At 38.2% G+C, this 72,089-nt stretch overlaps 4 protein-coding genes and 1 long non-coding RNA gene across 5 annotated transcripts; 1 reads left to right on the plus strand and 4 right to left on the minus strand.

The window, feature by feature from the left end:
- Positions 1–8,798: 8,798 nt before the first annotated feature.
- On the minus strand, positions 8,799–10,070 carry LOC114308023 (UPF0481 protein At3g47200). The gene has a single exon (XM_082917828.1). It carries the CDS (start codon positions 10,068–10,070, stop codon positions 8,799–8,801), a length of 1,272 nt encoding a protein of 423 aa, XP_082773954.1.
- Positions 10,071–11,896: 1,826 nt separating this feature from the next.
- On the plus strand, positions 11,897–37,803 carry LOC114308011 (uncharacterized). Its single transcript, XR_014363449.1, has 3 exons — positions 11,897–12,124; positions 12,232–12,321; positions 37,269–37,803. It is a non-coding gene; the product is annotated as an uncharacterized LOC114308011 (long non-coding RNA).
- A 12,821-nt stretch (positions 37,804–50,624) lies between these two features.
- LOC114308021 (UPF0481 protein At3g47200-like) lies at positions 50,625–51,437 on the minus strand. The gene has a single exon (XM_028253518.2). It carries the CDS (start codon positions 51,435–51,437, stop codon positions 50,625–50,627), a length of 813 nt encoding a protein of 270 aa, XP_028109319.2.
- A 6,144-nt stretch (positions 51,438–57,581) lies between these two features.
- Positions 57,582–58,370, minus strand: LOC114308020 (UPF0481 protein At3g47200-like). Its single transcript, XM_028253517.2, has one exon. The coding sequence runs from the start codon at positions 58,368–58,370 to the stop codon at positions 57,582–57,584; it is 789 nt and encodes a 262-aa protein (XP_028109318.2).
- An 8,417-nt stretch (positions 58,371–66,787) lies between these two features.
- On the minus strand, positions 66,788–68,269 carry LOC114308019 (UPF0481 protein At3g47200). The gene has a single exon (XM_028253516.2). The coding sequence runs from the start codon at positions 68,267–68,269 to the stop codon at positions 66,788–66,790; it is 1,482 nt and encodes a 493-aa protein (XP_028109317.2).
- Between the last annotated feature and the right edge of the window lie 3,820 nt (positions 68,270–72,089).

The raw sequence follows: 72,089 nt of genomic DNA on the forward strand, positions 1-72,089 counted from the left end.
TAGCGTAGGCCCTCATCATCTCTTTGTCAGGGCCCATCCTCCTACTATATTCTTTAGAAAAGGACAACTTGGGTTCATCTAAGGTGTCGTGCTGACTTATCCAATGGACTCGGCTGAGATGTGTGGCCCAGGTACCCTTAACTCGGGATGCTCTTCATCTTGTTTCTTGTATCTATTCAGAAATGACTTTCAGTCCAGTGGGCTTTAGCTGCATTTGGCCCATCAAAGACGGATTTGGATGTACTCTATTTGTCGGTTCAAGGTTATTTTTACTCGGCTCCCACACAATCCAACTTTCAACAACTTCTCTGCCACCACAACAATGAACCCTATGTGAAAGTAATCCTACTTTGGGGGCCCTGCAATGCTTCAAGCCACTTATATAGGGATTGAATCGAAAAAACATTGGAAGAATCAGCTCTCCATAACAACCTATCCTGGCTGCCAGCAATTAGAAATGAGAGAAGAGAAATGTTTTGAAAAACCCTCGGCTCCTATTCCCACCAAGGTCTTAATGATCATCTTAATAACCCATCTTTCACTGGCCCATTATTCCATCTTTCTGTTGGAATGGTTATAAAATTCTGGATAAAACCAGAATTTTTTCCTAAGTTCGGTCTATTTTTTAGGTGGGCCCCGAGTGTCGATTTACTCGGGTCAAAGTGGTAACGCGTTCTATGCCGCGTTGTGATTCACGTGGTATATTTGGTTGCTCAAAACCATTACCGAGTGAATGGGAAATTGAAGCCAAAGTGTGCTCCATGGAAATGGAGTTTTGGTGGAAATTTCTTAAGGTTGTAAATTGGCTTGTCCCACATTGATTTGGTGGGAGGTTTTGAAAGGGTTTATAAGGCTTAGGGTGAGATACTTGGGGTGTGCCCCAAGGGGTACCCAAGTGTTTTAAAGGGAGAGGTTATGGGCAAAATGGGCTAGACCCATTGGACCCAAAAATCACCACACACGCGCGCGGGTGCGTGGTGTGTGGTTGGGTTGGGCTTCTAATCTTTTTGGGCCAAAAACATTTGAATTTAATTTTATTTTTTTATTAAAATAAAATCCATAATTCAAATTAAATTGGTTTGGATTTTTTGTTCATCCAAACAGGGCCCTTCCCGGTTTCAAACAGAAATAACCTGTTTTGGAGATAGTGCACACCCAAACAGGGCCCTTCCCGGTTTCAAACAGAAATAAACTGTTTTGGAATTAATGCACACCCAAACAGGGCCCTTCCCGTTTTGCTATCTGTTTGAATTCAAATCCAACAGGTATCATACTTGTTCAATTCAAAACCAAGAGTTACATACCTGTTTAATTCAAAATGAAGAGCCACCTTCACATCTATAAATAGGACCACCCTCATTTGATGTTTTGCATTCAGAAATTTCGTATTTCACTTCTGTTTTCTATTCTTCATCTTGCTGCATTTTATTTTCTAAAGAAAGAGTGTAAACACTTAGTGTGTTCGTAAGGCAAACAGTTAGTAGTGCTGCTATTGTTTGTGGTAGATCATTTCATCCTGGGAGATAGACGTCCGAATTCTGAAAGCACCGTGGAGAGGACGAATCTGTCTTAAGGACACAGTGTTAAACACTGGACTTGATCAGGAAAAATAATTCGAAGAAATTAAATCAAGTAAGTTATTTAATTACTTTCAGTGTTGTTTTTATTTGTTTATTTATTCGGATTTTAATTTTGTTTTTGTAACAAAATAAAATCTGTTATTTATTTATTTATTTTTATTTCGAGTTTGATTTTTGTAATCAAACATATTCTCTCCTTTTCTCTATTTCTTTTATTCTTGTTGCTGTTTTGTACACAACAGAATTAAATCTTTTTAAATACAGTGAAGATTGTCCAACAATCTTAAGACACACTCCTTTTTGGGTATCTTCATTGTATTTAATTTTCTGTGTTTTCAAATTAATATTCTGGTTGGAAAAACAAATAGTGATTTATGCTATTTGACAGATAGTAGTAATATACTGTCTCTTTTCTTTGACAACTACTAGTAGTACGATACTGGTGTCATTAACAATTCAGAATATTATTTGGTATTACAGAAAATTCTTGTGATATTTTATTTTTCTAGTTTTAGTAACAAGGAAAATAAAATTATTTTGTTGTTATAATTATTTTCTGGTTTTAGTAACTAGAAAATTAATTTGTCTTTTAATATTTTCTGATTTTTGTAATCAGAGATTATGGCTACTACAACTGAAACTGCATCTGGCAGTGGTACTCCTATTGTTACACCTACATCGGTCCCTATCCAGAACCATGTTCATCATGGAGAAAAACCGGAAAAATTTAATGGTACCGAGTTTAAGAGATGGCAGCAGAAGATGCTGTTCTACCTTACAACTCTTAATTTGGCCCGGTTTCTCCATGAAGAGGCTCCAGCACTTAAAGAGGGTGAAAGTGATCGGCAAGTTGTTGCCGCTGTAGATGCTTGGAAACATTCAGATTTCCTGTGCAGAAACTACATCCTAAATGGCCTTGACAATATGCTGTATAATGTATACAGTCCTCTGAAAACAGCAAAAGAATTGTGGGATTCTTTGGAGAAGAAATACAAGACAGAAGATGCCGGCACGAAGAAATTTGTCGTCGGTAAATTTCTGGACTTTGTTATGGTAGACTCCCAAACGGTAATATCTCAAGTTCAAAGTTTTCAAATAATTTTGCATGATATTCATTCAGAAGGTATGTCTCTTAGCGAGTCATTCCAAGTCGCAGCTTTAGTGGAAAAGTTACCACCGGCTTGGAAAGATTTCAAAAATTATTTAAAACATAAACGCAAAGAGATGACTATGGATGAATTGATTGTAAGGTTAAGAATTGAAGAAGATAACCGAAAGGCTGAAAAGAGGAATGGGAAAAATCCCATTGAGTCCAAGGCAAATGTGGTTGAACAAGTTCATAAACCACATAACAAAAAGAGAAAATTTACTGGAGATGGTCCTAAACAAGGCGATAGTAGCAAGAAGTTCAAAGGAAAATGCTATAACTGTGGCAAAACCGGACATCGAGCTTCTGATTGCCGCCGCCCTAAAAAGAATCATGGAAGTACAAGTAAGAAGACCACCAATCAGGCCAATGTAACAGAATTGGATTACATCTCTGACGGAGTGAATGACATCAACCTTTCTGCTGTGGTGTCTGAGGCTAACTTGGTTGGAAATCCCAAAGAGTGGTGGGTTGACACTGGAGCAACTCGTCACATATGTGCGGACAAGAAGATGTTCACTACCTACAATGAGGCTGCAAATGGTGAACAACTTTTCATGGGAAATTCTTCTACTTCTGCTGTGGCTGGACAAGGGAAAGTAATCTTGAAGATGACATCAGGGAAAGAACTGACCCTCAACAACGTACTACATGTACCTGACATCCGGAAGAATTTAGTTTCTGGGTCTTTGTTAAGTAAAAATGGTTTTAGGCTTGTATTTGAGTCTGATAAATTTGTATTAACAAAGAGTGGTATGTATGTTGGTAAGGGATACATGAGTGATGGTCTCTTTAAGTTAAATGTAATGACAGTTGTACCGAAAGTTGCTATGAATAAGAATAACACATCTTTTGTTTATATTCTTGAGTCAAATTTATGGCATGGTAGATTAGGACATGTGAATTTTGATGCTTTGCGTAGATTAATTGGTTTAGATTATATACCAAAGTTTGAAATTAATCCTAATCATAAATGTGAAATTTGTGTAGAAGCGAAACTAACTAAGGCTCCATTTAAATCGGTTGAAAGAAAAACCGAACCTCTAGAATTAATTCACACTGATGTATGTGATTTAAAGTTTATTCAAACTAGAGGTGGCAAAAAGTATTTCATAACATTTATCGATGATTGCACAAGATATTGTTATGTTTATTTACTTAGAAGTAAAGATGAAGCCTTAGAAATGTTTAAACTCTACAAAACAGAAGTTGAAAATCAACTTGGTAAAACCATTAAAATGGTTAGAAGTGATAGGGGTGGTGAATATGATGCACCATTAAATGAATTTTGTGCACAACATGGCATTATTCACCAAACTACAGCCCCTTATTCTCCACAGCAAAATGGAATTGCTGAAAGGAAGAATAGAACTCTAAAAGAAATGATGAATGCCATGTTACTAAGTTCAGGCTTACCACAGAACTTGTGGGGGGAAGCAATATTGTCTTCTAATTATGTTCTTAATAGAATACCCCACAAGAAAACCAAAAGCATTCCTTATGAATTGTGGAAAGGTCGACCACCTTCCTACAAATACTTAAAAGTGTGGGGGTGTTTGGCAAAAGTTGAAGTACCTGTTCCTAAAAAGACTAAAATTGGACCAAAAACAGTAGATTGTGTGTTTATTGGTTATGCTCAGAATAGTAGTGCATATCGGTTTCTGACTTATAAATCAGATATACCTGATATAAATGTGAACACTATTATAGAGTCAAGGAATGCTGTGTTTTTTGAACATGTCTTTCCTTACAAGAAAGGACAGGAATTAAGTTCACAGAAAAGAACTTATGATTGTACACAAAGTCAAGAGACTAATGACAATCAAACACAAGAGACTAGTAATAGTCTCGACCAACAGGATTTAACTAATGATGAACCAAGACGAAGTAAAAGAGCGAGAACATCAAAATCCTTTGGTCCAGATTTTCTGACATACTTGTTAGAAAATGAACCTCAAAGCTTTAAGGCAGCAATGACAGGTCCTGAAGCACTTTTGTGGAAAGAGGCTGTTAATAATGAAATTGAATCCATTATGCAAAATCATACTTGGGAATTGGTGGATCTTCCACCAAGTTCTAAACCTCTTGGATATAAATGGATATTCAAGAGAAAAATGAAAGCAGATGGTTCAATTGACAAGTATAAAGCAAGACTTGTTGTTAAAGGTTACAGACAAAAGGAAGGTCTGGACTATTTTGACACATATTCCCCTGTGACAAGAATAACATCCATTCGCATGCTTATTGCTATAGCAGCGTTGTTTAATTTAGAAATACATCAAATGGATGTTAAGACAGCTTTCTTAAACGGTGATCTAAATGAAGAGATCTATATGGAACAACCCGAAGGGTTTGTTGTATCAGGACAAGAAAAGAAAGTTTGTCGACTTGTAAAATCCCTTTATGGATTAAAACAAGCACCTAAGCAATGGCATGAAAAATTTGATCATGCAATGCTTACTAATGGGTTTAAGATAAACGAATGTGACAAATGCGTCTATGTAAAAAACACTGACCAAGGATATGTCATAGTTTGTCTTTATGTGGATGACATGCTTATCATTGGAAGCAGTCAAAACATGATCAAATCAACTAAGCAGATGCTTAACAAAAGATTTGATATGAAAGATATGGGGGTCGCAGATGTTATATTAGGAATGAAAATTACTAAAACATCTGACGGATATGCATTATCTCAATCTCATTATATTGAGAAAATTCTTGATAAATTTATCAAGGATGATTTGAATTTAGCTAGAACACCTGTAGACATCAGTCTTTATTTATCGAAAAATAAAGGTGATGCAGTGTCTCAGTTAAAATACTCCCAAATCATTGGAAGCCTAATGTACCTAATGAATTGTACTCGTCCTGATATAGCTTATGCTATAAGTAAATTGAGTAGGTACACTAGTAACCCTGGAGAAGACCATTGGAAAGCGATCATTCGAGTTCTTAGATATCTAAGATTTACTCGTGATCATGGTTTGAACTTTACTCGATATCCAGCAGTACTCGAAGGTTATTGTGATGCCAATTGGATATCGGATACTAAAGATTCAAAATCCACTAGTGGATATGTCTTTACTCTAGGAGGCGCTGCTGTTTCTTGGAAGTCCACGAAACAAACGTGCATCGCACGATCCACAATGGAATCCGAGTTCATTGCTTTAGACAAAGCAGGTGAAGAAGCAGAATGGCTTCGTCACTTCTTAGAAGACATTCCAATGTGGCCAAAACCTGTGCCAGCTATTTGCATTCATTGTGATAGTCAATCTGCAATAGGCAGGGCACAGAATCATATGTATAACGGTAAGTCACGACATATTCGTCGTCGACATAATACCGTAAGGCAATTGTTGTCAAACGGAATAATCTCAATAGATTATATAAAATCTAAAGAGAATATTGCGGATCCGTTAACAAAAGGTTTGACAAAAGAGCTAGTGTATAGTTCATCAAAGGGGATGGGATTAAAGCCTATTACATAAGAGTCGTCATAATGGTAACCCTACTTATATGACTGGAGATCCCAAGAACTAAGTTCAAAGGGACAACTAAGTTATGTATGGCTCGCCAGAAATCACCAAGGGATTAAAATTCCTACCCATTCCTATGGTGAGAGTGATATCTGCAACATATATTGTCTGCAGGGGTATAAGGATAAGCTTTGCTTTTAATGATTACTTATATCTTGATTAAGGCATAAAATCAAGACGAGTATAAAGAGATACTCACAATAAGAATCACCTATATGAGTGTTGAACTGGGGCCGGTTCTATGAGAATGAAAAGGCTAAATTCTCTAGAAACACTTATGAAAACCAGGTGCGTTCAAGGCCAAAATGAACACAACAGTGAGAACCACGATGTGTTAGAAGATATTTTGTGTGAAATCTATTGTCTTGGCTTACACAAACGGCTGAACAATTCAAGGCATCGCGTCCATTGGTTAGCCAGTAAGTCCGATAGGTTATCACTAGGGAAGGTTCAAAGCCGAAAACTACCTATCCTGATGCAAGATATTTTCGACTTATACTCTTTCGTTAAAGTCTGCATTTTGTTGCATTTCCGTTGTCATCAAATTCCATTCATGTGGGGGATTGTTGGAATGGTTATAAAATTCTGGATAAAACCAGAATTTTTTCCTAAGTTCGGTCTATTTTTTAGGTGGGCCCCGAGTGTCGATTTACTCGGGTCAAAGTGGTAACGCGTTCTATGCCGCGTTGTGATTCACGTGGTATATTTGGTTGCTCAAAACCATTACCGAGTGAATGGGAAATTGAAGCCAAAGTGTGCTCCATGGAAATGGAGTTTTGGTGGAAATTTCTTAAGGTTGTAAATTGGCTTGTCCCACATTGATTTGGTGGGAGGTTTTGAAAGGGTTTATAAGGCTTAGGGTGAGATACTTGGGGTGTGCCCCAAGGGGTACCCAAGTGTTTTAAAGGGAGAGGTTATGGGCAAAATGGGCTAGACCCATTGGACCCAAAAATCACCACACACGCGCGCGGGTGCGTGGTGTGTGGTTGGGTTGGGCTTCTAATCTTTTTGGGCCAAAAACATTTGAATTTAATTTTATTTTTTTATTAAAATAAAATCCATAATTCAAATTAAATTGGTTTGGATTTTTTGTTCATCCAAACAGGGCCCTTCCCGGTTTCAAACAGAAATAACCTGTTTTGGAGATAGTGCACACCCAAACAGGGCCCTTCCCGGTTTCAAACAGAAATAAACTGTTTTGGAATTAATGCACACCCAAACAGGGCCCTTCCCGTTTTGCTATCTGTTTGAATTCAAATCCAACAGGTATCATACCTGTTCAATTCAAAACCAAGAGTTACATACCTGTTTAATTCAAAATGAAGAGCCACCTTCACATCTATAAATAGGACCACCCTCATTTGATGTTTTGCATTCAGAAATTTCGTATTTCACTTCTGTTTTCTATTCTTCATCTTGCTGCATTTTATTTTCTAAAGAAAGAGTGTAAACACTTAGTGTGTTCGTAAGGCAAACAGTTAGTAGTGCTGCTATTGTTTGTGGTAGATCATTTCATCCTGGGAGATAGACGTCCGAATTCTGAAAGCACCGTGGAGAGGACGAATCTGTCTTAAGGACACAGTGTTAAACACTGGACTTGATCAGGAAAAATAATTCGAAGAAATTAAATCAAGTAAGTTATTTAATTACTTTCAGTGTTGTTTTTATTTGTTTATTTATTCGGATTTTAATTTTGTTTTTGTAACAAAATAAAATATGTTATTTATTTATTTATTTTTATTTCGAGTTTGATTTTTGTAATCAAACATATTCTCTCCTTTTCTCTATTTCTTTTATTCTTGTTGCTGTTTTGTACACAACAGAATTAAATCTTTTTAAATACAGTGAAGATTGTCCAACACTTTCCACAATACAATTCACTGAATTGTTTTTAGAGACACAGATTAAAAGGTCTAGGAAATTCCTCCTTCAATAAATAATGTCGTTTGGATAAATATTTTCAAGCACTTGACTATTATTTTGAACCAATATTTCTAACATGATCAATTCCTACGCAATAGTTTCAAGAACTCGACTATCAAGAATTCAAACCCAAGTAATTCCTTCACAACCTTCACAATTTAACCTCACTCCATCTGAACATGATTGCATTGGAGCTTATCATTTTAAAAGAGAAATTCCATTGAAATAACACTTAATCACAATAATGTCAGCACCATAAATAACATACTTTTTATACAAAAATTCAATCTTCACCACAAACTTCAATTCATGACATAAATCTGGGCCCAAAATCTGGATTCCCAGACTTATTGATTTTACAAACATACGATATGCCCTTGACATTCTAGCTAGTACAAATTTTGTTGAAGCTAGAAAGTGAGGGGTAACTTATTGACTTAAGTTGATCTACATCACAAAACAACATAGGAACATATGAATTATCAACAGTGCCAGATGACCATGTTATAATCATCCTAGCATTATTGAGAAATTATTCATATTAACGAAAATCAGCACGGACAAATTTAATTATGGTGATACCGAAAGTGATAAAGCCAGCAGAGAAAGCTAAGAATGTCCATGAGTAGCGAAGTATCTACGTCTCAGATGTGCCATAGCATCATGCCAACAAAGCTTGCTGTACTTAGCAGCAGCTGTGGTTGTTTCAGTAAAATAGGACTCCCCAAGAACAATTTCTTTGCAGAGATTGTTGAAGAGATCCGAGGCATCTTCACTGGCGCCTAAATAGTTACGGATGATTCCGGTCTTTTCAAGCACTTGGACATCTTTGGGAGTGTTTATGAGTGTATCCATTAGGATTGCATATGATGTGAAGTAACCAGGAACACCAGAGCAACACTGCTCATAAGCAATGAGGTTTCTCAAGAATGGCTCGGTTGAGTCATAAAGGTCCAAAGTTGGGATTTTAAATTGAGCTCTATGAAAAGGACCTTGAGGTTTAGAAAACCCGACTTTGGTACCCTCTTCAAACATGACTCCGGCATATTCGAGATCTGATGCACAAGGCATGACCACGTTAGGACCACCAGGTCCTGGTTTTGCATCGTGATGACGATAGTGGTTGTGTAGAATATCGAGGATATGATCATAGTCGTTGTTCTTTGTCATCATTGTTATTCCATTGTTTTCTGATTTCCACATGCTACGAAAAAATGAAACGACATACTTATGAAGAGTATGATTTCGAGATATACCTACTGTACGAGCCACTGTGAGGTCAAACAACTGGTTGAGGACGAAGAAAGGAAGTTGGTTTTCGAGCAGTAGCAAGTCGTGTTGGACGTAGATGGGCATTAGGATGTTGCCAAAAATAGGATCGTTTCTGTTATCGCTCTCCTTGTTATTTGTGAATTTGTAGAGAAGTTCAAGTATGAAACAACCATCAATCACCAACATCTCTACATCCAGCACATCCTCAACTTCTTCCGCATAGCATTTCTTCGCTTTGTCTAATGACTTTCTCATTTTCCTTACACATTCCATTAGTACCCCCTTGGATTTATTAAGCTTTTCTTCTTCCGATCCACCCTCCTTGGACGATATTCGACCAACAAGGGTATTCGCATAACTCCTTTTGAGGTTCTGCCCGGACGAATTGAGAATGTGTTGGTCCTTGCCGTGAAGAGGCCCAATAGAGACGAAGCGAGGTGTATACGCACTTTCTTTTCGCTTACGAATCTCCTTGGGCACTCTATAAATGCAAGAGGCAGAAGATTTGGATTGAGTCTTCTCTGCACCTTCAACCATTTTCTTACCAATGTCCTCTGTAAGCCTTTGAAGAGCTTCCTCACTGATACAACCCTCATTGTTTTCACTCATTTTAATTGGGATTGGAAAAGAACTGTCATTGATGGAAGTCATGTGAAGAAAGTATATATATCTTCTTATATAACTATCGTAGGTAGTGATTTTGCTGAAAATAGTTTAGAAACAGCTTTATATATTGATCATCTTTATTCTTTTCTTTAACCACAAAGTTTTCAGCTTTAACCCATTATTGCATTCCCACATTGCTTGAAATTTGGGATCAAAGTTTGATACCACTCTGTTAGAAAGAGAGACTTGATGCACACAAAAGTTCAGTCTAATTTGCCTATGAAATTTTATATGTATGCAATCGTATAAAAATAATGATGCATTATAATTTTTATTTTGTTTTAGTTCAGTTGCATCCGCAAAATCATAGAAAAACATGGGAATTTTAGAAAATTCTTAAAAATTCAGCATTGTTGAAAAATTACTCACAAGATTATCAAAAATTGAAAAAAACCCCAAAATAAAAGATAATACCCTTCCAAAATAAGTAAATTTGTTCTACATTATATTGTCTGCTAATTAGTTAATTGCTAACTAGTTTGAAATTCCCAATAAAGTAGGGCAACACTTTGCCTTGCATTGGCTATCAAAAAACTGAAAATTGTTTTGTTAACACACCTAATGATCCATATAAACACTAGAAGGCTATTGTAAACAAATATTTCAAACTCAAGTAATTCCTCCATAATCTTGTCAAGTAATCGACAACTATCCTAAAGCAAGACTTCAAAATCAAGTTAAAAAAAAAAAAAACTCATGCAGTATCACGACAATCCTATAAAGCAATTGACAAATATTTTAAAGCAATATTTAAAAATCAAGCATTAATTCCTCCATAAAAGATCTCGAATCTTATTCTAAAGCAATATCACAAACTCAAGCAATTCCTATACAATCTTTTCAAGAACGCCATTGTTAATCTAAAGTAGGATTTGAAACTTGAGCAATTCTCACACAAAAAGAAATTAGTGGTTATTCTACGCAAGATTCCAAACTCTAGCAATTCCTCGACAATATTTTAAAGCAATCTATCATTATTCTACACTAGGATTTTAAGTTTGAGCAACTCTTAAACAATTCTTCCACAATATTTTCAAGAACTCGACAATTATTTGATCCTGGATTCCAGACTCAAGCAACTCCTAGACAATCTTTTCTAGGATTGACATTTATTTTGAAGCAAGATTTCAAACTTTTTATGGTATTTCTACATAATCGTTTCAAGCACTTGATGATTATGATGTAGGATTTCAAGCTCAATTGATTCCTTCATGGTCTTTCCAATAACCCGATAGATATTCTCAAGCAAGATTTCAAACTCAGTAATTCACCTCACTACAACAAAATGTACTTTTGGTGATCAAATTTGGCGACCAAAAAAAATTTAGTTGCCAAAACTTGTGGAATTGGCGACCAAAAATTTTTTTAGTCGGCAAAAGTATAATATTTAGCTACTAATTTTTTTTAGTTGGGAAATATTGATTATTGGCGACTAAAAAAATTTAGTTGCTAAAAATGGCACCATTGGTGACTAAAAAATGTTTTAGTTGCTGTATAGATAGCTTTGACTACAAAAATTTTTTAGTCGTCGAATGAAAAACAAAAATTTAATTTCAGACTTTTGGCGATTAAAATATTTAGAGAGAAAATTTCGAATTTTGAAGGGATTTATAAAATTAATTGGCCACCAAAATATTTAGTCACCAAATTGTTACTTTTTAGTGACTGAAATAATATTTAATCACAGTTAATTAAGGTTTTGGCTACTAAAAAAATTTACTCGGCATTGATCAAACTTTGTCCCTAATTAGACTACTCTGTCAGTTCTCTTCCATTTCATTCTTACGTCATCCTCTTCTCTCTCTTTCTCTCACTCCATCGCAGGCTACCCTCTTACCTACCACCGTCCACCATCCATCACTGTCGCACACGAGCACCCACCTCCTCACCGGCGATGGTACAACGCACCTCCCCACTAGTAATGGTACCACCCATCTCCCTACCGGCGACGGACAACAGTAGTTACTTTGATTTGTGTCTCCTCTAGCGCACACCAGGTATTTCCACCCTCTCTCTCTCTCTCTCTATATATATATATATCTTTACCCAATTTCTAGGGTTTTATAACAAAGGATTTTTTTTTTTTTTTTTGGTTATAAATCAGAGGATTGGAGCTTCTCTTCTATCTATTTCTCACAAGTGCAGCGTTTTTTCTCTCTATTTCTCGCTCGCAACAACCATTGGAGCAACCCTGGTTTTTCCCCGTCTTCTTCCCCTTCCTCTCTCTCTCTCTCTCTATATATATATATATATAACCTATATATAAAAGAATGGAAGCTAGCAGGTGTTTTGAATCTAACACATCGAATTCCCTCATTTGCCCTGTCTTGCGTTGCTGGTGCAAATTCTCAGAATTGAAAACCACTCCTCTGTAATCTACTTGAAAGCCATTCAGCATACGAAAATGGATCAAATTTCTTCATAAACCCATTAGTCCAATTTACTAGTGAAATTCATGATATGCCAATTTCTTGGTTTGACTATAATTCAATATGTTTCAAGCAATAAAAGATAAAGAGTCTTGTTGGAGTGCATACACAAAGTTATTAAGCAAAATAGAGAAGGTATGATTAAGATATATACCATTTTGATATTTTAGTTGTTGGCTGCTTATCTTTCCTTTCATTTTATGCATAATAGATCTTCATTCAATGTGTTTAAATCATGGTTAGAAAAATTTGATTATGGAGGAGGAAATGTGTTTATTTTTGTATTTAGTACATGGTTTATTGAAACAAAAATAGGAAATCTTAAAAAATGCTCATTTAGCGGGGACTCACTGTCAGTGTAGTTCCAAGGAAAACAATTGGCAACAGGTGAATTATAATTTTAGTGTGAATTGTAAAATAAGTGACAATCATGGATAAAATTGGAATATATTTGTTCTAAGTGGTGACAACCATGATTTTATCATTAACATCCTTGTAGGTGCAATGTTACTTGATTGTGAGATCATTTATTCTAGAATGGGAGATGCTTCTAGGATTGTCTGCCATAATTTTGCTTCATGTGTTTTTGGAGAATTTAGTTGGGTATTTGTGCTGTATGGTTTATTCTATCGTACTGTATACAAATAAAATACAAGGAAATTAATGTAAAAGCGCCATAAATTCATGTGCTCATAAATGGCTTGAAGTTTTATAATGCTTCCTTGGATATGACTTGCAAATTTCAAGATTAGGGATGGCAATGGGGGTTAATGAGGTGGATATTAATTCTCCATCCGCATTCCCCTATAATAAATTTTCCCCATGCCCCATTTTCCATTCTCCATGGGTACCACCCTCCCCATTTCTTAATGGGTTTGGATTTTCCCCAACCCACTTTAATCCCCATTTTTATTTTATTTTTATTTTTTATATTTAATGTTAACAACCACCTTTTTTTTTTTTTTTTTTTTTATTAAGGTTCACAACAAAAGCTAAATATACCTTCAATCTTTTTTCTTTCTTTTTTAATATATTTAATATTAACAACTTTTCTTTTTTTCTTTTTTTTTAAAGGTTTTAGTTAAATATACCTTCAGTCTTTTTTCTTTCTTTTTTAATATATTTAATGTTAACAACTTATTTTTTTATTTTATTTTATTTTTATTTTTTTTTAAGGTTCACAAGAAAAGCTAAATATACATTCAATCTTATTTTATTTTATTTGGTTCAACAACAAAATCAAATACACATTAATTAATTAATTAATTAAAAAGTTTGTTTTATAATAATCAAATATATAATTTTGAGACAATCAAATAAGTTTTAGTAATTGAAAAAAAAAATGTGGAAGAACGTGGAAGATTAAAAAAAAAAAATTACAACAATCTCTCTCTCTCTCACACTCTCACTCTCAGTCTCATTCTCTCTCTCTCTCTCCCCTACATGTTATAAGAACCTGTTTACAATGTTATAAGAGCATGTTTGAAGAAATAAAATGTGAAAGAACCTGTCTGAAGAAAGTGTTATAAGACCCATATTAAATTGCATCAGGATATAAACTAGGAATTGTTTGTTGATCTCTTAGCCACGGACATTTTAGACATTAAACCATCTTTCTCTTAGCAAATTTGAACCATTCATTTTAATTTATCCAAAATCTAATTATACCTTTTAACAAATCTGAACCACTCATTTTAAGATATCTATGCCTTACCACACCCAATCCATCCTCCATCTTCTTCCTTTAGTCCCCCACGAATTTTGTTGTTTGTTACTTTTAAAAAAACCAAAAATGTTTTTTCAATTAAATTTTTACTAATTTCACAATACCATCACCACTATTCTCACCTTCACTATCACACTACCATCACCATAGCCACTACTATCATTACTGCCGCCATCACCCCACCACTATGTCACAATCTCTACTTTCACCTTCGTTCCATCACCACCACCACCAAATATAAAAAAATATATTTTTAATTTTTTTTATAAAAAATATTTTTCATTAAAAAATATTTCCTATCTAAATAAATGAAGCATAACATTGGGAAACAAGCTGATTTCAGTTAAATCTGTTTATAACTAAGAAAAATTCTTTTATTTTTTAAAAAATTATTTAGTAAGACTTTGTATTCCCTTTTTGTTTTTCTAGCAAATAAATCTTTGTACCCATGCTTTCTAACCAGTCACGACTCATGCTTGTTTCGATTCTCTACAATTTTCTTATTTTCAAATACATTCATATATATATATATATATATGTTGTATGAATTGTGTGATAACATAAAACAAATAGATTCATACTCGTTAATTGAAATTTCAGAATAAGCAAACCATTCTGAAAATTACAATACATAACAAAATAAAATAACATAGAAAAGCAAATCGAAACTTACACTAGACAGTGTCCTTAATTTTTTTAAATAAATTTAAAAAATTCAAGATATGTCTAAAATTTGACAAGAATAATGTGACAATGTTAATTAATGTGTATTTGATTTTATTGTTGAGCCAAATAAAATAAAATAAGATTGAATGCATATTTAGCTTTGGTTGTGAATCCTTAAAAAAAAAAAAAAAAAGAAGTTGTGAACCTTAAAAAAAATTTAAAAAAAAATAAAAGAAAAAAGATTGAATGTATATTTAGCTTTGGTTGTGAATCTTAAAAATTAAAAAAAAAATGGTTGTGAACCTTAAAAATAAAAAAAAATAATAATAAAAAAAAAGATTTAATGTATATTTAACTTTGGTTGTGGATCTTTAAAAAAAAATTAAAAAAAAAAAAAGAAGTTGGTTGTGAACCTGAATAAATAAATAAATAAAAGAAAAAAGATTGAATGTATATTTAGTTTTGATTGTGAATCCTAAAAAAAAAAAAAAAAAAAAAAAAAAAAAAAAAAAAAAAAAAAACATATGGGGAAATTAGTGGATACTCATCTCCAACCCATTCCATGTGGATATTTAAGGAATATCACTTACCCTACCCAATGGATAAGAAAAAAAGAGAAAAACCCATGTATTTGGGTTGTGTCTCCATGGATACCCATATGGTAAGTTATCTATTGCCATCCCTATTCAAGATTGTAAAATCCAGATGTAGAGACAACTTCTCCAAATGCCCTTAAATGTTGGAATAGTGTATTAAGGAAGACATGCAACCAACTTTGTACCACTAGAGAAACCATGTTAAATGTTAGGGTAAATTACACTCACTTCCCCTGAGGTTTGGGTAAAATACAATTAGTTTCACACTTTTGATATAATTACACTAACTTCCCTTAAGGGGCTAACTGTATTTTTTCCCAAACTTCAAGGGATGTGAGTGTAATTTACCCTCAATGTTCTGGAGAACATAGCTAATGTTATAGTCCGACAACTTTTTTGGAACAAAATTTCGAAGTTGATTTTCTGCTGGCAAAGAAGGAAAAATATTCAATCTGTGTGAGTGTCGCGTAAATATAGTGAAATCACATCTTGCATGATAAATCAATGCGCAATAATTGAAAATATTTTTTCCTTTTGAGATTAATTGGCTGATGTTATTGGCTGGAGCATAATCAATCGATTTTTTAGGTGGTGGATGAACTTGTGGCTCGTATGAAGAATAGGCTTTTGATGATTTTGTATAGTTGAGTTTCGGAAAGTGTCTCGGGATTTGTTTTCGTTTGTGGACTTCATAGACACTCTTCATATTTAGGGTGGATCTTTTGTGTTGATTCTTTTCCTCTCCATTTGTTAGCATCATCTTGATGCTTTTTGATTAATAATATTGTCTTTTATTTATCCCCCCAAAATAGTTGGCTGAAGTTATGTGTAGTTTGTTTTACACTGTAATATATTGTTGAGAAATCTTCTTCTAATTAGATTGGGGGAAGAATTTATGACTCAAGCTATTGTTCTTTCTCCTATTTACATTCTGTGAAATTTTTGTCTCTATGAGAAGAATCTGTATGAGCTTTGGAGGTTTACAATTTTTTGCCTATGTAGTGATCTGGTGCATTACTTAAACCATAAATTTGTATGTTTTCTTTCTGTTAATGGGTTAGGGAACCAATAGATGGGCATATTCATTTTGGTTTTCCTTTTGCATTGTAAGACAAAAGTATTAAGATTTCAATTGCATATTGTTACTTCTTTGTACCTTGAGGCTTAACACTCTTCACATTTTTCACCTTTTTCATGAAATTTATGTTTTCAGTGCTCTTGGGTTGCTGAATATAACAAGTTTATGTGATGTAATGTGTTGGACAGATATGGTATATAGGTGATATGTGATATTGGGTCGACGATAGTAGCTGGAGCCAATAAGGTGGACATATAGGTGATATTGGATAGATATGTCACTACAAGAAATTGCACTTTCGGCGACCAAATTTGGCGACTAAAATTAATTTATTCGCCAAAAGTGAACCCTTTGGCAACTAAAATTTGAATTGTCGGCAATGTTTCGTATTTTAGCTACTAAAATTTTTTAGTAGCCATATATTACTTATTGGCGACCAAAAACACAATTAGTAGCTAAAAAATGACCCAATAAGCGACTAAAAAACAGTTAGTCGCTAAAAATAGCCCAATAGGCTACTAAAATACAATTAGTAGCTAAAAAGTTACCCAATAGGCGACCAAAAATGACTTAGTCGCTAAAAAAATTACCCAATAGGCGACTAAAAAAGTTTTGGTCCCTAAATGCACAATCTTTAGCTACTAAAAATAATTTAGTCGGTATTAATTTACTTTTAGTGACTAAATTTTAGTCAGCAATTATAATTAAAATTTTCAGATTTTGGAGGGAAAATTAATTGGCTACTAAAGTACTTAGGCCTCGTTTGGCAATTGAACTTTTTAGCCAAAAAGTCAAAAAGTTACTAAATTAGCCAAAAAGTCAATAACTCATACCAAAAAGTCAAAGATTCTCTTTTCTCTCTACTTTTTGCACATTTTTTCATAAAAAGCCAAAAAGTCATCCCAAACATACTAGTTTTTTTTAGCTCATATTTTAGCCAAATAGCTAAAAAGTTACTAAATTAGCATGTTCCCAAACGAGGCCTTAGTCGGAAAAAATGCCTTTATTTATTATTGGCGACTAAAAAAGTTGGTCGGGAAAGAAAATAAACTAGGGTTTAAAAAATACACTACCACATGCTCTAACTCTCTCATTCGTTTGTCTGTCTCTCACTCTGTGACTCTGTCTCTCTTTCTCACTCTCTCACGCCTCTGCCCTCCTCCAGCTCTCTCTCTCTCTCGCTTTTGTCTCCATCGTTGTCAGGTACAGGAGCATCACCGCCATCGCACACGAGCACCATTGTCAATCCACCATTGGAGCATTACCCTAGGTATGTCCTCTCTCTATTTTCCCTCTCTCTATCTTTCAGTCTCTCTTCCCCTAATTTTAGCCTCTAGGATATTCTTCTTCCATTTGCATACCTTCACACATACCCAACCCCAAATCGATCCACCCATCGCCATTGATGAATGACTATGATTTTGGTTTTTTTTTTTTTTTTGATGGTTTGATGATATTGATTTATGATATAAAAAAGTTAAGAAGATAGAGAAAAGAATTTGTATGCATATGCATATAAAATTTGAATTTGGGCATTGATTTTGACAGGATTGAAGAGGTTTTCCGTAGGGAAATTGTTGAGATAGAGTTGAATAATAAACCAAAGTTTAAGAAGAGCAGTTGGTAAAGGAGTTGAAGCTTTACTTGTTGCTTTGTTTTGATCTTAGGATTGTGGGTTTGATGGCTGCGTTTGTTCTTGTTTATCATTTAGATTTTATTTTATTTTTTTGTTTTTTTTTCATGCTTCTGTTGTATTTTGGTTCTTCTGTTGTATTTTGTTGCTTCATTTGCTCATTTGTTTGAAAATCTAATCTAATTGGAGGTAGGTAGTGTGTGGCTTTTGACATGCTAATGAAGGAGCATTGTTTTGAATTTCAGCATAGAATTAAACATAAGTGAAATTAGAGATGATGTGAAACTTATTAATATAGATGCAGATTGGAATTTCTCGGTCTTCATTCTTAATCACTGTGCTCTGTACTTTATTTGGAATTTCTTGTTCTTCAATTTGGAGAAGCTTGCTATTACATTCGTTGATGGTTTGAATTACTTGGCTGGATTTTGGAGAACTATAAGGCTACTTGACTTAGTTATACCTTCTAAATGGGCCTACAAGTAGCAAAACAGTTCTTGGGTTGTATATTTCACTTTATTTGTAACATTGTAAGGCGTTGGAACGAGGTTTGAAGAACTCTATATTTGTTGTATGCATAAGATTATTTTTTAGCTCAATATACCTTATCCTTTTCTGCAACCCTACAAGGAAGCTGCAGTCAGAAACTTAGCAAATAGAACCTAGAATAAATTTGGCTACCACCTCTTCAACTTATGGCTGCTTTCATTAAACAGGAGGAAGTATATCAAAAACAATATGAGAAACTAGGAGAAGATTTAATAGGGTCTTAAGGCTCTTAATGGATCCCACCACAATTGCCTTTGTCACTTCCATAATTTCCAGTGACTTTCGTAATTGCCCTCAATCACCATAAACCAGTTGGCATTCATAGAAGCTTTAACATAGAATAGAAAATGTTTCGGTGTATTTTATGAAGACAACCCTCCTTCAGTTATTTCTCTCATGTTTTATTTCTTTATTTATTTTTGAATCTCTTGGTTTTCACATGAGACCTCAAAAATCAAGGATTTATAATTCCATGACTTTAGTGGATTTTAGTTTCATGATTTGTCAAACCAGTTGGCATTCTTAGTTGGTGAATTATTTGGTCATGTACGGAAGAGGCAACCTTGGGCTGACCTGAAGATTGTCAAGGTAACATTTATGCATGGTAGTATATATAATTGATATGAAATGTTTTTCTTAGTTTTTAACAGATGACATAATTTCAGAGGCTTATTGAGGTATTTCAATAATCTTTTTAGTTACACTTGTTTGTTGTCTTTTGGAATAGCAACTCATAGATGTAAACTTATATGCATTACTTGGGAAAAGGACTGCAACAGATGATGAAAAGTCTATTAAAAAGAAGAATGAGAAACCTGTTAAGGTTGAGGTGGGCACAGTTGCATGCATCTTTGTTGCCCACATATATTACTTATCAGTTGATTTAAAGTTTTCTCACGTCTTTTGATCTATTTTCATATAACAAGTGGTGAAGCTGTCAAATAAATAGTAAGAATCATTTAGGTATTCTTTGTGCTAGAAATTTGGTTATTATCGCCTTGATTTAGTCAATATTTTAGGATCTGTTTTTTCCTATGTAAATATGGAAAGTAAAGGCTGTATAGAATCAGGAAAAATAGGAAAGTAGAAGCTGTCAAATATTAGCTTTAATTAGTTTCCTTTTCTGTTGTAATTGCTCTCTTTATAAGAGAGAATCATGTTCTCATTCTTTAAGTGATTAAAAATATATTCCTTCCTCATATTTTCTGAGTTGCTATCAGAGCAAAAAAAACACAGCAGCCCTAAAACCATCGTAGCTATGTCGGAAGTCACGTCCGAAACCACTTCAACCCATGCCGCCACCATTCTGATGAAAACGTCCAACTCTCACTCTGTCCAAATCACCACCATCCGCCTAAATGGTGATAATTTTCTCCGCTGGTCACAATCTGTCCGGATATATATCCGTGGGCAAGGAAAGATCGGTTACATCACTGGTGACAAGAAGGCTCCTGCTGTTAATGATCCGTTGTTCGACAGTTGGGACGCTGAAAACTCCATGGTTATGACATGGTTGGTCAATTCCATGGAGGAGGATATAAGCTCTAATTACATGTGCTATACTACTGCACAAGAGTTGTGGGATAATGTTAGTCAGATGTATTCTGACCTAGGAGATCAATCTCAAGTTTTCGAATTGACTTTGAAGTTGGGAGAGATTCGTCAAGGAGATGATTCTGTCACAAAATATTTCAATTCGTTGAAAAGGTTGTGGCAGGATCTTGACATCTTCAACACATACGAATGGAAATCGGTTGACGACTGCAACCACCACAAGAAAACTGTGGAAGACAGCCGTATTTACAAGTTTCTTACCGGCCTCAACATTGAGTTAGATGAAGTGCGAGGAAGAATTATTGGCAGACCTCCTCTCCCATCCATTGGCGAAGTATTTGCCGAAGTCAGAAGGGAAGAGAGCCGAAGGAGCGTCATGCTTAAGAAAAAATGTACTGGTGAGTCAATTGAAATTTCTGCTTTAATTAGCGATGCTGCGGCCAACAAGGCTGCAAATTACCAGCGCAGGTTTGATGATAAGCCACGGGTCTGGTGTGATTTTTGCAACAAGCCTCGCCATACACGCGAAACGTGTTGGAAGATCCATGGCAAACCTGTCAACTGGAAAAGCAGCAAACAAGGAGAGAAGAAGGCTTTCCTACTGCTAATGAAGCCGATTCAGGTCCCTTCAACAAAGAGCAGATTGATCAACTCTTAAAGCTGATAAAATCCAACTCCTCATCCTGTACTCCTAGTGTTTTTTTGGCACAAACAGGTAGAAATCCTAAAGCCTTCTCTTGCCTAAACTTCTCTCCGTGGATCATAGATTCCGGTGCCTCCGATCACATGACTAGTTTTTCCCATTTATTTAGTACCTATTTCCCTTGTTCTGGTTATGACAAAATCAGAATAGCCGATGGTAGTTTTTCACCTATTGCAGGAAAATGATTTATTAAACTAACTGAGAAAATTAATCTCAATTCTGTTCTTCACGTCCCCAACTTAGCCTGTAACCTTTTGTCTGTCAGTAAACTATCTAAGGATTCTAATTGTCGTGTTACATTTTTTGAATCCCATTGTGAATTTCAGGACCAGAACTCGGGGATAATGATTGGGCGTGCTAGGATGCTTGAAGGTCTTTACTACTTTAATGAAGTACCTTTTAGTAATAAAAAAGCTCAGAGTTTTAATAGTACTAGTTCAATCTCTGTTCGAGAAAAAATAATGCTATGGCACTATAGGCTAGGACATCCTAGTTTTCTTTATCTGAAACATTTATTTCCAGAACTATTTAAAGGGATTGATTGTTCTTCTTTTCATTGTGAAAGTTGCATTTTTGCAAAATTTCATCGCTCTACTTATTTGCCAAAACATTACCAGGCTTCCAAACCTTTTTATTTGATTCATAGTGATGTTTGGGGCCCTTCTAAAATCACTACTCTTTCTGGTAAAAGATGGTTTGTTACATTTATTGATGACCATACCCGCTTATGTTGGATTTATTTGATGAATAAAAAATCTGACGTGAAAACTTTATTCACCAATTTTTATAATATGATTGAAAACCAATTTCAAACCAAAATTGGTATTTTACATTCTGATAATGGAACAGAATATTTCAATGAGCAGTTAGGTGAGTTTTTGGCAAAAAAAGGAAATTTTTCATCAATCTACATGTCGGGATACCCCTCAACAAAATGGCATTGCAGAACGAAAAAATAAACATTTACTTGAAGTAGCACGTGCTATAATGTTTTACATGCATGTTCCTAAATATTTATGGGGTGAAGCAATTTTAACAGCCTCTTATTTGATAAATAGGATGCCTACAAAGGTGTTAACATACAAAACACCTTTTGATTGTCTCAAAACTTTTTTCCCTGACACGAGGTTGTTTTTTGATTTACTCGCCAAAGTTTTTGGATGTACTGCCTATGTTCATGTTCCTAGTCAATTTTGTTCAAAACTTGACCCCCGTGCTATAAAATGTGTTTTTTTGGGTTATTCCTCAAACCAAAAGGGGTATAAGTGTTTCGATCCTCAAACCAAGAAATTTCATGTGAGTATGGATGTGTCATTTGTGGAAACAAAATTCTACTTCCCCAACAATTCTCTTCAGGGGGAGACAAGTGGAGTAGAAGACAATTTTTGGGATATTTCTATCCCACTCCCCAATGTCATTTATCCTATACAAAAACCACATCTGTCTGATAATGATCACATAGGAGAACCAAGTTCTTTGGTGCCTAGTCAAGAAGATTCTTATTTAGGGGGAGAAGTACTACAAAATGATCTAAATTCTGAGCTTCAGGTTTATACTAGGAAGCGATTTCATCTGAGGAATAATGACCCGAATGTTCATCCTAATGACCCGAATGTCCACCCGAGTTCTGGTATCGAAATTTTAGGTAATCCTATTCCTTCTATTTCCGACCTTGATGTTCCTATAGCAATTAGGAAAGGTGTCCGAAATTGCATTTAACATCCTATTGCAAATTACCTCTCCTATCAAAGACTGTCTAAAAACCATAGAGCTTTCACATCTAGGATTTCACACTTGTTTGTTCCAAAGAATATACAGGAAGCATTGGATGATCCGAATTGGAAATTAGCAGTCATGGAGGAGATGAATGCTTTAAAGAGAAGTAGTACTTGGGAGATAGTTGATCTACCCAAAGACAAGAAAACAGTTGGGTGTAAATGGGTGTTTACGATAAAATGTAACGCAGATGGAAGCGTTGAGAGATACAAGGCGAGACTGGTGGCTAAAGGCTTCACTCAAACTTATGGGATCGACTATCAGGAGACGTTTTCTCCTGTTGCTAAAATAAATTCCATCAGAGTACTGTTATCTCTTGCAGTAAATTCAGATTGGCCTCTACATCAACTTGACATTAAAAATGCATTTCTCAATGGTGATCTTGAAGAGGAGGTGTTCATGAGCCTACCGCCGGGATTTGAGCAGAGACTTGGTAGCGACAAAGTATGCAGATTGAACAAGTCATTATACGGACTCAAACAATCACCAAGAGCGTGGTTTGAACACTTTGGAAAGGCAGTTATCAGTTGTGGCTTCTCGCAGAGTCAAGCAGATCACACAATATTTTATAAACATTCAAAAGACAGTAAAATTGCAATTTTGATTGTTTATGTTGATGACATCATTTTAACTGGTGATGATGAAGCAGAGTTAGCAGCCCTCAAAGAGAAACTCGCAAAAGAATTTCAAATTAAGGATCTGGGAGCCCTCAAGTATTTCCTCAGAATGGAATTTGCAAGATCCAAGGAAGGTATATTCGTTAATCAGAGAAAATATGTTCTTGATCTCCTTGGAGAAACAGGTATGCTTGGTTGTAAGATGGTGGAGACTCCGATCAAGCCTAACTTGAAGTTACAAGCTGCTAAGGCTAAAGAAGTCAAAGAGAGGGAACAATATCAGCGACTTGTAGGGAAATTGATTTACTTGTCTCATACGCGGCCTGATATTGCCTTTGCAGTCAGCATGGTAAGTCAGTTCATGCACTCACCAGGGGCAGAGCACTTTGAGGCCGTTTATAAGATCTTAAGATATTTGAAAGGAACTCCAGGGGAGGCTTACTGTTCAAGAAACATGGACATCTTCAAGTTGAAGTATACACAGATGCAGACTGGGCAGGAAGTGTTACAGACAAGAGATCAACAACCGGATACTGCTCCTTTGTAGGTAGGAACCTAGTTACATGGCGGAGTAAAAAACAGAATGTGGTAGCTAGAAGTAGTGCAGAAGTAGAGTTCAGAGCTGTTGCCCATGGAATCTGTGAAGTAATGTGGATTAAAAGAATTCTTGAAGAATTAAAGCTTTCTCACCCGACTCCTATGAAGGTCTATTGTGACAACAAAGCAGCTATATCCATAGCTCATAATCCAGTTCTACATGATCGCACAAAACATATAGAAGTGGATAAATATTTCATCAAAGAGAAAATCAATGCTGGCATAATATGTATGACCTACCTTCCAACAGGTGAACAATTAGCTGATGTGCTAACGAAGGGACTACACAAGAAGCAATTTGATAAGCTGACTAGCAAGCTGGCTACAGAAGATATCTTCAAACCAGCTTGAGGGGGAGCGCTGCAAATTTAGTTATTATCACCTTGATTTAGTCAATATTCTAGGATCTATTTTTTCCTATGTAAATATGGAAAGTAAAGGCTGTATAGAATCAGGAAAAATAGGAAAGTAGAAGCTGTCAAATATTAGCTTTAATTAGTTTCCTTTTCTGTTGTAATTGCTCTCTTTATAAGAGAGAATCATGTTCTCATTCTTTAAGTGATTAAAAATATATTCCTTCCTCATATTTTCTGAGTCTTTGGATCAAGGATTTGAGGAGGAATTTGTGAAGGGGAAAGAAGATGGAAGGGGAAAGTGAACAAAATTTAGCTTGTATTTCAATTGTTTTTCCCTTTGTTTCTCCTTTCCCTCCACAAATCCCTACTCAAATCTTTGATCTAAACACACCCTTAACTGGTTGAAAGGAAGAATATATGACTTCTTGTTTGGAAATAGGAAAGGAACTTGCTTGTGATGTAGAAGTACTCCATGCACACCATCTTTCATCCTAGCACAAAGGCATTGTAAGTTAGATCATAAAGTTAGCTTTGGAGAGTTGGCCAAAAAATGCTGACGAGAATTCATAACATTTGGGGAAAAAAATAATATTCTTACATCATCTTTGAATTGGAGTGATGGCTAGAAAATTTAGACACCCCACCTATTGAATTCTAAACACACACACACATACACAAAACAAAAAAGAGAGGATGTAAGTTGTCCTTTCAATTATCATTAAACATGTCAAACATTCTATGCTGCTTTTTAATGTTATGGAGACACCAGTCAAACACCACCAAAAATTGCAGTGCAATACTTAAAATGTGCACACACTTGATGAAGATACCACATTTACACTGGAAACTAATTCAATATTAATTTATTTCTCCACCCTCTCTCTCTAGGACAAGATTTCACAATTAGATGACTCTTTTTCAGATGAGTTTGAAAGCTATGTTTGGTATTAATTTTTCATTTTTGCCTGGGACTGATGATTAGTTTATATTGAATTTCAAACAGATTGAGAAAAACAGGGAAGTTGATTTATGAATATGTCCAAATTAAGGACAACTTTTAACTTACAGCCCATGTGAAAAGCAAGGTGACATCTACAGTAGATTGTCCTGAATTAGAAAGCTGTGGAAAATATAAAGCAACAGCTTAGGACCAAGGCGCTTCCTAGATATGTCACAATTTTTATTTCAGTAGTTCTTTCCTACCTCGAAAGTAAATACTGCCACAGGGAAGCTGCTCTCCTTATAATTGTGGGGAATAAATGGTGATATTTGACGGCAAACAAAACTTAAAACTGTTTTCCTTCCTTGTTCCTTCCTAATTGGACATATTTTTGTTCAAAACAATATCAAGCTTTTTCACATATAACCCTTGATCTGCAGCATAAAAAGAAAGATGGATATAGGAAAAGCTATTTGACAGATTTAAAGGGCCTAGTAATCAAGAACATTAAATATACAGGAACTTATATGGTTATATTAGATTTAACAGTTCAAGAAATTGAAATTGCTTTCTAATATGTCCAATTGCTGATGTGGCTGGTTAAAATTTTTAAATAAGATCAAGAAATTGAACTTATATGGTTATCTATTTTCATATATCTAGAAATGTACTACTGCTTGTATTTCGCCTTGACAAATAGGACTTGTGATAACTGACGGAATGTAATTCGGACTCGTCGGTTGAGAGTTAGAGCCGAATACGCCATAAATTTAGTCAAAAAAAGGCGTTCCAATGGTGAAAATTCAAAACAGCCCCCAAACCACCGTGTGACTCTCACGGATAGTTTCCCCATGACAATTACAACCTGTGACAATAGACAGAATGTAATTAGGACCCGTAGGCTTGGCGTTTGAGCTGAAAAAGCCTTAAACTTCATCGAAAAAGGGCATTCCAGGGTCGAAAATTCAAAACAGCCCGTAAACCACTGTGTGACTCTCATGGACAACTTCCCCTTGACAAATAGGACTTGTGACAACTGACGGAATGTAATTCGGACTAGTAGGTTGAGAGTTAGAGCCGAAAACGCCTTAAACTTAATCAAAACAGGGCGTCCAGGGTTGAAAATTCAAAACAGCTCCCGAACCACCATGTGACTCTCACGGACAGCTTCCCCTTGACAAATAGGACTTGTGACAACTGACAGAATGCAATTCAGACTAGTAGGTTGGGAGTTAGAGCTGAATACGCCTTAAACTTAGTCGAAAAAGGGCGTTCCGAGGGCAAAAATTCAAAACATCCCCTAAACCACTGTGTGGCTCTCATGAACAGCTTCCCCTTGACAAATAAGACTTTGTGACAACTGACGGAATGTAATTCGGACCTGTAGGTTGAGAGTTAGAGCCGAACACGCCTTAAACTTAGTTGGAAAAGGGCGTTCCGAGGGCAAAAATTCAAAACAGCCCCCGGACCACTGTGTGGCTCTTACGGACAGCTTCCCTATGACAATTATGACCTATGACAACAAACGGAATGTAATTAGGACCCGTAGGCTTGAAGTTTTGAGCTGAAAACGCCTTAAACTTAGTAGAAAAAGGGCGTTTCGGGGGCAAAAATTCAAAACAGCCCCCGAACCACCGTGTAGCTCTCACGGATAGCTTCTCCTTGATAAGTAGGACTTGTGACAACTGACGGAAGGTAATTCGAATCCATAGGTTGATAGTTAGAGCCGAATATGTCTTAAACTTAGTCGAAAAAAGGCGTTCCAGGGGCGAAAATTCAAAACAGCTCCCGAACCACCGTGTGGCCCTCACGGACAGCTTCCTCTTGACAAAGATGGAATGAAACAAAAAACTAAAGAAAAATAAATTTGGTAAGGATGCTTCATTGCATTGTTTGGGATCATTTAGGATCGTTTTCCCAAAACGCACAACTTGTTTAATGCTAGACTTGAGTCCTTATTTTTTTTTTGAATTTCATTTTTCCCCAAGGAAAAACACGGGAAATATATGATTAGTGGATATGATTAGATACAAGTCTCTGTTTAATCTGTGAAGTACCAGGCTTCTACATTAAAGTAGTAGTTTATGTCAATGAAGTTTGTGATTCAACCACTGTTGATCAATTTGTCAATGAAGTTTTGTTCCATGCTTCTACATTAATTGTTAAATCTTTGAGTTCTGCATTATAATTGATTAACACACGTTGTGCTTCATTGTTCTGTACGTCCTTGTGCTTCATTGTGCTGTACCTCACATTAATTGTAAAGATTGCCACTTCATTGTGCTTTCTAGCCCTTTCTTTGCATGGTATAGCGATCCCCGTTGTCCCTTACTGTTCTGTTGTATTCCGGGCTCGGCTCCGTGAAGTTGGTAGTGGTATCTATCTTGTTGCCGTCCTTTAATTCCACTTGATTGAGCTTTAGGATGTTTTGAGCAGAGTTGTTACAGGTTGGTTAGGCCTTGGTTTCAATTCCTTGTTGTCCAGTTTTTAGGTGATCCGCTCGAGCGGGTCTTATTGCGCTCGAGCGGGGATTGCACACTTCCAGTATTTCGTGGCCCTGCAAAACTTCTGCAGGTGTGTTTTCTACGCTCGAGCGGGTTTCTTGCGCTCGAGCGAGTCGCGCTCGAGCGGGATTGTTGGCGCTCGAGCGGGTGGTTCTTTTTCTAAAAAGTTCTGGGAGATGAAAATCTGCGCTCGAGTGGACTGATTCTTCACGCTCGAGCGGATGTGTTTTGCTTTTGTTTCTTGGCGCTCGAGCGGTCATCCTTACGCTCGAGCGGTACCAGATATTTGTGCTTGACGCTCGAGCGTTCTATTCTCCGTTCGAGCGGGTCGTGCGTATATGAGTTATCCGCTGGGTGATTTTAAATCACTTTTCACTTTTCTTTCTCTCTCCTACTTTTTTAAAAAGCCATTTTGAGAGTTCCTCTCAATAGAACCCTAACTTCTCTCTTAGGATTGATCTAGTAGGAGTTGTTTTCTCACCTTGGGCCTTTACAAAAGTTGTGTTGATCGTCGAGGGCTACCTTTTAATCTAAAAATTTCGGGATTTGGAGCATTTCTGTTTCTTCATCTCCTTCGTTGGGACCCATCATTCGAGGTAGGGATATCCTACTCCTCCTTATGGATTTTGTCTTTAAATTTTAGCATTTTGATATGTTGGGTGTTGTTGGGTAGATTTAAGAAAGTTTGGGCCTTTTGTGTAATTTTACAAAAGTTGGGGTTTTGTTTGAAATAGACCTGTATGCAAGTTTGGTATGAAAGAAAATGAGTTGGATGATGGATCGTGGATGAAAATGAAACCTTAGAGTTGTTTTGTTAATTAAGGTAATTTACCCTAATTGTTTTAATTAATTAAAGTATATAATTGATTAAAGGAAATGAGGAATCAAATTGAAAATGTTGAAATTGGGAATGTATGGGACTAAAGGGTGTAGTTAAATCATTTGCTGCTCACCTAATTGAAATGTTGATACATTATCCATTTGTGCATTTATTTCCTGTTTAGAAATAATTGCTTTGGGCTACCGGTGGAGGGTAGTATTGATTGTTGTAGACAATGCATGATGATTAGGCAAACTAAAACTAATCAATCGGATGTGTCATAGAGTATGACGGTTGATAGAATACGTTAACTTTATGTATTGATTGATTGCGTATATGACCAATGTGTTTATATTCATTATGCGTAGATGGTTGATAGAATACATTAACTTTATGTATTGATCGATTATGTATATGATTCCGTGTTTATATGCATTGCTTGTGTATGGGATGAGATGGGGGATGTACTCCACGGTTTAGGAGAAGATGGGGGATGTACCTCTAAACCGGTTAATGGTTAAGGGAAGATGGGGGATGGACCCGGGGATGCAGCTCATATGCTCTCCCATTGAAGTGTTGATACAGCTCATATGCTTATCTATTGTAGTCTTGATATAGCTCATATGCTTATCTAGTTGAAGTGTTGATACAGCTCATATGCTTATCTATTGGAATGTTGATATAGCTCATATGCTTATCTGTTGAAGTATTGATATAGCTCATATGCTTATCTGTTGAAGTATTGATATAGCTCATATGCTTATCTGTTGTAGTAGTGATATAGCTCATATGCTTATCTATTGAAAAGTTTGTTTAATTTGATATAGCATTAAAATGTATATCATCATCGTTTGCAAAGCATGGAAGTAGTTTATGTGTTATTGATACAATACGAAAATGTGTATCCACCTTGAATTTCGAAAGTGTTCTAGTGATGAACTATAATCTCATCAAATGTTTTGGCCAAAGTACTGAGCCTTGTTTTCAAACTTAATGTTGAATAAGAAATGGAAAGTGAATTGTAACATAGACTTGGCTGTCAGGGAATTGTAATAAGATGTGAATGGAAGTGTAGGTACTGACCATCTATCAGTTGCTAATCTTTTAGGCATCGTTCATAGTCGGTTTAGTATGTTTCTACTGAGCTGTGGCTCACCCTATATGGGAACATCATTTTCAGGTACAGGTAGCATGCCACCTCCAAAGACATAGTTCGGGAGGCTAGAGACGGATAGACTTTTGTTGTCTTATTTCCTTTTGATGTATTACATGTAAATTCAAGCCAAGGGCTTAATGTGTAATTGAGTTAGTACTCTCTTTTGTAACCAAGTGTTCACTTGAAAAGCTGTAAGCCCGTAGGGCATTTGCTTTTGTTGTTAATATGTAATATTTTTCTAATGAAATACTCTGATGAATTGAAGAATGTGGATTATATATATATATATAAATGCAGGTTTATATTGTTGGGTTTAATGTTATTATTTTGAGGGCGTGACAACTTGGTATCAGAGCGTACCGGGTTCGAATATTTTGGGTACGTGGGAAGTTATTAGTATCACAATGGATTTGTCTCGCTTGTTAGAGACTTAGACGTAATGTTATGTACTTATGTGATTATTTGGGTATGGAATGTAGTTTCTTGGATGTTGATTGGATCCTTGGGTTTCTGGGAGTCCTGTTGGAAAGGCACTTGATCAATGCTGTTTTTGACCGGAACTCTGGTAACGCCTCGGGGCTATCATTATCCGGAAATGAAATTCGTAAGTGCTTATGTGTTTATGTGCTTACGTGGTGTGAATTATAGTTGTCCATGTATTAGGACGTGAGTGTTTAGCTTCGGCACATGTATGAGTGTGCTGACGTGTCTCTGTTACTTTTACTAGGATGCCTAGGCGAGGAAGTTGCGATTTCCCTTCTTTCGCTCGGGAAGAGTTGTGGAAACAGTTTGTGGGGTTATGCCAAGGTACTACACCTTTGGTGCAGTTCGAAAGGTGGTTTGCTAACCTGTCGAGGTTTGCTCCAGAATTGGTGGAGACGGAGGACTTGCGTTGTTTCGAGTTTGAGAGTAAGTTGTGTGGCGACATCTGTGTAAGGATAGCGGGGTCTTCGCATAAAAGATATAGTGTGCTTGTTGAGGCAGCTACCCATGTAGAGGTTGCGGTGCTAGCAATGGGGCAGAGTGGGGAGGGAGCCATCTCGGCAACTCCCGTGATTCAGGGTGTTGGTAGGCCTTTTAAGAGGCAGAGGGGTTTAAACCCGCAACAGGGAGGTCGGGCTGGAACTACCCTTCCGGTGTCGGATTTGGGTTCGGGAGAACGTAAACAGAGGGGTGTCATTTGTTTCAAATGTGGTCTACTGGGCCACAAGGTTTCGGGTTGTCCACAGAGGAAGGGGGCAGGGTCAGCAGTTCAACCAGTAGTTGTACCACCAGGATCATCTAACCAGCCGGATTTTGGACCGATCAAATGCTCAGTGGGGAGGCAGTTGTTGGGGTCTTCATCAGCCCAGATTCTGAACCAGTCTCGTGCTCAGGCACCGCCTACTTGCTGGGTGTGTAATCAGCCAGGTCATATTCGACGTTTCTGTACTCAGCCGAGGGCTTCTTTAGGGGTTTCGTAACCTAGCCAGGCTCAGTTTCATTCGACTGGGCAGGAACAGTATCGTTTTGGGGGACTAGCAGGCCAGATTGTGAGGGCCTCAGTAGAGTCGAGTTCCTAAGCCCTAGTTGGGGGAGTTTGTAATTGTTCCAGGTATGGACAGAGGGGGCACATCAGTAGTTCTTGTCCGTGGCTTGTAAGCTCGTAGATTATCTTATGTTTGGGGATGACCAACTTCGGCGGTCCAGCAAGGGACGGTAGTGGTGGTAATACCGATGGGATGGTTTTGTTTTGACTAATCCGTTTTGTAATCAGTGGGTTATTGTTTGTGATCATTGGGTTCCGTTGTGTAACCAATGTGTTTTGGGAATGTTGAAACATCTAAACTGTTTGTTTATCTATATATATATATACATATATGCTTTGTTTGTTAACTTTCCTGGATTGGGTGAATTGGAGCATGTTGTAACTCTAAAGTTTTATTAATGTAATAAGTTGATGTAAAACCAAAAAAAAAAAAAAAATTTGTTGTATCAATGTCCTTTTTATACGTGCGTTTTGGTTTGGGAGAAATGAGGGCTGATGAGCCATGCTTTCAAATTTGAAAGGATTACTGAGGGATATTTATCTTAATCAGGATTACAAGGGGGCGAGAACAGTTATACTTACCGGGTGTTCGAAATTTCATTAGTGTTGTGTACTTGACCTTATGTGCGTGAAAGTGATGTTGATCTACTGTCGTGAGGACTCCTCGAGGGGATGTGAAGTGTGCGAGTAATATTAGGTGTAATGTGTATTTAACATGGTGCTTTACGAGGGCATAGTGCATAGCCTTATTAGGAATAGACTTGTACCTTCGTGGTAGGTAACGCTGCCGAATTGACATATGTACTGGTTGGTTGTTTCGATTGAGAGAGTGTTAGCCCCTACATGAGGGTACAGTTGTTGGCATCGGGGAGTGATGTATTGTAAGCAATAGGTGCTATATCTCGGGTAGTAGTATATGGGTATTCCCTAAGTTTTTGGGCTCCTTTATTATGATCGAATGTGATAGGTTTGTACCTTAACACTAGTTAGGTCGGGAGTTGCTATCGTAAGGATTGCTTGGGTGTACAGCCCGTAGTTAGGGTGTGATCCGTGGATGGAGTCACAGTGGTATGGTGTTTGCGGATAGAGATGTGGGTTAATAGTGAGGAGGGTGAGGACCTTTACTCTGCTGAATAGTTAGAAGAGTGAATCTTTGAAAGCCTTGTCGGCAACCTGTAACGGTGTCGGGGTTTGGTTCTTGATGGTTGCCTAGCGGTAGTTTTGACTAGTGGTTCTGCACGGAGGCTGGACCTCTTGATGGTACTCTCGAGATGAGTGACAAGTAAGATGTAGAGTAACGAGTGGACCTTATGAGTTATTGTGAGATTCGGTGTGGGAGTAAGAGGGCTTGCAAAATAAGGAGGTTTATCTAGTACGGTTGATTGTGTTAGATGTGATGGTTTCGAAAGTTGCGCGATATTGGCAAGACTATGTGAGAATGTTCGGGGGAATGTGAGATTTGTATCTCGAGTTAGTGAGAATGGTACCTGTATGTTGGTTCGTGTTTTGGATCTTGCTAGTTAGTGAGTTCGTGGTGACCCCAGTGGTTGTATAGGGGTAGTGTTCGTATTGTGATTGGTTATCAATCGTTGGGTTTGGGTTGTGAGTAGATGCTGGCAGCATTCTTTGAAGGAAGAGCAGTTCGTGTTCTAAAGTAATGAGTATAGCGTTGGTCAAAGTGGTCCTTCGTGTTTGGGTTGTTGTGATTAAGGTTGACCATGTCGGTCTTCGGTCAAGGAAGTGAGCAGGCTTGCTACATAGCCATGGCGGGGGATGGTGATTCCCTTAGACTCAGTGTTGATGCGGTTCCATTTTAGGAGATCCGGTGAGATTCCAAAATTTGTGGTTTGTGTAGAGAACTTCATGGTTGGGGTTAGTGGTTTGAGTGGCACATCAGTATGTGGATTGCTGAGTGTAGAGCTTATTGAGTTGATTAGTCAGCTGGTCGGTATCAGGTTTTGGGTTGGCATTGGTCACCTTGAGTTTAGTCTCGTTTGTTGTAGACTTTGTGTGTTGATTAGGGAAAATTGAAACTAATCGAACATGTTTTGTCATTGAATCTGACGGTTGGAATAATACACCTTATTGATTGATCTTTGTGAAGGATTGGCTTTTATACATTATGTATGTATGATGTTTGGTTTGATATAGATACAGCACTAAAATGTGTATCATTTATGTATTAAAGGGGGGTATTGATGGGATGAAATTGCAAAACCATGAATTTCTTATGCCTTATATGTTGTTAGTACTGTTGTTATTTCTATTAACTATCATTATAGAAATGTTATATTCTGTGTCGGTTGTGGCATCACGGTGTGAGAGATGGTTGTGGATAGTGCTGTTTTGGAAAGAAATGGAAAACAAAATTTTCCCAGTGTTTGGGCCATCTAAGGGCGTTGTTGAAAAGTTGATTTAATTCGAGAATTTTAAAGAATTCTAGATTTATCTTTTGGCAAATAAATTGTGGATGACTCTGCGTTTTGGATAATACCGTGTCTGTGAAAAATGTTTGCAAAACTTTTGGGTTTTCCCATGGAGAGTGCAAGATTTATTTCGGAACGTTAACATTGAAAATTTAAGCATCTTTGAGAAATGCCTCTTGAACAAGGAAATGTTTTCTTATTATCTACTCTAAAGATTTGCTTTGGTCGTGTTGTTGATTAGTGACTTAGCTTGAAGCACTAGTCGGTTATTGGTGAATTGTTTCGGGGAGGTTTGGTTTGTTGGGGCTTGCATACCTAGGGTGTTATCGTTTAAAATGTGTTCCCTTGGTTAGTCTCTTCCTTGGTAAGAGTGAGTCGAAGGTTTGTTTTGAAAGTAATTTCTTTCCTTGGGGCTCGGTTGTTGAGTACTCTGTGATCTATTGGCCTTGTGTTCCGGCGTCTCCTTAATTTCAGGGACGAAATTCTTTAAGGGGGGGAGGTTATAGTGATCCCGGTTGTCTTTTACTGTTCTGTTGTATTTCGGGCTCGACTCCGTGAAGTTGGTAGTGGTATCTATCTTGTTGCCATCCTTTAATTCCACTTGATTGAGCTTTAGGATGTTTTGAGCAGAGTTGTTACAGGTTGGTTAGGCCTTGGTTTCAATTCCTTGTTGTCCAGTTTTTAGGCGATCCGCTCGAGCGGGTCTTATTGCGCTCGAGCGGGGATTGCACACTTCCAGTATTTCGTGGCCCTGCAAAACTTCTGCAGGTGTGTTTTCTACGCTCGAGCAGGTTTCTTGCGCTCGAGCAAGTCGCGCTCGAGCGGGATTGTTGGCGCTCGAGCGGGTGGTTCTTTTTCTAAAAAGTTCTGGGAGATGAAAATCTAAGCTCGAGCGGACTGATTCTTCACGCTCGAGCGGATGTGTTTTGCTTTTGTTTCTTGGCGCTCGAGCGGTCATCCTTACGCTCGAGCGATACCAGATATTCGTACTTGACGCTCGAGCGTTCTATTCTCCGCTTGAGCGGGTCGTGCGTATATGAGTTATCCGCTGGGTGATTTTAAATCACTTTTCACTTTTCTTTCTCTCTCCTACTTTTTCAAAAAGCCATTTTGAGAGTTCCTCTCAATAGAACCCTAACTTCTCTCTTAGGATTGATCTAGTAGGAGTTGTTTTCTCACATTGGGCCTTTACAAAAGTTGTGTTGATCGTCGAGGGCTACCTTTTAATCTGAAAATTTCAGGATTTGGAGCATTTCTGTTTCATCATCTCCTTCGTTGGGACCCATCATTCGAGGTAGGGATATCCTACTCCTCCTTATGGATTTTGTCTTTAAATTTTAGCATTTTGATATGTTGGGTGTTGTTGGGTAGATTTGAGAAAGTTTGGGCCTTTTGTGTAATTTTACAAAAGTTGGGGTTTTGTTTGAAATAGACCTGTATGCAAGTTTGGTATGAAAGAAAATGAGTTGGATGATGGATCGTGGATGAAAATGAAACCTTAGAGTTGTTTTGTTAATTAAGGTAATTTACCCTAATTGTTTTAATTAATTAAAGTATATAATTGATTAAAGGAAATGAGGAATCAAATTGAAAATGTTGAAATTGGGAATGTATGGGACTAAAGGGTGTAGTTAAATCATTTACTGCTCACCTAATTGAAATGTTGATACATTATCCACTTGTGCATTTATTTCCTGTTTAGAAATAATTGCTTTGGGCTACCGGTGGAGGGTAGTATTGATTGTTGTAGACAATGCATGATGATTAGGCAAACTAAAACTAATCAATCGGATGTGTCATAGAGTATGACGGTTGATAGAATACGTTAACTTTATGTATTGATTGATTGCGTATATGACCAATGTGTTTATATGCATTATGCGTAGACGGTTGATAGAATACATTAACTTTATGTATTGATCGATTATGTATATGATTCCGTGTTTATATGCATTGCTTGTGTATGGGAGGAGGTGGGGGATGTACTCCACGGTTTAGGAGAAGATGGGGGATGTACCTCTAAACCGGTTAATGGTTAAGGGAAGATGGGGGATGGACCCGGGGATGCAGCTCATATGCTCTCCCATTGAAGTGTTGATACAGCTCATATGCTTATCTATTGTAGTCTTGATATAGCTCATATGCTTATCTAGTTGAAGTGTTGATACAGCTCATATGCTTATCTATTGGAATGTTGATATAGCTCATATGCTTATCTGTTGAAGTATTGATATAGCTCATATGCTTATCTGTTGAAGTATTGATATAGCTCATATGCTTATCTGTTGTAGTAGTAATATAGCTCATATGCTTATCTATTGAAAAGTTTGTTTAATTTGATATAGCATTAAAATGTATATCATCATTGTTTGCAAAGCATGGAAGTAGTTTATGTGTTATTGATACAATACGAAAATGTGTATCCACCTTGAATTTCGAAAGTGTTCTAGTGATGAACTATAATCTCATCAAATGTTTTGGCCAAAGTAATGAGCCTTGTTTTCAAACTTAATGTTGAATAAGAAATGGAAAGTGAATTGTAACATAGACTTGGTTGTCAGGGAATTGTAATAAGATGTGAATGGAAGTGTAGCTACTGACCATCTATCAGTTGCTAATCTTTTAGGCATTGTTCATAGTCGGTTTAGTATGTTTCTACTGGGCTGTGGCTCACCCTATATGGGAACATCATTTTCAGGTACAGGTTGCATGCCACCTCCAAGGACATAGCTCGGGAGGCTAGAGACGGATAGACTTTTGTTGTCTTATTTCCTTTTGATGTATTATATGTAAATTCAAGCCAAGGGCTTAATGTGTAATTGAGTTAGTACTCTTTTTTGTAACCAAGTGTTCACTTGAAAAGCTGTAAGCCCGTAGGGCATTTGCTTTTGTTGTTAACATGTAATATTTTTCTAATCATATACTCTGATGAATTGAAGAATGTGGATTATATATATATATATATATATAAATGCAGGTTTATATTGTTGGGTTTAATGTTATTATTTTGAGGGCGTGACACATGGGCTGCTTAAAAGCTTGAAAAATCATAAATTTATTTTGTATAAATCAGGTACAAGTGAATGTAAAATAGTTTGCTATTTGTTAGGTTTATTAAATATTTTTCCCTAATCAATTTGTGAAGCATCTTTGATATCTATAGGTAGATTGAATTCTTTTGAGAAAAGCAAAAAATGCTTATTAGTATATAAAAATTAGATTTGATGAAACAATGCCAAAGAAATGTTATCAGTTGAATTTTGAGATTTTATTAGCATAGTTTATAGTTCATAATTTCCTTTTCTTGGCGCATCATATTTTTGTTAGTTCTTCAGTGTTTGATATATTATCCTATCAATGTGTATTAACCTCTAGCTTTCTCATTAATTCTAAAATATTTGGTAGATATATAATTGAGGTATTGATTTTGTTGTGACTTAGGTTTTCTGGTAATTTACTAATGGATTCTGTTTATTTGTATGCTCAGGTGAAGTTGACAAAAGAATTGCATTTAGCCAATTGAGAAGATTTGCTTGGCGAGAATTACAGCTAGCTTCAAACAACTTTAATGAAAAAAATGTCCTTGGAAATGGGGGTTTTGGAAAGGTTTATAAAGGAGTGCTTTCAAATAATACTAAAGTGGCTGTGAAATGATTAAATGACTATGAGAGTTCTGGTGGAGACGCAGCATTCCAATGTGAAGTTGAGATGATAAGTGTTGCTGTTCACAGGAATCTATTACGTCTAATTGGGTTCTGCTCAACACCAACAGAATGCCTTTGGTGTATCCCTCATGCAGAACGCCTTTTGATTTATTCTAGTGAATTGAATTTTTGAAGTCTTTTGATTTTATATATGGCTGGTGTATGGATGTCACTGGTAGCTCATATGTTTAAATAGGTTTGTATGAAATTATTATTTTAAGTTGGAATATACTTTGTTTGCAATGTTGACATTAAAAGCTATTCTTTTGTTTGGATGGTTGTAAGTGAAATAGATGTAGATTGTGGAATGGGTGATCATGTATATATGCATTGTTTTGTTTGTATACATGTTACAGGTTGCATGGAATACATATAGGTTGTGGACAAATTAATTTTTTTTTAAAAAATAAAAAACAAAAAATTATGTTTTTGGCTACTAAACAATTGGTAGCCAAAAATGGAATAAATATTTTTAGCGACCGAATAGTTAGTGGCTAAAAAAAGAATTAAATGGAAACAAATCTTTTGGCGACTAAATATGCAGTAGCCATAAACAAAAAAATTTTGACGACTAAATATGTAGTAGTCATAAACAAAAAATTTTAGGCGACTAATGATTTAGTAGCTAAAAAAAAAAACAAAAGAAAGAAAATTAATTGGCGACTAAAACTTTAGTAGCTAAGTAAAAACTAGACTGTAGGCTACTAAACCATTTAGTAACAAAAATAAATAAGATGAATAAAAAATAAAATTAGCGACTAAAAGTTTGGTTGCCCTAAATGGTTAAGTATTTGGCGACAAAAAATTTTAGTCGCTAAAAATATAATATTAAATTTATTATGAACTTTTGGCGACTATTAAATTAGTCCCCAATTGAATACTTTCAGTGACTAAATAATTCTTAGTCGCCAATTGAAACTTTTGGCAAGTAAAAAATTAGTCGCCAACTGAAGACTTTCAGCGACTAAATAATTTTCAGTCGCCAATACCTTTCTCGACAATAATCTAGCGACAAAGTTGGCGACCAAAAAGTTTAGTCGGCAAAACATTTTGGCGACTAAAATATGACTTTTGGCGACAAAAAATTTAGTCACTAAAAGTGTAATTTGTTGTAGTGTGTGACACGTGTACAAATTGAACAAAACAATAATAGATAGGTAACACATATACAGATATGTGATACTTGGACAAATAAACAAATAGGTAAGTTTTAAATAGATAGGTGTTCTTTTGAACCGATCAATGTCCTTTTTGACCAAAAACATCTAAGCTTGAACATATTGGCACACAAGTTTTAGAAATGGACCTAATGGCCTGAATGCCCTATTTTTTCATACCATTTTATGTCACCGGATTATACAGAAAGATGTTATTCATTTCATTAATTCCTTAATAATTATCTCTTAACAAGATAACTAATTATAAATATCCATGTAGGAGGTAATATAAAATGGTGACAAAAAATCGGCGAAATATGAATCCCATGTACATAAAATAATGTGGAGAAATATGTTTATAAATAACATTATTCATACAGAAACAGTGAAACAGATTACAGAATAATCCTTAGAAGCATGCCCTTCGACATTCTAGCTGGTGCAATTGTTGTTGAAGCTAGCAAGTAAAGGTTGACTTATTGACTTAAGTTGATGTATGTAGATTATAAATTAAACATGTAATATAAGGTTGGAACATGTACGGTGTAAAACATTATTCACCCTCTGCATTATTACTAAATGGTATGATTGTGGATGAATTTAAACACGGAGACACCGAATTTAATCAAGGAGATGTCGAAAGTGATAAAGCCAGCACAAAAAGCTAAGAAAGTCCATGGACTAGCAAAGTATTTGCGTCTCTGGTGCGCCATAGCATCAGACCAGCAACACTCGTTGTACTGAGCAGCAGCCTTGGTTGTTATACCGAAATAGTACTTCTCAATAACTACTCCCTTGCAGAGATTGTTGAAAAGAAGGGTGGCATCTTCACTTACACCTAGGTAGTTGTGGGGATATATTTTTAGAGTACCAACACGTGGCCAAGGTGATGTCTACGTGTCAGCCGAGGTGCTACGTGTCCGGGTCATGACGCCGAGGTGATCTCGGCAAGGCCGAGGTTATCTCCGAAGATATCGGAATCCGAGATAAGTGGATAAGGCACAAAAGTCCTAGAATGAGGAAGGACTTTAGCATGGATAAGGATAACACTCTTAGGGAGTTTATCTTTATCTATTGGAGAGTCCAGGATAAGCACTAAGCAGAAGTCCATTGAAGCTAGCCTTTTGTTGGGACAAGGATTGAGTTAACTATAAAAGAAAGGCACCCCCGATGGGTCTAAGGTACGCAATTTACACTCTGAACAGTGAGTTTAGCACTATTGATTATCTTTGAGAGATTACTGACTTGATCGTTGGAGTGCCCCCGGGTGGACGAACCACCGTCGGAATCTTCTCTTTCTGTTGCAGGTTAGACAGGTGCTATCTATTCTGCCAGTGCTCTCCAGCTGAATACTGAGTTGGCAGTGTGGTCAGAAAATCACTCACACAATTTGGCGCCGTCTGTGGGAAAGAAAGGAGAATAGATGCCCAGCGACGGACAGAAGGATAAGGTTGGGGACGAAATCCCTGCTGGGAGTGGAAAACATGTTGACCCAAACGTGGAAGAAGATGGTCGCAATGAGGAGACTCAGAACCAGAATCATGGCGAGAAAGACGTCGGCCAGGATGGCGACATGCCAAAGAAACCAGATCGAAGCGGATACTACAACGAGGACGACCTCCAGGTATGGTAGGATAGATGCCTGCGGAGGGACGAAGAGGTGAAAGAGATGGCAAACAAATTGGTAGACCTACAATCGGTCGTCAATTTTATGATGCAAAGTAATGTCATGCAGCCACCATACCCGCTGCAGGACACGCCGGTTCCAGTGGCCAATGCCCAAAAGGGAGGACAGAAGCCAATCCCAATAGCCCCTCAGCACACCAGAACCGAAAAACACTCTCATCGGCCTTCCAGGGAGGTCGGGCGAGGAGAGTCAAGGAAAGAAGAGTCACGAAGGACACATCGAACTAAAGAAGCAGACTCAAGAGAACATCAGCACGTTCAAAGGCAGGAGCTGTGCTTTGACACAACTCATAAAGAAAGGTCGAAAAGGGCCCACACCGAAGCTGAGAGTAGTATGCCGAAAAGACTGAAGTCGGGAGATAGCCGAGCTCCTGGGCGGACAAAGGAGGACTTGAGAGATTACCTCAAGAGGAAGCAACAGAATGCCGATGCTGAGGTAACCTCCCCAGATAAACCGAGGACACCATTCTCGGTGGAGTTGGATAAGTTTAAGGCGCCGAAGAGATTCAGTATACCGAGGTTCCAAATATACGCTGGTAAGTCAGACCCCAACTTCCACATTGGATTATACTTGAACTCAATGGCATTATATAGTGGAAACGAGCCGTTCCTCTGCAAAGTGTTCTCCTCATCCTTCAGGCAGATTGCATCAGATTGGTTTCACAAACTACCGAAGGGAAGTGTGAAGACCTGGGAAGGCCTGGCCGAGATGTTTGTGGCCAGGTTTGTGACAAATAAGCTACAACCATTAAGGGTGGACGCATTGATGGCTCTGAAGATCAACAAGGATGAAGGCCTTAGGGCCTATACAAAAAGGTACTATGAGGTGTTCAACCGAATACCAGAGTGTAATCAAGAGGTGGCGGTCGTATTTTTCAAAAACGGCCTAAAAGACGACTGTCCACTATGAAAATCTTTGGCAAAGACATTGCCAAAAAGTATGGAAGAGCTCATGGCAATAATCGAGAAGTATGCCAGAGCCGAAGAAGATACATCGGGGACCAAGGAGGCAAAGCAAGAAAAGGGAAACGGCTCGCCGAAGCGAGGCCGAGATAACAACGGATCCAGCAAACAAGAAATAGGACTGAGGGCTACACAGGCAGTTACGACTGTGTTCCGAATCCCAATTCACAAAGTCCTGGACAAAATTCGGAACCAACCCTATTTCAGAGCACCAGCAAGGGCACCAGGAGAGTTTATGGAAAGAAACCTTGGCAGGCATTGTGCTTACCACAATGAAGATGGGCACATGACTCAGAGTTGTAGAGCCCTGAAAACACACTTAGAGGACCTGGTGAGGCAAGGCCATCTGAGAGACCTTGTCGATGAGGCCAGGACAAGGGAAGAACAGGCAAGATTGCCTCAGGCAATAGCAGCTCCGCCTCCCCCAGCGCAGCAACCTCAGGCAGGAGGACCTCGGGTAATTAATGTAATTCACTCGAAGGTTAGTGAGAACGAAATTATGGGGGAAACCCAGAAGGTGAAGCACCTGCAGTATGTCTACCAAGTCGGGGAGAAGAGACATCGGGCAGAGGAGTGCCAAGGACTAGTAGTGTCCTTTTCTGAAGCCGACCTTGAGATGGTGCAGCATCCGCATAATGATGCCTTGGTAGTATCCCTCCAGGTTAGGGAATGCCAAGTAAAGCGCATCCTGATTGACCAAGGCAACTCTTGTGACATCATATACGTCTGATGTTACAAGGAGCTTGGCCTTCACCCAAACGACATGGAGCAATCTAATAGCCTAATGGTCGGGTTCAACGGAACGCCGACATGGACACTGGGAACAACCAGCTTGGAGGTGCAGGCAGGCACCAGGAAGATAACAACAGAGTTCACCGTAATTGACACACCCTCCCCTTACAACATCATTTTGGGAAGGCCATGGTTGCATGCAATGAGGGCTATTCCCTCAACATTGCATCAACTATTGCGATTCCCAACAGAGCATGGGATTGAGGAGGTCAAAGGAGATCAGCTGCAGGCAAAGAATTGCTCTATGGCAGCAATGAAATCCACCTGCAGCATAAGAGAACCAGAGAAGGTAGAGATCCAAGACGAAGACTTGGAGGTCTTAGAGGATGTCGGTAAGGAGCCAGCCGAGAAGAGTGAAGAAGCACTGAAGAAAGTCCTCATCCAAGAGGGGGATGAAGAACGTTTCTTTCTTCTCGGCTCGGGCTTAGCTGAAGAAAATGAAAAAGAGTTGGAAGCTTTTTTGAGAGCAAATATTGAGCTGTTTGCTTGGACGCCTTACGAGATGCATGGCATTGACCCCGAGGTCACTTGCCATAACTGAATGTTGATAGGTTGGCAAAACCCGTAATCCAACGAGCAAGAAGACCGACATTGACACACGTTGAAGCAGTGGAAGAGGTAGTAGACAAACTTCTGGAGACAAGGGCCATTCAAGAGGTAAATTACCTGACATGGCTATCAAACACAGTGGTGGTGAAGAAAAAGAATGGTAAATGGAGGGTCTGCGTGGACTTTACCAGCCTGAACAAAGCTTATCCCAAAGATAGTTTTCCTCTACCCAAGATTGACCAGCTGGTAGACGCCACTTCGGGGCATAGAATGATGAACTTCCTGGATGCCTACAGGGGATACCATCAGATAGCCATGCATCCCCCAGATGAGGAGAAGACTGCGTTTATCACCCCAAAAGGTCTGTACTGCTACAGAGTGATGCCTTTTAGGTTGAAAAACATAGGAGCAACTTACCAAAGACTGGTAACCAAGATGTTTAAACACCTGATTGGAATAACAGTGGAAGTTTACATCGATGACATGGTCGTGAAGACCAAGGAACCTAAAGGTCATCTGGCTGACCTGAAAACAGTCTTTGACATCCTTAAAACATATCGGCTTTGACTCAATGCAGCGAAGTGTGCATTTGGAGTGGGATCTGGTAAGTTTTTAGGATACCTGGTGACTAGAAGGGGCATTGAGGCCAGCCCAGATCAGATTAAGGCCATCCTAGAATTGAAGAGCCCGACATCGGCAAAACAGGTATAAATGTTGATTGGAAGGGCCGCAACCCTGAATAGGCTCATAAGCAGAAGCTCAGACAAGTGCAAACATTTCTTCAACTTAGTGAAGAAAGCCACAGATTTTTTATGGACAGAAGAATGTGAGGCCGCCCTGGCTGACCTGAAGAAGTATTTGACTACAGCTCCAGTTCTTTCAAATCCAGAACCTGGGGAGGAGTTGTTTTTGTACTTAGCAATCTCAAAACACGCAGTAAGCACAGTGGTAATCCGAGAAGAAAAAGGGGAGCAAAGGGCTGTTTACTATGTAAGCAAAACCCTGGCCGATGTAGAAACAAGGTATCTACCCTTAGAGAAATTGGCACTGGCTTTAGTAATGGCTTCAAAGAAACTGAACCATTACTTCCAGGCCCATAAAATTGTGGTGCTAACAGAACACCCCTTGAAGTCTTTGCTACAACAAGGAGACCTGACAGGAAGAATAGCCAGATGGGCAGTGGCCTTGGGACAGTATGACTTGGAGTACAGACTCAGAACAGCAATCAAAGGCTAAGTTTTGGCCGACTTCGTGGCCGAGTTCACACCAGAATCCATCGTATATTGGGCTCCGTTGAGCCGAGGTGAACAATGTCCAAGTAAGCAAGGAGAAGCCCAGCCAAATGCAACAGAACAAAGGAAAAAGAAAAAACTCAGACCCTGCAGCATTTACATCGGTGACTCCTTTCGACTGTTTGTCGATGGGAGCTTAAACCGGCAAGGAGCAGGGGCAGGAGTAGTACTGGCATCTCCAGATAGAGAGATATTGGAACAGTCCATTCGATTGGGGTTCAAGGCCTCAAACAATGAAACAGAGTATGAAACATTAATTGCAGGACTAAAGCTGGCGGTAGCAGCAGAAGCAAATGAAGTGATAGTCTTCTGTGACTCCCAGCTCATCGTCAACCAAACAACGGGTGAGTTTGCAGCCCGAGATGAAAGGGTGTCAGCCTACGCAAAGGAAGTCAATAGGTTAGTAGCCTTGTTTCAGAATTACCGACTACATCAAGTTAGCTGAGATGATAACAGTTACGCCGATGCACTGGCCAATCTGGCCAGTGCAAGGAAAAGCAAGGACGATAATGGTCGAATACCTGTCGGGCCCGAGCATTGAACCACTACTCGCAGAGCACGAAGCAATGTGTGTGGATATGGGACCAAGTTAGATGGATACAATTGTAGCATTCTTAAAGGAAGGGAAGCTGCCAGATGACCACAAAGAGGCACACAAGATTAGATTGAAGTCGGCAAGATTCAGTCTGACAGCAGAAGGACATCTCTACAGAAGATCCTTCACTGGACCCCTTTTGAGGTGTGTACATCCTTTATAAGTTGAAGATTTTTTATATGAAATAAATGAAGGAATTTGTGGAAGCCATGCTGGGGCAGATGACTTGCCCATAGGGCCATTACGCAGGGATATTGGTGGCCCTACATGTAGAGAGATGCAGAAGCCTATGTGAAAAAATGTGAAAAGTGCCAAAGGTTTGCACCTCTGATACACCAACCAGCAGCAGACCTGAATCCAGTATCCAGTCCTTGGCCATTTGCCTAATGGGGCATGGATCTCGTTGGGCAACTGCCCCAAGCAACTGGACAAAGGAAGTACTTGCTGGTAGCAACAGATTACTTCACCAAATGGATAAAAGCTGAGCCCCTGGCCAAGATCCGAGATGTGGATGTGAAGAACTTCATATAGAGAAGTATCATTACCAGATTTGGGATTCCAAGAGCGATAGTTGCCGACAATGGAACACAATTTGATAGCAAGCTAATCAAAAGCTTATGTGCAAAATTCAAGATCAAAAATTATTTTTCAACACCAAGCTTTCCTCAAAGCAATGGACAAGTAGAAGCATCCAACAAAGTTATCCTGGATGGAATAAAGAAGAGGCTGCAAGCAGCGAAAGGAAAATGGGTGGATGAGCTGCCAAGTGTACTTTGGGTATATCGGACTACGCCGAGAAGATCAACAAGGGAATCTCCCTTTGCCATGGCTTATGGCACAGAAGCTGTCATTCCACTAGAGGTCGGCATCCCAGGGATCAGAACCTAGGGAGTAGAGAATGAGACTAATGATGTACTCTTAGCCCGAGATCTGGATGTACTAGAAGAAAGAAGGGAAAGAGCTGCAATTCAGCTAGCAGCATACCAGCAGCAGGTTGCCAGGGCTTACAATAAAAGGGTTAACCCAAGGGAGTTCCAAGTCGGCGACCTAGTCTTGAGAAAAGTCGTCAGTATTAAGAAGGATCCTAGGGAGGGCAAGCTTGGCCCAAATTGGGAAAGACCCTGCAGAATTATTTCGATATTGGGTAATGGGGCATATCAGCTTGAAGATAATGGAGGCGAAGAGTTGCCAAGACCTTGGAATACTTGTAATCTGAAATTTTTCTATCATTAGATTTTCCTTATTTTTTGCCGACATAATGAATAAAATTTTAGCAGCATTCTTCTACATTTATGACTGATAAGATACTCACCGATGTTTCTGGAATACATGTATAATGAGAACCCAAGTGGAACTTTGGTTCACATTAGGGGGCAGAGAGAAGAAAAATGGTTTTAACACTTGTTGAAGCTTAAGAAAAGTTTACAAGTTGAAGTTAAACCGAGATGATGTTTAACACTTGTTGAAACTTGAGAAAGGTTTACAAGTTGAAGTTAAACCGAGATAACGTTTAACACTTGTTGAAACTTGAGAAAAATTTACAAGTTAAAGTTAAACCGAAATGATGTTTAAACACTTGTTGAAACTTGAGAAAAGTTTACAAGTTAAAGTTAAACCGAAACGATGTTTAACACTTGTTGAAACTTGAGAAAAGTTTACAAGTTAAAGTTAAATCGAAATGATGTTTAACACTTGTTGAAACTTGAGAAAAGTTTACAAGTTGAAGTTAAACCGAGATGATGTTTAACACTTGTTGAAACTTAAGAAAAGTTTACAAGTTCAAATTAAACCGAAATAATGTTTAAACACTTGTTGAAACTTGAGAAAAGTTTACAAGTTGAAATTAAACTGAAATTACGTTTAACACTTGTTGAAACTTGAGAAAAGTTTACAAGTCAAAGTTAAACCGAGGTGATGTTTAACACTTGTTCAAACTTGAGAAAAAGTTTATAAGTTGAAGTTTGACTAAGGTGAAACACTTGTTGAAATTTTATGAAAAAATTTTACAAGCGGAAACCAAGGTCATGCTAAGAAAAGTACTTGGATACTCGCCGAGGTAAATCATCAGTTTGTATAACCGAGGTGTTCCACCCCAAGAAGGTTGCACAAAGATTAAAATGAATATTAAAGATATGCGAAATACTCTAAGTATGGAATAACACAAGAGCAATACAGAGAAGACAAAGATACAAGCATTCAAAAAAAAGAGTTATATTAAAAAGCTGACATATCGGCCAAAGCTTACACTGTTTTAAAAGAAAAACAAAAGTACACAATACAAAGGAAAAACACATCAAAGTAAAGACTCTTTGGTAACAACAGATGGTTGGGTCTGAAGTTCGGACGACTGTTGGGAAGATACCTCGGCAGCCTTTTCCCCCGCAAGTTCGGCATCAATTTCTTGAAGTGTTTCATCAATGCTCCTGTCGGCAAGGGTCACGTCGGCTGATGTCTTCCCAGCTGTAGCATCTTTAGGAACCTCCTCACCCTCCTCATCTTGAGTCAAGTCCAGGACTTGCTCATCCAGAGAAGGGGACTTGGTCCCAGCCGCCTCTTTTGATTTCCTCACCAAGGTCTCCTCCTCGGACTCAGATTCGCCGTCGGATTGAGTTAGAGTTGGAGGGAATGGAAGAGGAATGACGTCAGCGTTCCTGAAGGGCGAGTCCTCGGGGATTTCAAGCTTTTTTAGAAGAGATATCCAACCAAGGGTGAAACCCTTGTTGCATGCCTGCTTCACCTGCTTTTCATAGTCAGTCGTGACATCGGCCACCCCCTCATTGTAGCCCTTCTCATCGGCTGCCTTGAGCTCGGCGTCCTTCGTGGCCAAGGCCTCTTGCAATTCTTTTTGGGCCTGGGCCATTTTCTCCTCGACATCCTTCTTTTCGGCCTCAAGCAACTTCTTCATGGCCTCAGCAGAATTCGCCTTTTCTTCGGCATCGTTTTGAGCTTTGATGGCAACCTCGGCCTAATCCTCCAAAGTCTTCATCTTTGACTACAGATTTTTGTTAGTCTTTTGCAGACTGGAGACCTCTCTATTCTTGTCGGCCAGCTCCTGCCGACTCTCAAAGGCTTGCACTGAGAAAGAATGAGCATGCTAGATGGCCTGAAAGTAAACAGAAGTTATTAGAAAATATTGCAAGTATGTAATGAAGAGAAAGAAAGAAAAATTACCCAATAAAGAGACTTACCTGAACAGAATGCTGGAGCATCAGAGCATAGTTCTCATATTCGCTCATCTCAGCGTTTCGGTCAAGATCGCCGGGAAGGAGCAGAACAGTACTATGGGCGACGGCGACATTAATGTCGTTGGCACTGTCGCTAGCCTTAACTGGCTTATCTTCCAATGTGATTTGGGGGGCCTAGGGGGCATCGTGCTTTGAAGACCCTGAGGTGGTTGTAGCAGATGACCTCGGCCTCTTTGATCGGGTAGACTCAGATGGTTGGGCCTCGGCAGGCCTCTTCTCCGCTGCAGAGTGGGACTTATCACTCTTAGCCAGTTTGGAGATCGGCAAGGTGTCCTCAGTATCAACTTGAGTCACCTTTGCCTTTGGCTGAGCCTTCTTTATCCTTTTCTGCTTTGGCTTTGGAGGTTGGGTTGGGGCTGGTTGAGCATCAACAGAGGATGGAATGTTGGCCAAAAGATCCTTGGCGACTGTTTTTTGACGGCCCATTTCAGCAGCAAAAATCGTTCGTCGTCGACGTTGGTGTTGAGATGACGAGATCAGATATGGAGCCAAGGTTGACGGCTGATCTGCTGGGTCAGAAGTTGATCCTTGATCTGGCCGAGATGAGGAAGCAGATTGAGGAGTTGTAGCAGAAGGCGAAGAAAGGCTTTTCTTCTTCTTCTTGGGAACGTTGGGGAGAGTTGACTTGTAGGTAGGAATGAAATTGAGTAGAAGAGGGGCCTTCCGTTTGTGGACTGGCAGATCCAAAAGCTTTCTCAAGTCTTTGCTGGGAAAGAAAGACTGACGGAAGCCCTTTGGTGGCTGAGGGAGAGCTGCAAGAAAGGCAGACATTAGAGACAGATAAAGTATTGAATACTTTAAAAACAAGTTAATATGAACACAGGGCTTTTACCATTGCCCTTTACAAAAACTGATCGAGGAAGAGGGTAAAGATGGAGGTCCTTATTTGGAGCGAACTCCCAGTTCCCGGAGGTAATGAAGTAGTCGTCTCCAGCTCCCTTGTTGGAGTTTGGGAGGTCGGCTACGATTTTGTACTCTGCAGATCTCGGCTTGAGGTAATAAACGTAGCCCGTATCTTTTTTGAGGCCACACATGGTATAGCAAATCTGGATATCGACTAAGGTAAGCCTAACGTTTTCTTGTTTGGCTAAGGCTATGATACCATTAATAACTCGGTAGGAGTTGATGGCAAGCTGCATTGGATTCAACTTATAATAGTGAATGATCTCATGAAAAAGGATATTGAGTAGGAGCCGAAGTCCGCACTCGATGAAAGCTACAATAGGAAGGGGCATGGAATCAGCTGTGGACATGATGGAGTCATTCTCCCTAGCCAACCTCAGATGAATGTCGGCCGGGATGTCAAACTCCTGCCTAAAGTGCTCTAATTTGCTCGGGGTATCTACCCTATGCTTCCACATACCCATGATATCTGCTTAACCGAAGGGGTTGGATTTCAGAAGGGTGTGTTTCTAAAGGGTTTTATGGACCTCGGCTAAAGCTTGAAGATACACAGAATCTGTGGGGAATCGTTTCAATTTTCCCTAAACAATTGTTTTGAGTTCTACAAACAAATCCCAAACCTAGATCTATGGAAACGAAGATTGAAGGCACGAATCTGGAAAATAGAAAAGCAAGAACGCGCTTCAGAATCAAGAACAGAGATGGACTATCAAGAACATTGTAAGTACGAAGGGTATTAGGTCAAGAACAGTGGCAAAAGTGCGGAAAAGTTGTGAGCAATACGAGTATTCAAGACATGAGCAAAAAACAAAATCGTGAAATAAATACGCTTAGAAACATGATTCATGAATCAAATATTTAAGTAAAACAGCAATGGCGATGAAGCAAAATTTCTTGGAGCACAACAAGAATTAAAACCAGGAGGAATGGTGACTTACCAGAGAAAAGAAGCTGATGTTGAGATCGTCGGAGTCAAAAGAACGGCGGCAGCGGAGCAGATTAGCAAGAACCTCGCCGTAGGAAATGAACAGAGCAAGTTGCAGAGCTTTGGAAGCTTGAGGAATGAAGGATCTTGAAGGGAAAAGTTAGAAAGAGAAAAAAGCTTCAGACGCGAAAGTGAAAAAGTGAAGAGATGAAGAGAGAGGGAATTGATTTTTGTTAAAACACAGAAACGGCGGCAAAGAGGTTATTAATGTGCCTAGAAGAACGTATGTGTCAGGCAGCGCATGCAAAAATGATTTGATTTACAGGCATGTATCTAGTACAGTCTAGTGAGAAAAAGACGCGTGGCTGAAAACGGTTGAGTTGTTATGCACGATAACTCATACGCATGAAAGAGCACTTGGAAATTCTTGTTCTGTAAAAGGCATGTCGGCCTGAATGACGATCTCGACTGAGATGTGTTAAGCTGACATAATGATAGGAAGTACCGATATAGGTTCCATCACCTCAGAATGCTGAGGTAATAGAACCTAGGGGGCAGTTGTGGGGATATATTTTTAGAGTACCAACACGTGGCCAAGGTGATGCCGACGTGTCAGCCGAGGTGCCACGTGTCCGGGTCATGACGCCAAGGTGATCTCGGCAAGGCCGAGGTTATCTCCGAAGATATCGGAATCCGAGATAAGTGGATAAGGCACAAGAGTCCTAGAATGAGGAAGGACTTTAGAATGGATAAGGATAACCCTCTTAGGGAGTTTATCTTTATCTATTGGAGAGTCCAGAATAAGTACTAAGCAGAAGTCCATTGAAGCTAGGCTTCTGTTGGGACAAGGATTGAGCCAACTATAAAAGAAAAGCACCCCCGATGGGTCTAAAGTACGCAATTTATACTCTGAACAGTGAGTTTAACACTATTGATTATCTTTGAGAGATATACTGACTTGATCGTCGGAGTGCCCCCGGGTGGACGAACCACCATCGAAATCTTCTCTTTCTGTTGTAGGTCAGACAGGTGCTATCTATTTTGCCAATGCTTTCCAGATGAATACTGAGTTGACAGTGTGGTCGGAAAATCACTCACACAGTAGTTATCTATGATTTTAGCCCTTTCAAGCACTTGGACATCTTTATGAGTGTTTATGAGTGTATCCAGAAGGACTGCATACGATGCGAAGTAACGTTTGATAACATCACCATGGCAACACTGCTCAAAAGCAATGAGGTTTCTCAAGAATGGCTCGGAGGAGTCATATAGCTTCAACTTTGGGATTTCAAAATAAGCTCTATCAAAAGGACCTTCAGGATTCTGAAACCTGACCTCAGTACCTACTCTAAACTTGACTCCTGCATAATCGAGGTCTGATGCACAAGGCATGACCAGGCTGCCTGGGTTTTGTTCTTGTGGTTTTGCATAGTGGTTGTGTAGAATATGAAGGATATGACAATATTCGTTGTTCTTTGGTGGTGGTGGTAGTGGTAGTGTTGTTCTGTTGTTTCCTGAATCCCACATGTTACCAAAATATGGAATGACATAGTCAGTAAGAGTTCCTTGCCGTGCACCAGCTATATGAGCCACGGTGAGGTCGAACAGTTTGTTGAGGACAAAGAACGGAAGCTGGCTCTCAAGCAGTAGCAAGTCATGTCGAACGTAGATGGGCATCAGAATACTATCCAAAATAGGATCAATGCCATCATTGGGCTTCCCATGGTAATTAACATAGAGAAGTTCTAGTATGAAACAACCATCAATCACCAACATCTGTTCAATCAGCTGATCATCAACTTCTTCCGCATAGCATTTCTTGGCTTCATCCAATACCTTTCTCATTTCGCTTACACATTCCATTAGCACCGTGGATTTACACTGCTCTTCCGATCCACCCTTCTCCAAGGACCAAATTCTACCAAAGAGGGAATTCACGTAACTCATTTTGACGTCCTGCATATGATTTGCGAATGTGTGGGTCCTTGCTGTGAAGAGGCCCAACAGAGACCAAGCAAGGTGTATACGCACTTTCTTTCAGCTTACGAATCTCCTCTGGGACCCTGTAAATGCTAGCGGAAGAAAATTTCGATTGAGTCTTGCGTGCCGCTTCAACCATTTTCTTATTAATGTCCTCTGTGACAAGCCTCTGAATCTCTTCCTCACTGGTACAGTAGTACTCATTCCTTTCACTTCGTTCAATTGGGACGGAAATGGGACCGCCATTGATCGACGACATTGACAAGCAATTATCTTCCTCCATATCGATCTTAGGTAGTGTAGTGCTCAATTTGGATGGGGAAAAAAAAAAATTTGGCTCAAGATTTCTGGGTTTTTAGGCAGGCAATCCCTACTGGCACCTCTCTCTCTCTCTATATATATATATAGATCGTTTTTATTCGTTTCTTTAATCAACAAAAGTTTTTCCTTAGGCATTAAGCCATTATTGGCATAGTTACTTTGCTTGAAAATTTGTCAACAGTGTGATACCACTTTGTTAAAAAGAAAAATTTGGACTTCACTCACACAACATAAAACTAGGGAGAGAAGTGAATATAGTAAGAAAATACTTTTGTAATTTTTATTTTCATTACTGTTGGGGGTGGGAATGGAGTACAGTTTAATTTGCTATTGAAATTTTATGGATATTTAATTTTATAAAAAATAATGATGCAAAACGAAAAAATCGAGGATAAAATTGATAATTAATAGTATAAGAAATAAACTACAGATACTACATGTGTGATTTGATATTTTAGAAACACGTCCTTAGACACTAACATTGTTACAATTCTTGTTGTACAAGTACAAAACAAAATGATAGCAAGTAAAGGAGGATGACTTGCATTGATCTAGATCATGCAAAACATAATGGTATAGTAATTATCTAGTAACACTGGCGAACTATTGATCATTCCCATTATTCACCGAAACAAACTGTGAAGGAATTGTGTCACTGAGATGCTAAAAATGATAAAGGCAATGCAGAAAGCAATGAGTGTCCATGGCGTAGAAAAATACTTATGTCTCATTTGTGCCATAAACGCAGTCCAACAACAATTGCTGGATATCGATTTTGTTCAAGCGACAAAAGCTCTCAAAGTTGCCGTGGAGTTGGATATCGATTTTGTTTGTAATGAAGACGCTTGCCTCCAAGACTTCGTCTCTAGTGAAATTTTGAACCGCAAAAGATTTCATAAATCAACCAAAAGAAAGAAATGAGGATGCTTTCATGGAATGCAAGAGGCCTCAGGAAAACAGAGAAGCGGCGGAGAACTAAAGATCTAATTTTGTCAAGGACAATTGATGTAGTGTTTATCCAAAAAAAAAACAGAGCTATTTGGGTTTTGGAGCCAAAAATCAGATCATTTTGGGCTAATGGGAAGCTATAGCATCATAGGGTCTATCAGGAGGCCTCATCACAATTTGGGACTCTGCTACTAGTTCAATATATTAAACAGTGAAAAAGCTAGAAATCCCTAGATATTTATTGAGTTGTCATTATGTATCAATTTTAACGAGTAAAACAATCCCAATCAAACAATCAAGACAAATCAACACAATGATTTTAACATGGAAAAATCACAATTAGAGTGACTCCAATTGTGATAAAAAAATCACGGGCAAAAATCACAAAACAATCTACTAAAAAGACATAAAGGAATTACACAAGTATACTCTCAATTACCTAGCGAATCCACGCTCAAATTGAACCAACCTCTATATGTCTCTTCCAGCCCTGTCTTCACCTTGGAATTTTCTTTCCGAACGTTGAATCCACAACGCCGATGTCGAATCACGACGATGAGCCACTCTAGAATCCACCAAAGCTTCAGGCTCGAATTCTCCAGAATCCACCGAAGAACAACTCTATCTTTGTGTAGAATAATCAAACAATCCTTTGATGTATGCTTCTTATACCATGAGTTGAATACTCAATCAAAACATCAAAAAAAACTAGCAAAAGTGCAAATACAAGTATAACTGAAAGGAGTTTTGTCAAACGGGATTGCCAAGAATAAAAACCTAACAAACAGTATTGAGATCGAGCTGAACAACAAAGCCAAAATCAACAAAGCTGTAAATTGAAAGAAATGAAGCTGTAATCATCGAGGGGTGAGGGAGAATGATGTCGTCTCTCTGGGTCGAAAGAAATGAAGCTGGTGGAAGATTTATTTGTGAGGAGTGGATCTGAAGAGGGATTATTTTTAGTGCTTTGCTCATTCACCATATTCCAGAGCTATAATATTTTTGCTTGAAAAAGGGATGGGTCAAATTTGTGTCATGTGACCTGAAGTTAGTGGAGAAGTTTATGGAGTTAGTGTGGGTCCTCAAAAGGTAATGCGGCGATTAGTGGAGATGTTTCTTAACGGAGATAAAAGGAGTCTTGGGTGCTAGTCTGCTGCTTCAATCAATTGTGGAGTGTCTTCTTGGCTTTTTATTTTGCTTGCTTTTCTTCTGTTTTCTATTTTTTAGCTTTTAAATCAAAAAAATCATGAGATTGAGGAATTGGCTGGTTGGGTGTGAGTTGCAGTAGTAGATGAGTCTGTTCACTCTTTGTTTCTCTCCGTGCACTTTGTTGGGATCTGGGATCCCGCCCAAGACCTTATAGAAATTATTCCATGCAGAAAAACACACCCACACTCAAGGAGACACAATATTTAACGTGGTTCGGCCTCAATGCCTACGTCCACGGGAGAGTAGCCGGTTATCACTATAACAATGGAGATATTACAGAAAGATTACAATAGAGGAGAAGCTCACACTCTCCTCACTCACCCATTCACCCGTCTCCCTCGCTCACACCGAGGGAGACGGTCTCTCCGCCTCACATATCTCACTCTTTGTGACTTGCTCTACACTCTCTCTCTCTTAAACTCTCCCCTCAGCCTCCATTTATATACTAACAGAATAGGAGATGAAGAGGGGCTGGCCAGCACATGGCCAGCTTGTGCCAACTCTCTTGTGTGTTGGCTTCACATGGCCAAAGGTTGGCTAACATGGCAGCTCATGTGTGTGTTGGCTTTGCACATTGCCAACTCCTTCTTCACATGGAGAATCACCCCTCACATAGGGTGATGATATCCCACAAATCACCCCCTCAGCCCATGTGAGGTGATCCACTACACACATTACTGCTAATCTTGTCACGCCCAAATTCAACATAGTTTGCATCTCCTCACTGAGACGCTGCATCCCTTGAAAGCTAGAGATAATACACCAGAGATACAGGAGGAGGAGGGAATCCTACATCCTCAACTCAACTCACACCACTCTCTGATTTGGAGAGAACCACTGCTCCTATCTCCTACAGATCTCTTCCACGCTTCCTGTCTCGGATGTCTTCAGCATAGTCTGCATCTCCTCACTGAGATGCTTGCACCCCCTGAAGCTAGAGATAATACACCAGAGATATAAGAGGAGGAGGGAATCCTACATCCTCAACTCAACTCACACCACTCTCTGATTTGGAGAGAGCCTCTGCTCCTATCTCCCACAGATCTCTTCCACGCTTCTATCTCGGATGTCTATACCTACTATGCTTGAACTTGCGCAACCAAGATATCCGACACCCCCTGATTGGATGTCCTGCACCCCCTGCTCGGGATACCCTTGCATTACCGTGCAACTCCTTGCATGATGAACACTGGAGCAACTAGAAAACTTCAAAGTTTGACATATCAACATCCTCAATTTTCCTTGCTCGGAGCTTATTTATGAACTTTCAGCTTTTGCCCTCTGCACTTTGAATAACCTCCTGGCGTTTCCACATACGCTTGTTGTCTGTGCTGCGATCCCTGATGTTCGGTTCTGTCTTACTTGTACGTCCGTACTGATGTTTGACAGTTAGCCCTTCTGCCAAGACAACTTTCACCGGTCTGTACAAGTTACCACTATGCAACTCCGTGCATAGTGCTCGTACTCATGGCTTCTGGTCTCCATGCGTCAAGCTTGCTTGAGAGATCTGCATCAACTCTATTATCTGCTGCCATGGAACTAAAGAAACCACCATAAAGAAAAAAGACTTGGCACTCCTTGACACGCACTCTTGCGTTTTACCTGTCTCAATTTCTCTGTCTGGAAGTTCCTGTGAACTTTCAACAACCCGTTGCTGCATACTCCTCTTGCGCCTCTGTACGATACTCTACCGTACCCTTGCACTGCTGCACGTCTGCATTTGTGCTTCTGCACTTAGTATGCTCCTCTGCAACTATTGTTCTACACGTCCACGTACCACCAGTACTTACTCGTATACAGTAGCTCCAACAACCACAGTATTTCCCTGAGCCTGTACTGGTTGCCAAATCATCTATCCGTCGATGAATGGTCTGCTCTTTTGATTGAACCAGATCCTCCAACGAACTCCGGAGATAATCATCTTTGCAATCCTCTGATCACCCCTGACCAATCCTGATCTCCCTTGATTTGCCATTTGATCAAGCCTGATCTCCTCTGGTCTTCAATGATCTATCTCAATCTGTATCTGGTTGTCCAATCTGGTCTGAATCTGCCCATTCTAACCTCTTCAGTGAATCCGCAGCGTTCCACAATATCCAGCAACCTTCCTTCGAGTATTGAAGATGACAAACACCCATGTTTTGACAATCTTTCCAAACTGTTCAAAATTTCACTATTCTGACCTCGCGGTTGCGTCCGGAGCGGTCCGTTTAGCTAGAACCAATCTTTGCTGCATTTTCGGGGACCTCACTGAAAACTATCCCCGAAAGCTGGGCCACACCACAATTTTCTGAAAATTCTGGACCAAATTGCAATTTTCAGAAGTTCAGGGAATATTCCGTGTACTAACAGAATATTCCGTTTATTGCACCTGATGCCGTACGTCTCTTTAATCTGCCTTCTTTTTACAGAAACTCCGTCTCCAAAATCTGACCGTACGGATGTGTCCGGAATACTCCAAATAGTCGGAAACCTCTATTGGATCACCAAAAACGGACCTCAAATGGCTTCGATCTAGCCAAAACATTTTGTACGCCTCAGATCTGCGGCTGTACCTTCGCCGCAAAGCACTGGATCCTTCCACATGCGGCTGCACCATTGCCGCGTAGCACTGGATCCCTCCCTGTATGCTGACGTGGCAGATGACATGGCTGTCACGCGTCACTGACCTGGCTGCTGACGCTTCTGCTGACGGGGCTGCCACGTGGATGACACGTGGCGTTGATGATGACACGTCGCTGCTGACGTGGTACGCGCGTGCCTTACACGCGCCTTCCCCCACTTACCTTCGTCCTTCCGCCGCGCGTGGGGCGCATGCCCGCTCTGATACCAATTCTTGGGATCTGGGATCCCGCCCAAGACCTTATAGAAATTATTCCATGCAGAAAAACACACCCACACTCAAGGAGACACAATATTTAACGTGGTTCGGCCTCAATGCCTACGTCCACGGGAGAGTAGCCGATTATCACTATAACAATGGAGATATTACTGAAAGATTACAATAGAGGAGAAGCTCACACTCTCCTCACTCACCCATTCACCCGTCTCCCTCGCTCACACCGAGGGAGACGGTCTCTCCGCCTCACATATCTCACTCTCTGTGACTTGCTCTACACTCTCTCTCTCTTAAACTCTCCCCTCAACCTCCATTTATATACTAACAGAATAGGAGATGAAGAGGGGCTGGCCAGCACATGGCCAGCTTGTGCCAACTCTCTTGTGTGTTGGCTTCACATGGCCAAAGGTTGGCTAACATGGCAGCTCATGTGTGTGTTGGCTTTGCACATTGCCAACTCCTTCTTCACATGGAGAATCACCCCTCACATGGGGTGATGATATCCCACACACTTTACCATCTTGTATCTTTAATTTCATATTTATAATGAAATTTTTCTTTACCGATCAAATAAAAAAACAATGCTTGCTGAACTCATCAGCTTTCTTGCATGCTTCAGAGAAATAGAACTCTCCCAGAACTACTTCCTTGCAGAGCTTGTTGAAGAGATCGGAGGCCTCTTCATTTGCGCCTTAATAGTTACATATCACTCCGGCTTTTCCAAGCACTCCCACATGTTTTGCATTGTCTATGAGTCTGTCCATAAGGAATGCGTAAGATGTGAATAAGCAAGTAACACCAGGGCAACACTGCTTGAGCGCAATGATGTTTCTCAAGGAAGGCTCAGTGAAATCGTAAATGCAGAGAGATGGGATTTCAAAACATGCTCTGTGACACCATTTGAAAATGCCTCGAGCTCCACTGAATTTAACTTTGAAATTGAACATGCCTTGTTCATTATCGGGCATAAACTTGACTCCTGCGTAGTCGAATTCAGATGCAGAATGCATGAATTCGCTGAGACCACCTTCTTTTGGTAGATCATTATCAGGAAGGTAGTTGTTGTGTAGAAGGTGGAGAATATGATGATTAAATTTCCCACTCTTCTTTGGTATGGTACTGACTTTGCTTTCATAATTCATCGAGTTGCCAAAGTATAAAATGACAAATTGACTAAGCGAAAGACTAATATCCGGTATACGATCCAGGGTGAAGGGGAACAACTTCTCAAGAATAAAGAAAGGACGCTGGTTTTTGAGCAGTATCAAATCGTGTTGAACATTGGCACACATCTGAATGCTGCTAAAAATAGGATCGTCGGTACTAATTTGGTTCTTTTCTTTAGGAGGATAGTTGATAAGGTAATACCTGTAGAGAAGTTCGAGTACGAAACAACCATCAATCAGCAACATCTCCACATCCAGCACGTCTTCAACTTCTAACGCATAGCATTTCTTGGCATCTTCTATCGACTCTTTCATTTCGTCAACACATTAGTTTATCGACTCTGATACCCTGGTGGGCATTCGATGAGAACGGAATTCACATAGCTCATTTTAATGTCCTGCATCGGCGATTTCAGGAAATGATTGATGTTGCTGAGAAGAGGACTGATGGAGACAGGCGAGGGGTGTAGGCACTTTCTTTCAGCTTACGAAGCTCCCCAGGGACCCTGTAAATACAAGCAGAAGATATGGATTTGGTTTTCTTGGAACCTTCAGCAATTTTTTAGTAGATGGAGTCATAGTCCATTGTGGTTGAATTGGTATTGATAGAGAAGATATTAGAGTAAGCAATTAGCTTATACTAAAATGGCTTTTGAATTCTGGGTTTGAGTAAGCAAAGAACTCACTACTGTGATATATGTATACTTAGGTTGTATTATTCTTTTCGAGTAATGCTATACATCATGAAAAAAATTTCATGAAAATGATCATGAAAGATTCTCCACCGTTAGGTTACACATACAAGAAAACACCACACACAAATCAAAGGATGAAAAATCCTCATGAAGCATTTCATAATATTTTTTTCATGATCCCTAACATTATTCTTTTCGGAGTCCAGTAGCATCGAGCCAAAATTGATTGATATATACAAATGGTACTATTTTAAACAACGTGAGTGTTTGTTTATTCACAATTTGCAAGTTGTAACAACCAAAAAATCATGATGTTTCAAGCCTTGCCTTGTGGCAATGACCACAATTTCAAACTGTCTGTGTTCGGCACCTGAATTGTTTATAATTTTATTTATTTATTTATTATGAGAGGATGTGTTAGATTATTTGATATAATTTTTACTTGTAATTTATTATGGGGAAATTTTTTTTTTTGATTACTATAAACTTTTAACTTATATTAAACTGCACTAAACTTACTTTATATTTGACTAAGTTATTGAGTGACATGCACTATATATAATACATGAGATTGAGCCATTTCAAGCAAATGAAATTACCATTCCCAGTAGGACTTTTTAAAAATTATTACATATTAATAAAAAAAATTTATGATTTGAATTATTAATATTTATATTTATTATTTTTTATGACAACCACTAATGTGTAATTCTCTCATTCAATAACAACTACCACATGGAGCAAATGTTCCACGGCTTCTTTATCTTCGTCTTAGCTTCTTTTCTTTAAAATAATTTTTATTGACGAATTCTCGACCTTATGTTGGGTCAAAAGGGAGAGTTAGTGAGTCATGATAGAGACCCCATCTAATCACCACCCCCACAACCCCCACAGACACGTGACGGGTGGTGATTGGAGGAGCAGGAAAAAAAGAAAAAGAAAAAGTAACCAATAAAAGAGAGAGGGGGTCAAAGGGGGTGGGGGAAAATGAGGCATGAAACATTTTTGGGGAGAGAAAATGCCGTATACTTGCAACCACCCACTAATTTTACGTATCGGACAAAGTAAGGACTCAAATATCAGATCTTTTGATTATATATTTGAAAGTTATTGAAAAAACTAAAATTTCGTGATTATATTTCAATTAAATAATGAATATTAATTCTAATTAAACAATCAACAATAAATTAACACAACGATTTAACGTAAAAAAAAAATCACAATTAGAGCGCCTCCAATTGTGATAAAAAAAAAAATTACGGAATCTAGTCTATTTCGTGCAGGAGCGAAATGGTTATTTATACCTAATAATGGGTGAACTACTATTATAGTTGTTGGGTTGGGTTTCCATCCTATGTGGAGGAAGGCCCAAAACATTTAGTAAGCCCATGTAAATTCCAAAGCCCACATGGAGAGGTTCTGTTTTTTGAAAAGATCTGGCCCATAAGTTTAGGGTTACAAACCTTTTCTTTGTACACAAAAAAAGAGACATAGAAGCTGCCACCAAAACAGAGAGGAGAGGAGAAATTCTGTCCAGCAGTGATCAAGCTATCCGATCAACAAGAATCTGTGGTCCGATTGAGCTGAAATTTTGTAGGCGAGTTCACAACTCAAGACTCTAAATTCTGGACGGTGGAGATCACATTTGGAGTTTTCTACTGCTGGTTTTTGGCCCGTGAACAGTACCGTTTTTGGTGAGATTTTTCCTAAACTTTGTAGTTTGATCTTTGGTTGCCAAGGAAGCTTATTTGTAAGTTGTTCTTGATTTTTTGCCTCTAGTTCTATCTAGAGAGAACTCTTGTATACCCATTATTTGTTTATAGTGGAGATATTTGGTAGACTACGATCCCGTGGTTTTTCCTTTCCACATCGGGAAGGTTTTCCACGTTAAAAATTTGTTGTCGCCTTGTTATGTGATTGTTGGATCATCGCTTTCAGATTATTTTCAGAATATATTGTGCTCTATTAAATTACTTCCTGATAGGTTCACACAAAGAGGGAGAATAAACTACTTCCGCTATTTTTGTGCCGAATTCGGATATTTCGAATTGATTTTTTGTTTTGTTTTCTCCCAACATAGTGGTATCAGAGCTTGGTTCATATTTTTGTACATCTTGTGTTGAATAATGGAAGCAAATTTTAGTAGAATGGTTACCTTGAATGGTTCTAATTATCACACATGGAAAGGAAAAATGGAAGACCTCCTTTATGTGAAACAATTTCATCTACCGGTGTTTGCTACTGAAAAATCAGAAAATAAATCTGATGAAGAATGGACATTACTACATCGACAAGTGTGTGGGTACATTAGGCAATGGGTGGATGATAATGTTTTGAATCATATTAATGGAGAGACACATGCCCGTACACTCTGGAACAAACTTGAACAATTGTATGCTCGGAAGACTGGAAACAATAAAATGTTTCTAATAAAGCAATTGATGACCTTGAGATACCAAGATGGAACCCCATTGATAGATCACTTGAACACTTTTCAAGGAGTAATTAATCAGTTGGCTGGAATGGGTATCAAGTTCGACGATGAGGTACAGGGGTTGTGCTTGCTTGGTACATTGCCGGACTCTTGGGAGACATTTAGAATGTCATTATCTAACTCGGCTCCAGATGGTGTAATCAATATGGATCTGGCTAAGAGCAGTATTTTAAATGAAGAGATGAGGAGGAAATCACAGGGATCTTCTTCACAGTCAAAGGTTTTGGTTACAGAAAGGAGGGGGAGAAGCAAGAGCAGAGGTCTGAAGAACAGAGATAGAGGTAGAAGCAAGTCCAACAAGTTTGCTAATGCTAAGTGTTATCATTGTGGCATGAAAGGGCACATCAAGAAACAGTGCAGAAAATTGAAGAGAGAAAACAAGGAGAAAGGGATTGAGCATGATGGAAAGGATAATGATCAAGTTGCCACCGCTACTTCCGAAGACTTTCTCATTGTTTATGATGAAGGTGTTATTAACATAGCATGCCATGAGACCAACTGGGTGATTGATAGTGGTGCCTCTATTCATGCTACATCTCGAAAAGATTTCTTCACATCCTACATACCTGGTGACTTTGGTTCAGTAAAGATGGGTAATGATGGCTTGGCCAAAATTATTGGTGTTGGAGACGTGCACTTGGAGACGAATAATGGCACGAGGTTGGTTCTTAGAGATGTAAAGCATATTCCTGATATCCGTATGAATTTGATTTCTGCAGGTAAACTTGATGATGAAGGGTATTGCAACACTTTCAGTAATAATCAGTGGATGCTCACTAGGGGTGCTATGGTTGTGGCTCGAGGCAAGAAGCATTCTACTTTGTACGTAATGCAAGCAAGGCTCCCCAAAGAAGCTATTAATACAATGGATGATGAGTCTACAGTGGAATTGTGGCATAAAAGGCTTGCTCACATGAGTGAGAAAGGCCTGGCAACATTGGCTAAAAAGAATCTTCTTTCTGGAATGAAGAATGCACTTTTGAAAAGGTGTACTCACTGTTTGGCAGGAAAGCAAAATAGAGTTTCCTTCAAGAGTTCCCCTCCTTCAAGAAAGCCAAATATACTTGATTTGGTATATTCAGATGTCTGTGGTCCTATGAAGACAAGAACACTTGGTGGCTCCCGTTACTTTGTGACCTTCATAGATGATTATTCAAGGAAGTTGTGGGTCTACACTTTAAAAAGCAAAGATCAAGTGTTGGAGACTTTTAAACAATTCCAAGCCTTAGTTGAGAGGCAGACTGGGAAGAAGCTCACGTGCATCAGAACAGATAATAGGGGAGAGCATTGCGGTCCTTTTGATGATTATTGCAGACAACAGGGTATTCGACATCAAAAGACACCCCCGAAGACTCCTCAGTTGAATGGTTTAGCTGAAAGGATGAACAGGACACTAGTTGAAAGAGTTAGATGCTTACTTTCACAGGCACGGTTGCCAAGATCCTTTTGGGGTGAGGCTTTAAGTACAGTTGTACATGTTCTTAATCTCACACCATGTGTTCCTCTTCAGTTCGATGTACCAGACAGAGTTTGGACTGGCAAGGATGTTTCCTATGATCACCTGCGTGTCTTTGGATGTAAAGCATTTGTTCATATTCCCAAAGATGAGAGGTCTAAGCTTGATATGAAGACCCGACAGTGTATTTTTCTAGGCTATGGCCTAGATGAGTTTGGCTACAGGTTATATGATCCAGTTGACAAGAAACTAGTGAGAAGCCGAGATGTTGTATTTATTGAAGATCAAACTATGATATTGAAAAAGCAGATAACACAATGTCCTGGCATAGTGATGGTTTAGTTGACTTGGATCCTGTTCCTCTGACAGATTTACCTGCACAGGTTGAACATGATGTTCAGAATGACCAACAAGGTCTAGGTGATGCTGATGACCCCTTACAGATCGAGACAGGTGATGAGACTCTTGAGCAGTTGGCAACACCAGAGATACCACCAGATGTTCCAACCAGGATGTCAGCTAGAGACCGACATCCTTCCATTTGGTATTCTGCAGATGACTATGTATTAATGACTGATGGGGGAGAGCCCAAGGGTTATGCAGAAGCCATGGAAGATGATCATAAGCTGGAATGGGCTGATGCGATGCAAGATGAGATGCAATCATTGTATGACAATCACACTTTTGAGTTGGTGAAACTGCCTAAGGGCAAGAGAACTTTAAAGAACAAGTGGGTGTACAGGGTGAAACATGATGAACTCACTTCATAACCACGATACAGAGCTAGACTCGTTGTCAAAGGGTTCAGTCAGAGAAAAGGCATTGATTTTGATGAGATCTTCTCACCAGTTGTAAAAATGTCTTCTATTTGTGTGGTTCTTGGCTTAGCCGCTAGTCTAGACTTAGAGATTGAGCAAATGGATGTGAAAACTACCTTCCTTCATGGTGACTTGGAAGAAGAGATTTACATGGAACAACCAAAGAGTTTCAGGGTGAAAGGAAAAGAGGATTATGTGTGTCAGCTAAAGAAAAGTCTTTATGGTCTGAAGCAAGCACCCAGGTAGTGGTATAAGAAGTTTGAGTCAGTTATGGAGGAGCAAGGCTACATGAAAACTACTTCTGACCATTGTGTATTTGTGTAGAAATTCTCTGATGATGATTTTATTATTTTACTGCTCTATGTTGATGACATGTTGATTGTTGGCAGGAATCCTTCAAGAATTGACAAATTGAAGAAGCAACTAAGCAAGTTCTTTGCCATGAAAGACTTGGGGCCAACAAAACAAATTCTTGGTATTCGAATCTATCGAAACAGAAAAGAGAAGAAATTGTACATGTCACAAGAGCAGTACATTGAAAAGTGCTTGAAAGATTCAATATGAACAATGCTAAAGTGGTTAGCTCACCTCTTGCTACTCATTTTAAGTTAAGCACTAATCAAAGCCCTTCTACAAATAAAGAGAAGGAAGATATGGAAAGAGTTCCATATGCCTCAGTTGTGGAAAGCTTAATGTATGCAATGGTCTGCACAAGGCCATATATAGCTCATTCAGTTGGTGTGGTTAGCCGATTTCTTTCAAATCTAGGAAGAGAACATTGGAATGCAGTAAAGTGGATAATGAGATATCTTAGAGGCACTTTCAGGTTGACACTTAGTTTTGGAAATGGACAACAAATTTTAGTTGGCTACATTGATGCAGATATGGCAGGAGATGTGGATACCCGTAAGTCTACTTCGGGTTATTTGATCACTTTCTCAGGTGGAGCTGTTTCTTGGCAGGCAAGGTTGCAAAAATGTGTTGCACTCTCTACAACAGAGGCAAAGTTTATTGCGGCAACAGAAGCTTGTAAAGAGTTGCTATGGATGAAAAAGTTCTTGACAGAGCTTGGTTTCAAACAACAACAATATGTGTTGTTTTGTGATAACCAAAGTGCTATTCACTTGGCTAAGAACTCTACATTCCATTCGAGGTCGAAGCACATCGACGCGAGGTACCATTGGATAAGAGAAATTCTTAATCATAAGTTGTTAGAACTTGGAAAAATTCATACTGATGATAATGGTGCTGATATGTTGACATGTTGCTCAATTGCCGGGATGGAGAATCCCTCCACCTAGTTGGAAAGGGGGAGATTTGTTTGGTTCGGTTTCCATCCTATGTGGAGGAAGGCCCAAAACATTTAGTAAGCCCATGTAAATTCCAAAGCCCACATGGAGAGGTTATGTTTTTTGAAAAGATCTGGCCCATAAGTTTAGGGTTACAAACCTTTTCTTTGTACACAAAAAAAGAGACATAGAAGCTGCCACCAAAACAGAGAGGAGAGGAGAAATTCTGTCCAGCAGTGATCAAGCTATCCGATCAACAAGAATCTGTGGTCCGATTGAGCTGAAATTTGGTAGGCGAGTTCACAACTCAAGACTCTAAATTCTGGACGGTGGAGATCACATTTGGAGTTTTCTACTACTGGTTTTTGGCCCGTGAACAGTACCATTTTTGGTGAGATTTTTCCTAAACTTTGTAGTTTGATCTTTGGTTGCCAAGGAAGCTTATTTGTAAGTTGTTCTTGATTGTTTGCCTCTAGTTCTATCTAGAGAGAACTCTTGTATACCCATTATTTGTTTATAGTGGAGATATTTGGTGGACTACGGTCCCGTGGTTTTTCCTTTCCACATCGGGAAGGTTTTCCACGTTAAAAATTTGTTGTCGCCTTGTTGTGTGATTGTTGGACCATCGCTTTCAGATTATTTTCAGAATATATTGTGCTCTATTAAATTACTTCCTAATAGGTTCACACAAAGAGGGAGAATAAACTACTTCCGCTATTTTTGTGCCGGATTCGGATATTTCGAATTGGTTTTTTGTTTTGTTTTCTCCCAACAATAGTGTGTCCTTCAATGGTGCACTATCTTCATATTAAAGACAAAATTTGATAGCAGTTCTTCAAAAATTTGGAAAAAACCTCTCATTTTTTTAATCTCTTTTGTTATGATATTATTCATAAATGACTTCAATATTTATTTTTTGTGAATAAATTGAAACAATGACATTTTGTCAAATAATATCGTTTTTGAGTTAATAACCCAATGAGGGATGTGCTGTTGGAAATTTAAGATTCAATCTTTCTAACTTTGCAATTCTGATGGTGATCTTGCTTGGAGAGTTTGGTCCAAGTGTATAAGATGGTGGAGGGAGGATTGGGTTATGTCCCATACAGAATTTGATGCACTGATGGTTATCCGATAAATAACTATTCCAACTTGGAAAAAATCCTTTGGGAAGTGAATTTTGTACACGATGTTGTGGTGGACAGTGAAAAAACCAGGAAATGTAGTGTTTAATAATTGAATTCCAAGTTGGGAAGAAATGGTTAAAAATTGTTAAACTTAAGAGCTCAATGTGGTCCAATCCAAGGCCTACTATTGAAGAAAGATTACACAATCTCAGATTTTCTGAGATGCCTGGATGGAATTAGAAGTCTAAAGATTTGAGCAGCTCCAGGGGTTGTGTTTGGTTCAAGAATTTGGAAAAGGAAACATTTCACTTAATTTTACACACCTTTTCTCTCTTCCTTTCTAAATCTCTCTCCAAATCTACGAACTAAACACAACCTAAAGGGAGCAATTTTGGCATGAACCTTTTGTGCTGATTGGGGCGTCACTGGGGTGTGGAATTTCTTTAAGGGTGCTCTGTTTTGGCTCAGAGTTTATTTGCAGTGGGTGGAATTTCTTTAAAATTTGATGGATTTTCAATCGTGACAATCTCTTTTATAATAGCATACCCAAAATCCATAATCCTTAAAAAAATTAGCATAGTAAATTCTGACGCATGATTTCAAACCCAAGCAATTCCTCCTCAATCCTGAAGCGATTTTTTTAAAACTCAAAATAAGCAAAACAGATTATTATATCATAATCCATACACTCCATATTTCAGAAACATATGCCCTTGGACATTCTAGTTGGTACAATTATTGTTGAAGCAAGTAAATACAGGATGACTTATCGACATAAGTTGATCTAGATCATAAATTAAACAACACAAACACTTACCATAAAACATAATTTATTCATCATCTGCATCATTCATCAATGGAAATCAGTGCGGATGCATCTTATCACCGTGATGCCAAAAGTGATAAAGCCAGCACAGAAAGCTATGAAAGTCCATGGATTAGCAAAGTATGTACGTTTCAGCTCTGCCATATTATTTTCCCACCAACGTTTTCTGTACTGAGCAGCAGCACTGGCCGTTTCAGTGAAATAGAACTCCCCAAGAACAGTTTTCTTGCAGAGATTGTTGAAGAGATTGGAGGCATCTTCATTGGCGCCTAGATGGTTGCGTATGATTTCAGCCTTTTCAAGCACTTTGACATCTTCCGGAGTGTTAATGAGCATATCCATAAGGACTGCATACGATGTGAAGTAACGTTTGACAACATTACCATGGCAACACTGCTCAAAAGCAATGAGGTTTCTCAAGAATGGCTCGGTTGAATCAGAAAGGTCCAAAGTTGGGATTTCAAAATGAGCTCTAGGAAGCAACTTAGAAGGCCTAAAACTGACCTTGTTACCGACTGCAAACTTGACTCCTGCGTATTCGAGGTCTGATGCACAAGGCATACCGTCTCTTTTTCCTACTCCGTTGTCTTTATTGGTAATATGACTCTCTCTTTTTGCTACTCCGTCATCATTATCAAGGTCCAATGCAGACGACATGGACTTGGTAATATGACCGTCTCTTTTCGCTACTGCATTATCATTATCAGGATGGTAGTGGTTGTGTAGAATATGGAGGATGTGATGATAATTACCTTCCAACTTCTTTGCTGGTGTGTTTCCATGGCTTTCTGATTTCCACTCGAGGGAGCAGCAAAAATATGAAATAACATAGTCGTGAAGAGTAGGATGCCCATGGGGGTTTATAGAAGCCACGGTGAGGTCGAACAACGCCTGGAGGACAAAGAAAGGAAGCTGGTTCTCGAGCAGTAGCAAGTCATGTCGCACGTAGACGTCGGTCAAAATGCTGCCAAAAATAGGATCGCTGCTGGGTTCGTCGATATACATATGGAAAAACCTGTGAGACCTGTAGAGAAGTTCGAGTATGAAACAACCATCAATCACCAACATCTCCACATCAAGCACATCCTCAACTTCTTCAGCATAGCATTTCTTGGCTTTCTCTAATGACTCTCTCATTTTTCCAACACATTCCACTAGCACCTTCGATGTATTAAGCTTTTCTTCTTCCAGTCCACCCTTGGACGACGATATTCGATCAAAAAGGGAATTCGCGTAACTCTTTTTAACGTCCTGCATGGGCGAATTGAGAATGTGTTGGTCCTTGCTGTGAAAAGGCCCAATAGAGACCAAGCGAGGTGTATACGCACTTTCTTTCAACTTACGAAGCTCGAAGGGCACCCTGTAAATGCTAGCAGAAGATTTGGATGCAGTCTTGTGTGCTCCTTCAGCCATTTTCCCAAGAAGCCTCTCAAGTTCTTTCTCACTGATACAACACTCATTCCTTTCAGTACTCTTTTCAATTGGGACCGAAACTGAATTCTCATTCATCGACAACATCAACATGTACTGCTTTGGGTGAAAATGGTTTAGGATTTCAATGAAATTACACAAACTCTGGATTTGAAGAATGAAAAATTACTCAAAAATTTAAATGGTGTTGTATAAATTTAGTGGGCATACTTTATTTTTGTTATAAGCTTTTAAATGATTATCATTTTGGACTTTGATGAAACAAAGTCTTCCTGGGGGACACATTCAAATTACGATTGTTAGATCCTTGCTTACAGAATCTTATTACTACGTAATTGGATATAACTATTTGTGATGAGAAATATGACCAATCATTTTAGTGAAATATGTCATGAGTTATTGTAATATTTGTTATAAAATATTATGATTATATTATATATTGTGATTGGATATATGCAGTGTGAACATATCGCAACACAAGAAGGCTGTTGTGTGCAATGTACATTAGTCACCGTTGTGTGCATGATGGGATTCATTTCGGCTGTATAATTTAAATCGTTCATATTTTAAGATGCATTAAGTAAAATATCTCTGTAAATAATTTAGTTGATCAGATCGGTAAACCTACATTTATATGCAATTTCATACTGATAGTTATATCTAACATTTTTTTTTACAAATACAAATTCAGGGGTGGTTAGGGATGATTTAAATAAGTACATTTTTTGACTTTTTATGAAATATGAGTTAGGTATTGGTTGAGTTTGAAGTAATGTAGTAGAGAGGTGATGTGACTTAAATAAAATGATGTGACTTAAATAGGATAATGACTCTTTGACATTTTTAAGTTATGACAAACAAGACTTTAATCTAATCATGGGACTATTGTCCGATCAACATAATTTTTTATAAATATATTTTACTTAAAATATTTTAAAAAATAATTAATTTAAATTATCGAAGTAACACTCGAAATAAGCCCTATCATGTGCACGATAGTGGCTATTGTGCCAAATCCTATTGCATCCTTTTCTTTATATTTGGAAAATGACTTTTTTTAATAAACTTATAACTTCTTACATATATATATATATATATATAAGTAAACAATTTAATAACTTATAATAGTAACTTTATTTTATTTTATTTTATTTTATTAATTATTTTTTACTAAAATCAAAATTTCCAGACAAGGGTCCTGTTTGGTAGAGCTTATTTCCAGCTTATTTCAGCTTTTAGCTTAATTTAAACTATTTTAATGTGTTTGATTCAGCTTAACAATACAGTTTATAGTTTTTTGTAAATCAAAAATCAACTTATTCTTTGAGTGGGGGAAGAAAAACTTAATTTATAAGTCAAAAATCAACTCTTATTAACAATTATAAATTATAAACTATTAAAGTATAAATTATAATTACTTTCACACAATTTTACTAAACCGGGCCAAGGTATTTCCGGTAATACCTTGACTAGAAAAATAGAAAGTCTTTTCATTTTATCATTTACCTAGTCGTTCTCGGGTCAATGACATAACACTCAACTTTTTCTTTTAAAAAGTGGCTTTTTTCTAAAGTGGGCGATGCATGTTCTGATGATAAAGTATAGCATGTGTGAATCATATTGTGTCATTAATTTAAAATGTTAGGTGTCAAACCACAAAACATACAATCAAAATGAATAAAGTTATATATTGGGTGAATTCAGTGTCGGAGTCAGAAAATTAAATTAAAAGGAGTACTTATTAATTATAATATTAAAAAATTTTATAAAAATATTTACGTTAGTTTTTACGATTAATTTTGAGAAACATAAAAAAAAAAACAATGTTATTTATAACTAGTGTATTATGAACAATATAAAAAAATATGGATATAAGTCTTAAAATAAATTATTGGGTAAATTACAAATACACCCTCTGAGGTTTGATTAAAATACTAATCGCCTCCTGTGATTTTGAAAATTACATTCCACCCCCTGAGGTTTTTATTTTCATAACAAATAGCTCATTTAATTAATGAATCATCAAGTCAATTAACAGTTTTTAATGATATTCGAAATATATTTCAATTAATAATTTAGGTAATTTTATTATAGTATAGAAGATCAATTATGAATTTCATTTTTTTAGTTAATTATGTTAAATAAAAAATACTAACAAAGAGGTATTTGTAATTTTCCAAACAACAGAGGCAATTTATATTTTAAGCAAATCTCATAGGGTGTATTTGTAATTTATCCTAAATTATATAATGATAAATTATTTTTTCATACAAAATTTGATCAAAAATTCAATATAATGGTAATATCACGTCATCATTAGTATATGATACCACCAAATAATAGTAAATAAACACATAGAGAGTAAACCTCAATGTCAAATGTAACAAACAATCCAAAACATTTTACATTTTTATAGTGAGATTACTTATACTTGCATGTCAATAATAATGACATCACCATTACATTCAAATTTTTTTATAAAGTTTTTATAGATGTTATGATTTATAGTAGTTTCTTCATTTTCAATCAAAACAACTATTATTGTTCTCATAATTTTTAAAATGTCATTGATAATTCACTCTAATAACATTTTTATACTTTTTTTATTTTCTTTATATTTGTAAAAAAAAACCTAAAATCCAGGGGGGGCACGTGACCCCCCTGGTCCCCAAGTACCTCCGCCCCTGGGTCAATCCCACATCAATTAGGGTGGGATTCTTATTTCCACTTTATAAGTATACTGGGCCTTCTAATTATCAATTGGCCTTTTCTCCTAAAAAGAAATAAAATCATAAGATCTTGGTCAAAGCGGATAATATATTAACGGAGCGTGAGAGGACAGGCGTCACAAAATTTAGCATTAGAATGAGAGATGTCCGGCAAATTCTCCCGCTGTTGCAGCCCAGTTCGCAGGGGGTTATGTTGAGTCAACCTCAGATCGACCAGGAAAGGACTTCCACTTTCACTTTCACTTTATAAGCACATTGGCCCCCTCCACCTATCAATAGGCCTTTAAAATAGTGAGGAGGAGACCGGCTCCCTCAACCCCAAAGTAGATAGTATATTGCTCGGCAGCTGAGTTATTTCAACACTCACCCCAGTAATAGGCCTTTTTCTCCAAGGAGGAACAAAACTATGGGACTCCGATCAAAGCGGACAATATGTTGACGGGGCGCGAAATGACAGGCGTTCGCAAAATTTTTATAAGGTGAAAGTGGGAGTCCCTCCTTGGTCGGTGTGGGATTGACCCAACATTATACATTTTAATTGATATATCAGTTAGTGTATTAACAGGTAATGTAACATAGTTTTATTAATTTTGAGTCTTTATAGTTTACATAATAGGTGGGTCTATAGTTTTGAAGTTGCATACTATAACATGTGTTGGTATACTAATTGGTATACCAATTGATGTGTGTAGCACCATTGCATCAAAATTTATGAATTTTTTAATTTTAAATATTTTTTATTTAATTTTTTTTATTTATAAAAGTTACAATAATTTGTAGTTGGGAAATGAAATTACATCTTTTGTGGTAGTGTTGTGCATTTTTGTGGTAATGTTAAATATTTTTTCATCCAAATATTTTTTAACTAGAAAATGTATAACAATAAAATAAAATACATAATAATATCACAAAAATGCCTAATTTTATTTCTCAATTATAAATTGTTGTAATTCCTACTAAAAGAAATATATAATATTTATCATAAAAATATATAATGCATCACAAAAATATGTAACAAATATCCAGACTCATCTGTAGTGCAATTTGCCTTTATTTTCTTGACTGGCCTTACAAGATGAAAGTATTGAATTTCAAGGTAAGTTTGATGAAAATCAACAGAAAAACCCGTACTTATATGATCAACTCACAAAATTATATACAAAAATAAA

This window comes from Camellia sinensis, chromosome 3 (genome assembly GCF_055761805.1).
Source record: "Camellia sinensis isolate YWXY chromosome 3, ASM5576180v1, whole genome shotgun sequence".
In the NCBI taxonomy this organism is placed as follows: Eukaryota; Viridiplantae; Streptophyta; class Magnoliopsida; order Ericales; family Theaceae; genus Camellia; species Camellia sinensis.

Coding starts and splice junctions, on each gene's coding strand:
- LOC114308023 (XM_082917828.1), bottom strand. CDS start 10,070: ATGAGTGAAAACAATGAGGGTTGTATCAGTGAGGAAGCTCTTCAAAGG.
- LOC114308021 (XM_028253518.2), bottom strand. CDS start 51,437: ATGAGAAAGGTATTGGATGAAGCCAAGAAATGCTATGCGGAAGAAGTT.
- LOC114308020 (XM_028253517.2), bottom strand. CDS start 58,370: ATGAAAGAGTCGATAGAAGATGCCAAGAAATGCTATGCGTTAGAAGTT.
- LOC114308019 (XM_028253516.2), bottom strand. CDS start 68,269: ATGAATGAGAATTCAGTTTCGGTCCCAATTGAAAAGAGTACTGAAAGG.